Here is a 68,587-nt window from a genome sequence, read left to right as displayed (position 1 = left end):
TTGCAGAGGCACTCATTTAAAACATATTAATTCTCTACAATGTTTTCAGATAAAGGGCCCAGTGCTTAGCACTATATCAACCCACAGGTATATATACACCTATACATATGTGGGCACATGTGCACACACACACATACACACACACACATATGTATTATTTTTAATTTTTTTCCTGAGATAAAGTCTCTCTACATTGCCCAGGATGGCCTCAAACTTCTTGGCTCAAGTGATCTGCCTGCATCAGCCTCCTGAGCAGCTGGGACTACTGGCTATGTTTTGTTGTTGTTGTTGTCTTGTTTTTTTGTGGTGTTGGGGATTGAAGACATTCATGGCTTTGTGCATGCGAGGCAAGTATTCTACCATCTGAGCTATATCCCCAGCCCCTGGCTATGTATTTTTAATTGAAAAGGCAAAGTATCATATTTTGGTAATTTTTTAAAAAGGGGGGAATTACATGGAATATCATCACATCAAATTGAAGCAAGTTCTTTCATTGCATACATACTTCACATACTTATAATCAGGGTGCACATTCCATTTTGTCTGGTATTTTTCACTTAACATATCATAAACGTTTAAATATTTCTTCACAGACTTTGGAAGTTTTTGAATGATTTAATATAGTATATAATGTAATTTATAAAGCCATTTCCTATGTAGATGTGCTTTCTTCTTTTTTTAAAAAAAATATTTTGTTTTAGTTGTAGTTGGACACAATACCTTTATTTTATTTTGATGTGGTGCTGAGGATTGAACCCAGTGCCCCACACATGCTAGGTGAGCGCTCTACTGCTGAGCCACAACCTCAGCCCCGCTCCCACCCCAGCTTTTTTCTTTTTTCTGTCATAAATCATACTTCAGTTATCTTTGTGGATAAGATCTAAGCTTATAAAATTCTTCAAGGCTCTTGCTATATTGCTGTTTTGCTCTTAAAAAGGTTGAGAGTGGAGATGTTGCTCAAAAACTATTTTAAATTAGCTTTTGCTGGTTTAATTATAAAACTAATATGCAATAATCTTTGAAAATGTTGATACCGATAATCAAAAAGAAAATATTTTAATTTCACCAAGCAGAGAAATCTTGTAAACATTTTGCTATACATCCTTCCAGTTGTCTTTCGTGCATAATTTTTTACAAATGTTACACTATACTGTACATGTTTTTTAAAATTTTTGTTTAGTTGTAGATGGACACAATATCTTTATTTTATTTTATTTATTTTTATGGGGTGCCCAGGATTGAACCCAGTGCCTCACGCATGCGAGGCAAATACTCTCCCACTGAGCTACAACCCCAGCCCTGTACTATGCACATTTTATAACCTGCTTTTCCCTACTCTAACTGTATATAGTCAACATTTTTTCATGTCATTAAAAACTTCTTTTTCCTATTCTTTGGTGCTGGGGATTGAACTGAAGGCCTCGTGTATGCTAACCTCACCCTCTCCAGTAAGCTACATGCCAGTCCCCATTGAATACTTTTCTACAATCCTTAATATGTGCGTACTTTATGTGAGCAATTCTTTATTTTTGAACATTTGTTTCCAGCATTTAAGTGTTTCAGGTGACACTGTGATGATATTTTCAAGTCAAATCTTTATGTATGCATCTTTTTATAGTATGTTTTTGGAATAAATTCCTGCAAATGGTCAAGAAGTATATGGAGATCTTTGGGATAATTTTAAGAAGTGGAATTATGAGGTTCAACATTACAAAATTCTTCAAGGTCATGCTATATTGCTGTTTTGCTACAAAAAACAAAAGTGTGTGTGGTGGGGGAGATGGGAGTGGGGATACAGCTCAATGCAAGGCCCTGGGTTTGATACCTAGCATCACAATCTAAAAAAAAAAAAAAATCAGCAGCTGGTCGTGGTAGGCCAGAGACTCAGGAAATTAAGGCAGGAGAATTGCAAGTTCAAGGCCAGCCTAGGCAACTTGGAGAGGTCTTTCCTCAAAATAAAATTAAAATGGCTGAGGATGTAGCTCAGTAGTAGAATACCCATGGATTCAATCCCCAAGGGCTGGGATAGGGGGAGATTGTCAATTTTCAGGAGTAGATTTTTGGTGGGAGGAGAATGAAGTGGCTTTTTGTCCTCTCAGAATCCCCTTCCAAGGTAGAATCAGATTGCATGCACGGGGGTTATGGGGACCAGTTCTTGGCCCCCTCTCTCCCTCTGTCTTCCACATTGCTTCCCTGTAGGCGTTTCAGAGTAATGGCAAAGATCAAAAGCCTTGGTTTCCAGGAGTTGGTTCTATATTTTTACTAGCTAAATGTCTTAGGAAGTCACTTCAGGCATTCTAAGTCTCAGTTTGCCAACCTGTTAAGTGAAGCTAATTGTACCTTGCTCTTGAGATGCCTCATTTGTCTCAAAGGCAAAGGAGTAGCAAATCGATTGTAAAGTCTTTATTCTAAGTCTTGAATCTATTCAGCCCCACAAGGAAACTGGGCCTTGTTTTTTTTTTTTTTAAGACCCACAGAAAAATGGTGGCAGAGAGTATTGAATCAGGGGATTTGGTCCACCCTGCTCTTTGTTTAGGGGCCCTCCATAGACAGATTCCCCCAGGCCCACTGGCTGGCTTTATTCTGCAGGACTAGATTATAGGAGCCCACTGTTCTAGAGCTACAATAGCTGTGGTGGGATTCTTTGGCTTTAATCAACAACCCCTTTTCCCCCAAACCGAGGCAGCCTCTCTAGGTTCCCATGACAACAGCACGCCTGGGAAGGACCAGCTCAGGGGAAAAACCAGATTTTACTGTAAGGAAAAACTGGCCAGAAGCCACAGGCAGGGTAAGCTGGGACAAAGGCTCTGCAGCCAGGCTGGGCCTTGGGGCAAGGACCACACAGGTGCCAGCTTGGTGCTACAACCAGATGCCATTAAATGTGCTGTGTATGTATTGATGATTTGATTTTCATCACAAATCCATAAAGTTGGTGCCATCACTATCCCTGTTTTATAGGTGGTGACATTAAAAACTGGCAGTCTGACTTCAGTTACCAGCATTATTGACCTCTCCTAAGTCATAAGTCTCATCTCTACTGCCTTTGGTAATTGATAAAGGACAGTTTCACTCTATCCGAACACATGTTTTGCAAGACTGAAAATCATTATTCCCATATCACAGCTGACGAATCCAAAGGTCAGAGGGGTTAAGTGATGGGCCCCAAATCACACAGCTAACAAGTAATAGAGTTGGGATTTGAACCCATATCTGTCTAAATCCAAAGGCCATGATCTTTACTAATGTATCTGGAAATAGACCTGGGCCTTCGTAACTTCCCACAGATACATTTTTTCCATAAACCTGGGAGGAGGGTCATGGTTCATTAGAATAGCTTTAGGGGCATGAGTGGGACATGTTTCTGAGCCTTTAGTGCTAAGTAAACCCTTTCCCAACATGTACATGCTCATGCTCATGCACACACAAATGGGTGCACACTCTCACATGGAATGAGTATAAGCCCTCAGAGGCTGACATGGCCCTCCTTCCAGGCAGGATTGTGCCCGCCTATTTACAGAAGGCTTCCAGGCAGGAGCCTGCCCACACCTGCATGTCTTCCTGGGTGAGGCTGCTAGAAGGCATAGCTCCCCACTCCGACTCATTCTGTGTAACTAAGCTGGGGCTTCCCAAAGAAGGGAAAAACTTCCAGGCTGTGAGACCACTTGGACTGTTTTAGTTATATATATATATATATATATATATATATATTTTTTTTTTTTTTTTTTTTTTTTTTTTTTTAACAAGTGAGGATTCTAAACATCAGAACCTGGAGCCTAGGATGCTCTGGGTAGGGAAGGTTCTGTCATCTCTACAGGATTCATCTCTACATTGTTCTTCCAATGTTCATTTTTTACTTAATGTATTTCATTACCTGTGCTCTGATTTGATTATTTTCTACATGGTGGTCTTTGATTTTTAAAAGCCCCTCATTCCCTGCATTTCAAAGTGCAACGAACCTGTCTAAACTGTCTAACACAACTTTTTTAAAAAAAATTTTAGTTGTAGATGGACACAATACCTTTATTTTGTTTATTTAGTTTTTTATTGTGGATAGAACCCAGTGCCTAAGGTATGCTGGGCAAGCGCTCTGCCACTGAGCCACAACCCCAGCCCTGTCTAATACATCTCTGACAGACTATTCTATATTTTCAACTGAGATCTTACCCTTAAAATTCTGGAGTAAAATCTTGACATTTGCATTAGATGGCTATTTAGATGGGGATGTAGCTTAGTGGGTTCCATCCCCAGCACCAAAAAAAAAAAGAAAAGAAAGAAACAAACAAACAAAAAGTCATTCTATGGGAATTGGTTGATCCTATGGCTTCATCCTCAAAGGCAGAGCTAAATACACATTTGGACTCACCCCTTTCCACCTCTGCAGTGTTAAGTGAAGCCTCAGAAGCCTCAAGTCCTGCCAGGTTACCTCTCAAATTGTTGGTTAGAGCGAGCCAGTGGCCTGAAGGCAGCAGACAGCTTCTGCACATTTGATTTCTGGAAACAGTCCTTTGATCCCTTTCCCCGGCTTCATCACTCTGACCATTCCCACCTAAGGTCCTAGGGGAGGACTGGAAATCATCATAAGAGGTTTGGACATCAAGCTTCCTCCAGCCGCTGGCAGACCCTGCCATGCACGCCAAGGCATAACCTCACTGTGTTCTATGTCAAACTGCCAACATTGGAATAGTACATGGAGCACACTACAGCTCCCCGAATTCTCACTTGGGTAGAAACTAGCCATGAAGGCTTTCTTTGGAGGCCCTGCACATCCATCCACAAGGCAGCATGGACTTTAAGGTGGAGGGGGCAGCCGGGAGAGGCTGCATATTCAGTGAGAAAGAAAGCAAGGAGAGGGGCTGGCGGGACAGGGAGCAGGGAGATCAGAGCTGGGGACCGTGGCCAAAATAAGGTAACACCATGCCTGTTTTTTCTTCTCGAGGAGGCAGGGAGGAGAGGGCATCCCTGCTGTCCTGAGTCCTGAGCCCAAGGGCGTGCCCCAGCCCTCCGCCTGGCACAGGCCCGCAGGGGGCATGTAGTAAGTGCACACTAGAGCCGTGGTTATGTTGATGAGATGACGGCTCAGCACTCAGTCTGCAAAGTCCAGACTTCTGTCTCTCCCACCCCCTGGGAATTTCATAAATAAATCCCTGGACCTGTTCCAAGAAGAATTTCAAGGCTTCTCGGCGTGTGTGTGTGTTTCCAGAAACATAACAATTTTACATGATGCCTAGTATGCAAACTCCTAAGCAACTAGTGGAGAGGAAGGAGGGCTGGGCATGGCAAAGTGGGGGTGGATGGACTGGACTGGGTCAGGCTGGGACCAGGCGGCCAGGAAAGCAGCAGTCAAGGGCGGCGGTGGTTTGAGCCCAGGCTCTGCAGCTGGCGGCTGCTAACCTGGCTCCCCAGACACCCAGTCTGCCCAGGGCTCAGATTGCCCAGCCTCCCCTCCCCCACCCTGGGGCTTTGGCAGGATTCTCCACCAGGTTTTTGCAAAGTGCTGGGGTCTTAAAATAGCATAAACACACACACACACACACACACACACACACACTCCTGTACCACAGAATAAGGACCAAAAGAAAGAGAGAGAGAAGTAAAGGGAGGACTGTAGGGCATCTTCCTGAGCAGATAGTAGTCAGAGGCCAGGCAGGAAACAGGTAGCAGTGGGTGTGAGGAAGGGGGTGGAGAAATGGAGCAGAGACGACAAGATAGAGCCTGTGTCTGAGTGTGTGTGACAAGGTGATAGGACTCATCGTCATGTCTGGAGTATGTGTGTGAGTGTGTGTAGGTAGCTGGGATCATAAAACCAGCGTCTGTGTTGTGTGACCAGTTTGGCAAGGGGGATCCTGATTTCCCTCCTGGGCTGTGAACTCCTGGAGGGCAAAGACTAAGAGCTTTCATATACTCATTCCCAGGGCCTAGCCCAGTGCCTGGCACATAGACATCTGATACAGGCTCTGAGAATAAATAAATGAGGGATAAACACATGGATTTATTAGAATATAAGCTGATAGCAATAAGGATAGTCCAGCTTCAAGTGTTAAAATTAAATATGGGCACCCCAAAGTTAGAAGAGTCAATCAATCAAGGAGGAGTGAAATGGTGGGAGGGAAATGGAAGTTACTGCTGCCATGGTTGGTTTATGATCTGCCTGGGGAAGATGAGAACGCAGAGCGGGGGAGGCTTCCTGAGGGAAGCAGGCCCTGAGCCGGTAGATTGCACGAGCTGGTGTTTTAGGCCTGCTCATAGGCTGCAAGGACCAACATGCTCAAACGGTGGAAGTGAAAAGAGGATTTCCTGAGAAGACAGATGGGAATTTCAGAGAACCCAGTAGTGGAAAATACAGTCAGATCTCATGGGATCTGAGAAGACACTGGGCTGGGTGTTGGGTACTATTTGACTGTTTAGTGAAGGTGGAGGGTGTGTGTCCACGGACACACCCACAAGCACAGCTGGGGTAAGCCCAGTTTCTTTCTCTCTGTTCCCCTCATGCCTTTGATCCACTCTTTTCTCTTGGCTCACCCTAGCTCATGGTGGCTTCCAGGTACTGGTTTCCTGTTCCCACCACCATCTAAATAACTCAGTTTCTGCATTTTCTTAGTTCAAATACTCCCAAGAGAGGACTTAAGTGGCTCAGTCAATCTGTTTCTTGCTTTCCCTTGGTTCAGATGTCCAGCCCTGGTGCAACAGCTGTGGCCAGAAGGCAGACCATAAAAACTCCCCTAGAAGAGCCAGTGAGAGCGATAGACTCCTGGGATCCAAGTAGGAGGAAAATTTTGAGGGGCTTGGTGTGTCATTTGGGTTGGGGATTTGCTTCATGACCTTGAGCTATGCTTCAGTTCCTCATCTCTGCAATGGGATAAATAATATTATGTCTCTCATGGGGCTACTGTGAAGGTAGATAAATAACCAGGGTAAATTTCTTAGGAGTCTGTGGTCAGTCTCTGAATACTATTTTTATGCATAGGAGAACTCAGTATGTAATAGTAAGCTCTCACTGTGTAGAGATCTTGACTGCCAGTTTGGGCTCTGTCCCGGACAGCACATATTTCTTCTCCGGGTCTCAGTTTCTCCATCTATAAAACAACAGGATCAGACTAAATAATTTTGAAAATCCTCTCAAGGTTTAGAATGTCATGACTATAAGCAATAGACAGCTTGTATGTCCTGGAGAAGGCAGCTGACAAATGCAGGAAGCTTTTGGAACATGGGTATCCTGTGGTGTATCTAGGGGACTGCAGGGAGGGTGGCCAGAAGGTAGGGAGGTGCCAGAGATGTGTGCTGTAAGCTTCTGGCCTGGAACATCACCAACGGCCTAAAGGAGAGGGGCACCAGTAAGAAGGTGAAAGCTATGAGATCTATAACAACAGGAGGATGACTGGGAGAACAATCCTGTCTGGCCACTGGGCATGCCCAGATAGAAACTAAAGTATGAATCATCAAGGCTGAGGGCACAGGGCCTATTTACCAAGGAGGCAGTGAGGTGGAACAAGGTCAATGTTCAGGTTAGAGGAAAGAAAGAAGGCTTTCCTCAAAAGTCATTTAATAGCCTCTGGGGCAGAAAGAGAGAAGGAGAGCACAGCAGAATTTTCTTCAGTAACACCCCAACTTGGCATCATCCCATGGGACCACTGCAGATGAACTGCATGCTGCTGACTGCATTAGGTCCCTAACAACTGACTGAAGTCTTTGAGCTTCTCAGACCATAGCAGTTGCTCTAGCCAGTGCCCCATCCTCAGCCATGAGGCACATCACACTTAAGTCCCCCACTTTTTATTTTGAGGTATGGGTCTCATCGTGTTGCCCAGGATGTCCTTGAACTCCTAGGCTTAAGCTATCACTCCTACCTCAGCTTCCCAAATAGCTGAGACAGTATATGCCACTGTACCCAGTCTTGATTTTTTTCCCATGGTCTAATTTGCTCTCCTTCTGCTTCCCTCAACACTCTAGCCTAAGTGTCCCTCCACCAGCCCCTAGGCCCTCAGACCCTCACCTCCACCCCTTTCACTTTATCTTCTGCTTCCACCCAAAGCTGCTGAGCATTTCCAGAGAAAACAAGCCCCATAAAGGGGCTTGCTGTGACCTCAACTTTATGAACTGCAATCCTGGCTGTGTCCCAGTGTCACTCTGACAATCTCTCTCTGCTTTCTATGTCCCTGTATATGCCTCTCATCCTCCACAATGGCTTTTACAAACTCTTACCCCTCTCCTCAAGCACATCTACTATCATATACCACTTTTCCACAAGAGTACATTGTACCAAAACAGAGTCCATAACTTTACCTTTACCAGAACATCAGGATGACCCTCTTGTGCCTGTGAACTTTCTCTTTATGTACTGCCTTCCTCCAGTCTCTGAGAAGGTAGTAATCTCCGCCAGGCCAAGGCTGGCCCCTGTACCTCTGGATCTCGATCTTGTGTTCACCATCTACTCTGGGTTTTGGCTCTATCACTTACTCTTTATTCTTCCTGTATCTTTGGACTCCTCTTGGTTTCTTTATATAGTCTAAGTTGCAGTCTCTTTTTATTTAAGCAAGAAAATAAAGTAGGGTCACTCCCTTGACCTTGTGTACCCTTCTGCAATACTCTTTTCATTCTTTCTCTTGTTCAGTTTGGAAATCTTTATTTTTAAATTGGATTATTTAGTCCATTTACATTTATTGCAATCATGCATATAATTGAATTTATTTTCATCCATATTATTTTGTTATTTTAAATTGCCCTGTTTTTTTTTCTTTCTCTCTTCCTTGGACTATTTTCTTATTCTATTTCCTTAATCTCTTAACCTAGAATTTGTATACATTTTCTCTTCTATTAGCGAATACCTAACAATTAGTAAAGTATGCTTGAACTTGTGAATAACTTATACATTTTTTAGTTAACCTTATTTTCAAAAGACATTTTCTATGACTATACAAGTTGACTGCTTTTCATTTTTTCTCTTTGGTTAGGTGTTTTTAAATTTTTTACTATGTAGATTGTATTTCTTGAAATATTGTCTATGAAAATTCCTTGTAACTTGGGTTGAAGGTGGGTTCTTCTAGAGGTGATTTGCTTTTCTTTCTTCTAGGTACTACCAGAAAGTTTTATTGGCCCAGGACAACTTGAATCTAAATAGTGAGTAGTTTTTTGAATCATCCAGGTAGAGCGAGTTTGGAATGAAAACAAATCAGAGGCTAGCTTGCAGTTATGAATTCTCAGGGAAGATTTTTTCCCCATTCTCACTCAGTGCCAAAGTTCAAGACAGGCAGCTCTCCTTGTAGTCTCTTAGAGGTGTGAGTTATTTCTAGATGATCCTTAAACTAAATGTGACCTATTGTGGGTCACAGCTTTGTGCAAAAGGTCTCTTACTTGATTCCCCACTTGGGATGGGTCTGGGCTTTGTCTCCTGTGTCCTATTTGCCTTCAAAAACCAAAGTTCAAGTTTACCTGGTATGTAAATATTTTCAAGATGAAAGCCAGCTTTGGTGATCTGCTTTCCTCTCTTGATTCTTAGTTTAATTTTATTTGTTTTTTGAGGTACTGGAGATTGAACCTAGGGCCTCACACATGTTAGGAAAGTACTCTACTTTTCCAAAAACTGGCCAACCAGTTTTTGTTTTCTTTCTTTTCTTTTTCATTTTTTTTTTTTTTTGTGGTGTTGGTAGGGTACCAGAGATTGAACCAAGGGGCACTTAACCACTGAGCCACATCCCCAGCCCTTTTTATATTTAATTTTGAGACAGGGTGGCACTAAGTTGCTTAGGGCCTTGTTAAGTTGCTGAGGCTGGCTTTGAGCTTGCATTTGTCCTGCCTCAGCCTCCTGAATCACTGGTATTATGGATGTGTGCCACAGCACCGGACTGTTCTTCATCTTTGGGTTGAGCATTCTTCATTGTCTTGCTAGTTTATTGAGTACTTGAAGTCATAAGCAGGAAGTTTGCTCAAAGTACCTGTTCTACTATTCTTAAAGAAATACAAATTTCCCCTTTTCATCACTTTCAAGCTTTTTAAAAGAATAGATGACACTCAGTCTTCCTAAGTCTACTTCCATTTATATACAGTCCCTCAAGTTATGCCTCCATTCCATTCTCCTCTGAACCTGCCCAGATAAGCATCGCCAATGGGGGTTAAATTCTCAAATCCTCAGAGACTCTTGTTCCTTGTCTTAATTGACCTCTTTTTGACATTAGACACTAGGGACCTCTTCAAAGCCTCTCCTGCCTTGGTTCCATGATTCTGTCACCTCTAGATTCTCTTTCTACTTCTATAACTTCTCTGTCTCTTCTTTTCTGTGGCTATTGCAGAATTCTTGTGCTTTCTTGAGCTATTTGAGCATCTATGATATGCTGCTGGCTTCCAAAGCCACATTTTCACGACTCAAGGCACAAGATACTTTTCAAACTCAGTGTGTCCAACAAGAAACTCATTTTCTTTCCCCAAACCTGCCTTTCCTATTCTGCTGAATGGAATTCTCAAGCAGCCAATCACCCAAATCAAATTGTCTTGGAATTACATGGGACCATTCCCTTTCCTCAACTCCCACATCCAGTCAGTCTTCTTGTTTCTACCACTTTAAATCCCCTCAGGTGGGTGGCACAGGCCTGCAATGCCAGGGACTTGGGAGAATCCTAAGTTTGAGGCCAGGCTTTACAACTTAGTGAGAACCTGCCTTAAAAAAAAAAAAAAGATGGTGGTGGCTTTTCCATCTCCACAATAGCTGCCTGGGGTCAGGTCCTCCTTCCATCTTGTCTGGGCTACTAGAATTGCCAACTCTTTGGTTTCCTTATCACCAATCTTGCCTTCCTCCAACCATCTTCTGCACAAAGTTCAAGTTCACTTGGTTCAGCAAACACAAATATCATCACTTTACCCCACTGGTTAGATCTCCTCCAAGTATACTTCTCTGTCTACCTTTCTCTCCAACATTACCTTTTGGCTGTATCACCAGCCTCTTCAGCATGAACCCTCTGGGTATAATGTCATGCTCCTCACTGTTTCCCTAAATACCAGGCAAAACAGTTTTCTGACATCCCCTGCCTTGCCCCAAACAGGCATGTCTATCTGAAGAGCACTCTTTGATTTTCCAAGCCTTTTCCCTGCAGAGTTGAATCATCCATGCCCTCTGTATTTCCTCACTGAGTTTTAGTGTTTTTTTTTTTCCACAGCATCTATAACCTGGTTTTTACCCTTTCATGCTTTTCTCTATTAGGTTGCAAGTTCCATGAGGGCAAGGGCCAAGACTTACTCATGTGTATCTGTTGTGCCTGGTACACTGTTGGTACTCAGTAAGTGCTTGTAAAATGGATTAATAATGATGATGAGCTACTGCCTTCTGGGATTAATGGCCCTGGTGCTCACCAAAGTAAACCCCATGAAATCCCCTAAGTGGTGTGTCTTGTAACCAAGATGGCAGCTGTGACACTGGGTGGTCTAGTCATTGGAGGTTTGAGGAAGGTAGACTTTTTCCTTAGAAAGTAACTCCTGATAGCTCTAAAGAATCTCAGGACAAAGGAACAAAGAGAGGAGATGAAAAGTTCATAGATAGTGATATGGGTCCAGCCATAAGATTAATGGACACTTAAGTGAAAAAATGGTTACTAGAGGCTGGAGAGAGTTGGGGGGAGATGGGGAAAGGCTGATCAGCAGGTACAAAGTCATAGTTACATAAGAGAAGTAAGTTCTGGCTGGGAGTGGTGGTACATGCCCATAATCCTAGAGGCTCAGGAGACTGAGACAGGAAGATTGCAAGTTCAAGGCCAACCTCAGCAATTTAGCAAGACCCTAAGCAGCTTAGTGAGAACTTGTCTCAAAGTTAAAAAAAAAAAAAAGAAAGAAAGAAGAAGAAGGAGGAGGAGGAGGGGGAAGAGAAGGAGGAGGAGGAGGAGGATGGCTGGGATGTAGCTCATTGGTAAAGTGCCTCTGGGTTAAATCTCCACGCCCCCCCCACCAAAATAGTTTTTTTGTTCTATTGCACAGACGGATAACTATAGATAATGATAATGTACTACATATTTCAAAAAAGCTAGAGGAAAGAACTTGGAGTGTTTTCACTACCAAGAAATGATAAATGTTTGAGAAGATAGATATGCCACTCCTGATTTGAGTATTATACAATGTATACATGTATGGAAACATTACATGGCATCCCATAAATATGTGCATTTTATTATGTGGCCTTCAGGGATATGAAAAGATCTGGGAGGCATCCTTGGGCCAGGCTATGGGAGGGAGCAAAGAGCACAGGTGTGAATTAGCAAGGCGAAGGAAGGACAGCTCTTTCCCACTTAGCCTCAGAAATATGCTCCTGAGTGGTCAGCTTCCCCTTCCCAACTGCAGGGACTGGTGACAGTACTGGGTTGAATATGCCTGCCCCCATTCATGTCCACCTGTAGTTTGTGGATTTCCACTCCTTGACCATCCTCTCTACCCCAAATTGGGCTCTAATCCAATAACTGATGTCTTTATAAGAAGAGAGAAATGTGAATGCAGAGACAGTCAGAGGAAAGCCAGCCTTGTAAGATGGAGGTGGGACTGGAGTGATGCTTCCACTAGCAGAAGAACACCAGGGATTCTGGGAACCACCAGAAGCTACAAGAGGCAAGGAAGCATTCTTCCCTAGAGACCTCAGAGAGAGCATGTCCTGCCAACTCCATGTTTCTTATTTCTAGCTGTCAGAATGTTGAAAGGGAAAAAAATTCTGTTATTTAAAACTAACCAGTTATTATTGGTACTTTGATTTGGTAGCCCTAGCAGACTAATACAGTACTGTGTTGCTGCTGTGTCCACCACTGCTGAGAGATCTAAGAGCATAGTTTGGGAAACTATGAGACTACAGCATAGTTTGGGAAACCAGTTAGATAGCCTTCTGGGGCTACCTCTTGGAGGGATGAGGGAAAGCAGAATAGGAATAAGGTGTTTACTCATGCAGCTACACTGACCTACTCATAGACTGAGCTTTGGCATGCTAGGTGAGCACTCTATCACTGTTACATTTCCAGCCCTGGTCTGCAATCTTGTTCTGTGTATGAGGATGGGAATTCTTTGGGTTGGTAACAACTTGTAAGGTGAGGATTCCATTTAAGAAACTTTTTCTCTCACCCCTTAGCCATTGGCTCTACCCCTAGATCTTACATGATGAAACTATGCCCTAGAGAAGTTAAACTCTTGCCGGATTCACAGACAATTAGTAAGAGAAACAGAATTCAGATCCAGAACCCTCTGGCTCCAAAAACCCTGCCCTTTTAACCACCTCAAGTTAAAGAAAGTGAATTCTTCAAAATGATATCTGGTGATTTGCTTTGCTTTTTATAACCCCCCCCCAATATCAAAGTAATGTTCATTTGGAAAAATATTTAGAAATTACTGAAATGTTTAAAGAAAAAGTAAAAACAATTATTCATGACGATAACTACTGATAATATCACGTAATATCCTTCTAGTCTTTTTTCTATGCAAATATGAATTATCAACAAAATTTTAACACCACAAATAGTTTTGTTTTGCTTTTTCACCTAGCATTACCTCATGAACATTTTCTCATGTCAATAATTGTTTTCGTAAACATGATTTTTAATTACAAAATATTGTTCCATCATATGGGTGGGTCATTATTTAAGTCTTCTATTAGTGCCTTCCTAGTTTCCAGCTGTTTACAACGATAAGTAAATACGTTAACATTTTGCGTAAATATGTATCCTCACTATTTCCTAAAGACGGGAACAATACCGGATAAATGGGATGAATGTTTTAAGGCATTTGATACATAATGTCATATTGTTTACCAAGAGGGTTTTACCTGCCAGCAGAATGAGCATGCCTGGGGCAGCACCCTCACTATATTTTGTAAAGAAGCATGCCGTGATCCGATCACACAGGTTGCTGTGCCCAGATTGCTGGGAGAAGACCCAGAGGGAAACTAGTCAGGAGACCGTTGCGTTGATCCCAGGGGGACCTGATGGGGCTTGAGGCTAGGCAGCAGGGATGGAGGAACGGGAACACGCACTGGATTCGTGCTGTTCGGATGGGGGCGGGGCACCGGAGCTGATAAGGTAATTATGCGCGGCGCCGGGAACGGGAGAAGGAGGGGGCGGTGCGTCCGCTCCAGCCTCCTCCGCACCGAACTGCGAGGTTGGCGGAGGCGCGAACCCCTCCCACCCCTTTAACAAGGACACTCCCCTTTAAGGCGGGCGCCCGCGCGCACCCGGCCCCGCCCTTCGGGGGCGCGCGCGGCGGTCGCGGCGCCGGCTCCGCCGGGAGCGCACGTGCCGGCGCGGGGCGGAGGAGAAGGAGGCGGGAGCGGGGCCGCGGGAGGAGGGGAGGCGCCGGGGGCGCGCGCGCGCTGGGCGCTGCTGGGCTGCGGCGGCGGCGGCGGCGGCGGCGGCGGCGGTGGTTACTATGGCGGAGTCGGCCGGAGCCTCCTCCTTCTTTCCTCTTGTTGTCCTTCTGCTCGCCGGCAACGGCGGGTCTGGGCCCCGGGGGATCCAGGGTGAGTCCCGGGGCGGGGGGCGGAGGCCGGGATGGAGAGGGCCGGGCGAGGGCGAGGCCTCGAGCCGCGGCCCCTGAGCTACAGCGCGCCCCCTCCCCACACGCACAATATGGCCGGGCGGGGGGCGCGGAGGAGTCGGGGTGACCCTCAGCCAGCTTGCCCGACCTCCGAGGCGCGGGCGCCCATAGGCCACCCGAGCTCACGCCGGGCCCCTGGGGACCCAAGCCCTCTTCCAGGCGGAACTGAATTCGGGGAGCTCCAGGGGGTTGCGCTCCCGGTACCTCCGTGTTCCATAGAGGGGAGTCCCGGCTTCCTTAAGATTGGGAGAGGTCTCTGGTTTTTGCCCTTAAGCACGTCCAGAAACGGGGGGCTTTATTCCTACCCACCAGATGCTCCTGGGGGCGCCTTTTCTCCCGCCAAGATTGTGGGGTTCGGTAATGGGGTCTTGCTTCTCTTAGGTATCCTGATGAGAGCTCTCGCGCACCCCAGGCTATAGGGGAAGGGGGTCTCTAACCTTCCCTTCAGCCTCTGCACTTGGCGTGTCTCTACCTTTCCTCCCTTGCCTCCCTGATGTTCTGGGAACGGGAGTCACATTTCCCCTTCGCTCAGCCCCCTGCGTTCTGCGGGGCAAACCCCCCACCTCCGATGCACATGCCTCAGGAAGTGGGACGAGCAGGCCCCGCAACCTTTTTGGAGCTTGGCTTTGGAATCTCTCTAACCCTATGAAAACTAGTTCCCGGGCGGTTAATCTGAATCTAGGTGTATTTGCTTTCCTCCCATCTCCCCCATCCCACCCCACCCCACCCCAGGGGGCCCATTTAGTTAATCACTTTGTGGATGCCTTTCAGGTGATATCCTAGAACCTGCGTCCAACCCCCAAGATTATTTAAAGATCCCACCACTGGACCGTCTCCCTGGCCCTTGGTCAGTACTTATTTACCTTCGCACACAAACCCTCTTCCCGGCCCTCCCCCACCCTCACACACCCCTTACCTTCCAACCCCCACAGCCTTCTGCTCGCCTGATCTTCCCCGCCACCCTTCCCATACAGAGGTGGGGACCTTTCTGTGGGACATTCCATTGGATGTGTTGTTTATGAGGCTTTGGGGACTGAAAAGAGCTGATGAAACCCTAAAATATTTCATTTGTGAGAGTCCTCTCAAATGTGTTTTGGCATTAGGTCTGCAGATGAAGGTTATATTTGGCAGTTATATTGAAGTGATTATTGACCCACAGATGGATCTGGGAGAGACTATCAGGATTGTATTTGCTCCCATGTACAAAGCCTGCTGCTTTGACTTAGAAGCCCCTAACCTTCCAGCAATGGGAGATCAAGTGTGTGTTCTTGGGCTCTTCTGGCAACTAAAAACAATTCTCAGGTGGATCCAGGCTTCCTTAATAAAGCAGAACATGAAGAAAGACACTATGCCACTTTGGAGTCTCAAAAACAAGTTTATTATCTTCTGCTTTGATATTTGTTCCCAGTGGTGTAGCCTATGCAGTGAGGTCTTTGTTCACTGGTTAATGCTTCTGTTAGGTACCTTGTGTGTCTTCCTCGGTATTGCTGCGCTGTGGCATAGGTAACTGCTCTGTGAGGTCTGATAAACATGCTGAAGATGTAGGAACAGAGCCTGACATTTGTGGTGAGATAATGATTTTCACAAATAAGGATGTTCATGGGGTCTTATTATGGGCCATGTTTTTGGAATGTGTAATACAATTTTATTTCTCTAGTAGGGTTGTAAAAATAAGGTTCACCCTTCAGGTTTCTTATGTGTATGTGAATAAATCTTTAAGTCCTTCAAATAGGAATTTTTATTCTGCCCTTAATGTAGCCAAGATTTTAAACAGTCATTTCTCTGCCCATTTGGTGTGGTGTTTGTGGGGTTTGTCTTGTGAGCTAAGTTAAGAATGTTTAATTGATAATCCAACTGGTTTTGAATGGTGCAGAGTTCATTTTTTTGTAACCTTCCTAAAAAAGGATGTTTGTTGGGGTGAGTGTGGGTGGTCATAATAGGGAATCGGTTTCTTTTTTTGGTATATGGGAAATTAAGTTGTGTGTCCAACAAACATTCTCGAAGGCCTTTAAACTTCTTGGCCAGACACTACAGTTTTTTCCGGGACACATCTAGTTGCCAATAGTGCATGCTAGAGAGACCACTGTTGCAAAAGGCTTAAAGTAAAACGTCAGTTCTGGGAAAATAGAAGCTATGGGATAACAAGAAGTTGATGTTTTTTTTCCCCTTCCCTGATTTCCTATATAGTGCTCCCCTACATTGGCTAGAGAAGTGATAAGAGCCCAGCAGCTCTAATGCCTGGTACTCGAACATGATGTGAGGACAGTAAGGGATAGGTGTTTCTATTAGTTAATGAATTAATTAGTTAATTTCTATTAGTCTTTTACTGGGAGTAGTAAAAGACCAGTGATAAGGAGAATGAGTTTAAGGCTAGAAACAGTAGCCATTTGATAGGTATACTGTGTTTTAAGACCTAGCTTAGCAATGTTCACGTTGGTATTTAAAAATGTAAAGTTGAGTTGTAGCAGAAGAACATGACATTCATTTCTTAGGATAAAAGCAACAAAAGAGGCATTTGAGGTTATGATAGGAATATTTTTGAGTTTCTGTGACCAAACTAAAATAATTTTTATTTCAAGCCAAGTCTTGTAATTTTGTTGAATGGATATGGATGTGAGGTACTGTGGAGGTGAACTCCTGTAGAGCAAAAGAGAATCTCTGATAAGTTTTGTTGAAACAGCTCCTGGAACAGATGTGATAAAGCAATTAAAATGGCTACTCCTGGTTAAAGGTTAGAACCAGATGCAGGGAGGAGGCTGGTTTTCTGCCCCAGAACTTTGCTTCCTTACAGGTTGTCCTTGAACAAGTAACTTAACCTTTCTGTTACTGCCTCAGTTTTCCTCTGAAAAGTCAGAAAAATATTCTATGTTGCTCTTATTGGGACATTCCTGAGACTGACTTACTGATAGCCAGTTGGCAGGGAGGTATTTTTAGACACAGTTTCTGACTTCAGTGAATAAGCAATGTTGGGTTACTTTTTATTCTATGGGGCAGAATACATACTCTGTGATTGATAGGTGCACCACATGTCACACTGTTAATTTCTTCTTAATTGTGCTTTTTTTGTAGGCTCCTTTCAGATTTACTCAAGTTAATTTCTGGCTTTGGTAGGCATTTACTTCATAAACCAGGCAGCACACCTGTGCTAATCAAAGACAGTCTGGAGAGAGTGACCTGCTTTAGGCTTTATTGGTTTGGCAATGTTATGCAATTCTGGATATGTTTATGGCACTATGTAAATGTTACATAAGAACATGGAGGCTGAGAGGTGGCCAGAATGGTGACTGTGAACACAGGAAGGTTAGACTGAGGACTTCATCTGAAAGGACCTTGGGAATCTGCAGTCAGTACAGGAAGAAACTGCACTTTATTTTCCTCTAAAAACCTTTTTAGATGATTGTATCTTTCAGGGGGACTGCTGTGTTATAAATAGGTTTATTCTTCACCGGTGAGCTAATTGTAACCTTGCTACCAAAATATGAATCAGTAAACCTGGAGAGGAGGGGACATGCTGCTTCTTTCAGCATGTCCTGTTGAAGCTGCTTGTTGCATTTTGGAACATGAGTTGAATTGCATTGCAGTCTGTTCTCATAATAACTCAGAGGTACAGGGTGTTGAGGTGGAATGGAATTCTCGGTTCACGCACTTTAGATCATCTTTATTTTTGAAGGTTAAATTAGAATATCAGCTTTTTTGTTTTAATTTTGAATCTTTATTGTTTACTGCTTGATTTTTGCTCAGAGCAGCAGTAAGTATTAATTCTGAATCCCGCCTCTTTGTGTTGAGTTCTTTGGTTATTAATCTGTTATAGTAGGAGTTGATGTAAGAGGATCTTATCTCATTTTCCTCTCTATTTACAAAAAGAAAATCGAGAGTTCTCTTTCTCATCAGCCCTCTGGTGCTGTCTGTGCTGCAGGCATCCATAGTCTGGACTTAAGGCTAGAACCTTTTAAGTAATCAGCTCTTAGACCCTGTGGTTTCAGGCAGTCAAACTTGGATTTCTCTCACTTTGCCTCATTTCCAGGTTTGAGTACCTGCTGTCTGTTTTTGGACTTCTCACATTCTCTGTCTCATGTCTGGCTACATCAGCTGGGACTTCATAGGCATCATTTCTGCTCTTGCCTGTTCTGTCTGCCTACTGGCATTCTCCATGGATCATGGATAAATGGGACACCAAGCAAAAATACTGTTTCAGAGTATCTCTCCTTCTCTTGTTCTAGAGTTGCCAAAGTTTGGTCTAGCTGTGAATTTTCCTTCCCAGGTGATCTTATCTACTGTAGATTTCAGAGACAGTGTCACTTCAGGCAGTGCTGCTTGTCTTTTCTGTTTTCTTTCTTTCCACCTAATCTTAAACCTTGTTTTGCTAAATATTTTTAATTTAAAATTATGAAAATAACTTTAAATATCATATCACCTCTAATATTTACTAGCTTACATATAGGACATTTGTTTTTTATATTTGATTGGTCATGTGTCAGGAATGGTTTTTGGCATGAGGAAATAATAGAGAAGATGAACAAGAGTCCCTAAATCTCTACTCTTGTGGAACTTAAAATTGCAATGGCAATAAATAAATAAATAAATGAAACGAAATAAAATTGCAGTGGCTTAGACTGAAAATAAAAAGCAAACACTATTATCAGTCATGAGTGTTTAAACAAAAATCAAACAGGATGATATGCTAGAGTATTTCTGGAGCTGCCATTCCATATCTCTCAGTTTCATTGTTTCATCTGTAAGATAGGGTTCATACCATCAAATTTTATTATTTTTGATAGTTATGTTCTATAAAGTGGCTATTAACACTGAATTAGAGAATACTGTACACATTGCTCTTAAAGGTAATACAGGGGTAGGTTCCCGCAAGCCTGTGGTCACAACATTTTCATAAAACAATCAATATATAACCTGTTTTTATGTGTTTCTATATAAAGACACCCTATTTAATATACAGTTGATTCATTAACATTGAATTAAAAAACAGTACTGTAACTCATGCCTGAACCAAACTCACTTAACACATACACTTTCTCCTTAAGGCACATCACTATCTTCTTGTGCTTAGGAATACTAGACATTTCAGCACTATACTTGGGAACTATTTTAAATAGCAAAATCATCAACAAAAAGTATGGTACTAAACATACTGCCAAAAGGACATGTGTTTACAGTATGAGAGCTGAAACAAGAAGGCAGAGTGTTGCCTTGTTTGACCTCAGCTGGAAACATGTGTGTTGGGCGGCTCTGTACATGTCCTTGAATGACCAGGAAAGTACCACAAGCATTGATTTGGGGGGTTACAGATAAATTTTAGCAAGTAGGCAAATTCACGTATATGGAGTCTGAATAATATTTTGTTAGAGCTATACATGCAAATGTGGTACAGGTAAAATTGCATCTCACAGAATTCCCAGAATTCCTAAATGGTTTCACTGAACCAGAATTTTAATACATAGAGTTAGAAGTCCCATTTCCAGACTGTAAATAAACTAAATAGATAGACATGCATAGTGAGCATCTAATATGGTGACCTAAAGATTCCTTTAACATATTTATTGAGCACCTGCCATATGTCAGGCTCCATTGTAGGTGCTAGGGATACATAGCAGTAAGCCAAAAGAGACAGCTGCCTTCCCTCATGAGGCTTACCATCTGCAAGATGATATAAACAATAAACAAATATAAGATTGATTTGTACCTATCACAGTTCACCTTCTGTTCCTTGCTCCTGCAAGATTTCTGGGATTTTGTGTACACATACCCGTTCCCAATTATTCAGTCCAACACTAGGTTAGGTATTACTGCATAGGTGTTTTACAGATGTAATTAGGGTCCCAATTATTTGACCTTCAGGTAGGGACTCTATTATGATGGGCCTGACCTCCTTGAACTAGCGCGCGCGCGCGCGCGCGCTCTCTCTCTCTCTCTCTCTCTCTCTCTCTCTCTCTCTCTCGTTTTTCCTTGAACTAGCTCTTTAAAAACAAATTTCTTAGCTTATTGCAGAAGAGGAAGTCAGAGATGCTCCAGCTGGCTTGGAAATTAGCAAACATCCATGTTATGAACTGCCCTTCCCCATAGGCACGTGGCAGAAAATCATGGGCAGATTCTAGGAGCTAAGTGGTCCCTGAAGAAAATAGAGACCTCAGTTCTTGTTTTGCAAGGCTGTTGATTTTTCCAGCAACCAGTAAGCTTGGAAGAAGGCTAATCCTAGATAAGAAAGCAGCCCTAGGTGACATTATTCATGCTGCACTTGGACTTCTGACCTATAGAAACTGAATTAGTGAAGAGATGTTCTTTTAAAAAAATATGTGTTTGCGGGGGGGGGGGGGGTGATGGTGATAAGTAAAACAGGAGAGGGGACTAATGAGAACTGTCCCAAATCTCAGGACACCTGAGATCTGGTACCCTTTTGCTGGACTTCACAGATGAAAAGAAGTTCTTTGATTATATGTGACTTTCATCTGCCTATAACCTTTTTCTAGAAAATTGTGTGTTTGGAGGGAGAGGAGATTGTACCTGCTTCAGAGATCAGTTTATAGGTTCTTGGAATGTTTGAGTTGAGTTTTGTTTTTTAAGTGGATATTTAAATTAGGAGAACCCCTTTTCTCCAAATTCTCGCTCTTTGTCTTGGTATATGTCTGTTACAATTTACAAGATTGAATCACATCCAGTCAGTGTTCTTTTTTTTTTTAATTTTTTTTTAGTTGTTGATGGAGCTTTATTTTTTATTTATTCATTTATATGTGATGCTGAGAATCGAAGCCAGTGCCTCATGCATGCTGGACAAGTGCTCTACCACTGAGCTACAATCCTAGCCCTTTTTTTTTTCTTTTTTGTGTGTGAGGGGGTTGAGGGGGTGGTACTGGGGATTTAACCCGGGATACACTACCTCTGAGTTACATCCCTAAGCCTTTTTAATGTATTTTTAATTTTGAAAAAGGGTCTTCTTAAGTTGTGAGGCTGACATTGAACTTTTTTTTTTTTTTTTTTTTTTTTAAAGAGAGAGAGAATTTTTTTTTTAATTTTTTTATTTTTTAGTTCTCGGCGGACACAACATCTTTGTTTGTATGTGGTGCTGAGGATCGAACCCGGGCCGCAAGCACGCCAGGCAAGCACGCTACCGCTTGAGCCACATCCCCAGCCCCTGACATTGAACTTTTGATTCTCCTCCCTGAAGCCTCCTGAGTTGCTGGATTACAGGCATGTGCCACTACATCCAGCTTAGTCTGTGTTCATTTCTGATGTCTAGGACATACATAGATAGCCCTAAGCTGAACGTGGAGAGGAATTCTGAGGAAAGAGTGTGTTCTTGCCCTTCTGTGATTTACACATAAATTGACTACTTCTGCTTGTTGGAGTGACTATAAACTATGAAGAGTTCAGACCCTTCTCATTCACTGAAAGCAGTAGTAAAAAACATCTAATTCGCTGAATGTTTACTGTGCTTAAGCATTGTGTTAAGTACTTGTGTTGTTTCATTTATTCTATGCAGCTATTCTTTTCTTTTTTTCTTTTTTTGTACCAGGAATTGAAACCAGGAGCACTCAATCACTGACCCACATCTCCAGCCCATGTTTTATTTTCATTTTTAAATTTTGAGATAGGTTCTTGCTAAATTGCTGAGGCTGGCTTTGAACTTGTGATCCTCCTGCCTCAGCCTCCTTTGCCTCTGGGATTATAAGAATGTACCACCACTCTGGTTTTATGCAGCTATTCTTTGAGGCACCCTTCTCTCTATTTTACAGATAAGGCAGTTGGAGCACACAGAGATTAAGCAGTGGGCTCAAAGTTGGTCCAATTCCAAAGCATGCACTCTAAATTCTGTGCTCCACTGTAGACTACGGTTACTATGAAAATAGTTTTCTAACCAAGTAGTCCTTCAGTCTTCCATTTGTTTTAACACTTACTGCTGTATTTAACTTGGGAAAACACACAATGTCTGATGGTTCCACTGTTTTTATGTGGCTTCTAGGATCAACTCCAGACGCCTTTGCTTGGCATCACAATCTGATCTGGCCCTAGTTCGTCCTTGTCTCTGGCAGGAACCTTGGCATTGTTGTTGCATCTGTCAGTTTACTGTGGAACCAACACACCCTGTATTTTTCAAGTCCCCTTATCTTTTCTGTTTCTTCTCTCTGGAGTGCTTTCTCTCCCCTTCTCTTCCTAGTTAAATCCAACATCCTCCAGTATGGAACCCTTGTCCTCTTGTGTTCCCCAGTCAATGATTCCAGTGCCCCATCCATATTAGTAGTGGAAGGTCATGTGGTTTATAGTTCTGTTTTCCTTACCTCTACCCACAAAAAGTTGATAATAGGAACCATTTTATTCTTTATATGACTTTGGCCTATCACAGAGCCTTGCACATTTTAAGCAGTTAATACATTTGTTTAGTTAAATTCATTCCTTTCTTTTCCATCCTCTTAGTAAAATCGTAGGTAAAGAGTTCCAAACCCATCTTGTGGTAATTTATTTATTTTATATGTGTGTATGTGTATTTATACATACATATATAATTTATATATATATATATATATGGGATAAAAACTATGTATGTATGTGTGTGTATACACACACACACATATATATGTAGTTTTTATCCCATTTGTGAGTTACTTGGATCATAACTATCTTCCTATCTCCCTTCCTTCTTTCCTGTTAATCTATCACCTACCCATTTTATTTCAGCCAAATGAACTTGATCTCAGCCTCATTACTTTCTCAGTCTTGGCTAATTTTTTTTCTCCTTCGTTGTCCCAGTTGCCAAAACAGTCATTCCTATCCCTTTTCTGACTCAAAACTGTGACATACACTTTTCTCTTTTCTCTCTTCTCATTCATATGATTGTAAATAGGTCAGGAAGAAAATACCAGTGATAAATATTCTCCCCTTCCCTAATAAGCCAGAAGTATATCTACTTGAATGCAGCAAAGAAAGACAACAGTAATTTTACATGTAATATTATAAACTGTAAGTAAAGGACAAAAGCCAAGTTACTGGGAGACAGTCTAAATTCAACAACAAATTCTGGACACTTAGGTCACAGGAACATTGGCCACACTTTCTCATAATGATGCCACTCACTCCAATTTTACCTTGACATTCTGAGCAGCAGGTGGGCCTTTGCTCCTATGTACAGGTATTTATAGTTAGTCATAAATTAAATTGCAATGACAGGTCTCCATAGCATAAACATCAAACGTCTCTTTTGAGTGAGAACAAAGCTTTCATTCTCTAGACCTGAGGCTTAGGGTTGAACTTGTTTAAACAGCTCTCTAGGGTTGGGTTTGTCTCCAAGTAGAATGTCAGAAAGGCAGTTTGTAGAATGGGTATAGTGTGGAGCTGACTTTGCAAACACTTTTCTCTTTTGCAAACTCCCATTTCAGGATCTTTTCCCAGATTGGAATTAAATACCAAACTTATCAAGTGTCTTTTGTTAAATCTGTGAGTTTTGCCCCCCCATACAAATAACTTCCTTTATTAAGTCAGTACATTCTTTTCATAAGTGCTTTTTTAAAAGCCAGTACATTTTTTCTTCTTCAGGATACCACCAAGTACACGTGTAAAATTTGACTTTATTATAGCTCTTGGGTGTTTGAGAGCCTTTGTTTTGTTTTAATGTATTTTTTTAAATCTAATTTTGATGATTGTGAAAAATTAAAAAAAAAATAACTTTGGCTTTTTATTTGTTTTTAACCAATAGCATGTGATTGTGTTACTGCTGCAAGATTTTTCTCCTTAGACTAGTTAGAACTTTAGTTCTCAGATACTGCCTTCTCACACTTTCCCCCCAAGAGAACCAAACACTACCTCAATTTTGGGTCAGTTTAGTGCCAGACACCTCTATTTTTTAACCCAATTCAGGATTTTCATTAAACATTTTGGCAGTTGTCTAGATCAGCAGCTATTAAACACTTATTTTTTTCTTCTTAAAATAGTGGAGCCCTCTTCTTCCTGCTGCCCCCCTCCCCCTGTCCCGTATCAGGGATTGAAGCCAGGAGTGCTCTACCAATGAGCTAAATCCACAGGACTTTTTATTTTTTATTTTGAGACAGTAAGTTGCTCAGACTGGCCTCATACTTGCTATCCTCCTGCCTCAGCCTCCAGAGTAGCTGGGATTACAGGTGTGTGCCACCACACCAGTCGCAAGTGGAGCACTTAAAAATTAAGGTATCCTCTGCAGTGTTGTATATTGCAGAGCCCTCTTCATCTTTTAAGTTATCAGGTGGAGATTTATTAAGCACAGTGCTATTTACCAGGCACTGTGCTACGGACCAGTTCAGAAAAGAGTGAAAAGAACACTGGTTTCCTCCTTGCGGAGTTGAGATTCCTGAGATGTCATGGAGAGCCTAGAGATTTAGGAGGAACATGTTTTTAAAAAACACTGTACTGGGCTGGGGTTGTAGCTCAGTGGTAGAGCTCTGACCTAGAATGTGTGAGGCACTGGGTTCAATTCTCTGTACCGCATAGAAATAAATAAAACATAATGGTCCGTCAACAACTAAACAAACAAAAAACCCCACTTTTCTTTCTTGTTTCTTGCTCATGCATGTGTTATGGATTTTTTTGTTTTTGTAATTGAGATTATATTATACATATATGGTTTTGCAAGTGTGGATTTATGGTAGTTTTTAATTGTGATAAACTACATATAACATAATTTACCATTTTAATAATTTTAAAGTATACAATTCAGTGGCATCAAATACCTTCATAATATGCAAACTGTCAGCATTTTTCATTACTCTGAAAGAGAACCCTATACCCATTAAGTAGTCACTGTCCCCTCTCCCTCACTCCTAACAACCACAAATCTGATTTTTGGATATTTTGTATAAGTGAAATCATATGATATGTGGCTTCTTTCACTTAACATAATGTTTTCAAGGTTCATCTATATTGTAGTGTGTATCAGTAGCTTATTTCTTTTTGTGGCTAAATATATTCCATTTTGTGAATATACCATATATTGTTCATCCATTCATTATTTGATAGACATTTGGGGTTTTTTTTAAATTTTATTTCTTAAGTTGTAGATGGACACAATACCTTTATTTTGTTTATTTGTTTATGTGGTTCTGGGGATCGAACCCAGTGCCTCTGGCATGCTAGGCAAGCGCTCTACCACTGAGCCACAACCCCAGCCCCTGTTTTCTACTTTTTGGTTTTTGTGAATAGTGCTATTAGAATATTCATGAACAAATTTTTGTTTGAACACTTGTTTTCAGTTCTTTTGGATATATACATAGGAGTAGAATTGCTGAGTTATGTGGCAATTCTATGTTTAACTTATCAAGGAGTCACAAACATTTTTTTTACAATGTATGTTGTGTCTGTGTGTGTGTGTGTGTGTGTGTGTGTGTATGTGTATGTGTGTGGTGCTGGAGATTGAACCCAAGGCCTCACGCATGCCAGGCAAGTACTCTTAACACTGAGCCACATCCTGTCATGTTGCTTTTTTTTTTTTTAAGTCACTACTGGCAATATATGAGTTCCAGTATCTCCATCTCTCGCCAGTTTTCATTTTCTTATGGCCTTCCTTATAGATGTGAGGTAATAGTTTGTGATTTTGATTTGGCATTTAAATTTGAAATGCATTTGAGCTGACATTGAACTTTTTTTTTCATATGCTTGTTGGCCATTTGTCTATCATCTTTGGAAAACTGTCAGTTCAAGTCCTTTGCCCAGTTTTTGAATTTGGGGGTGGCATACTGGAGACAGAACCCAGGGGCACTTTACTCCCAAACTATATTGCCAGTCCTTTTTATTTATTATCTTGCTTAAGTCCTTGTTAGTTGCTGAGAATAGTGTCAAATTTGTGATACTTTTGCCTCAGCCTCCTGAGTTGCTGGAGTTACAGGTGTATGCCACCACATTTGATTTAATTGGGTTGTTTTGGTGTTGAGTTGTAAGAGTCCTTTATTCTGATTACTAGAGCATTATCAGATATATAATTTGGAAATACTTTCTCCCATTTGTTGTCTTTTTACTCTCTTGATATTGTCCATTGATGCACAAAAGTTTTTAATTTTGATGAAGTTCAATTTACCTATTCTTTTGTTGCTTGCACTTTAAGTGCCATATCTGAGAGAACATTGCCAGATCCAAAGTCATGAAGATTTACCCCTGTTTTCTTCTAAGAGTTTTAGACGTTTTGCACTGTAAGTCATATATTTATGTCATATATTTATGTCTTTGATCTGTTTTGAGTTAAGTAAGGTATGTAAGGTAAGGGTTTGACTTCTTTTTGCAAGTGGCTATCCAGTTGTTCCCTTAGAATGTTCTAGGCACTTGTGATGAAAATCAATTGATTATAGGTGTATGGCTTTAGTTTTGGACTCTCAATTTTCTTCCATTGATCAATATGTCTGTTCTTAAGCCAGTACAATAGTGGTTTATAACTGTAGTTTTGTAGTTTAAAATTGAGAAGTATGAGTCTCCAACTTTATTGCCCTGCCCTAAGATTGTTTTGACTATTTAGGATTACTTGCAATTCCATATGAATTTTAGGATCAGCATTTTCATTTCTGCAAAAATGACCATTGAGATTTTAATATGGAGAGAGTGAGTCTCTCTCATATATACAGTTATATTTAATATATTATGTATAATTTAATTCGCTGGTAGACAAGTTGAGTTTTTAATTTTCTAGCATCACTCAATTTTGGGGGAAAATTCTTAAAAATACATTAGTATACCTAAGAAACTGGAAATCCTGGAAGAATATACATCAAACCTGATAGTAAATATCTCCGGGGCAGGAATAAAGGGAGTGTTCAACCTCTATATTGTATATTCTGTGGTGTTTGATTTTTTTTTTTTTTTTTTTGTACCAGGGATTGAACACAGGGGCACCCAACCACTAAGCTATATCCTCAGTCCTTTTTTATATTTTAATTAGAAACAGAGTCTCACTGAGTTACTTAAAGCCTCACTAAGTTGATGAGGCTGACTTTCAACTTGAGATCCTCCTGCCTCACCCACCTGAGCTGCTGGGATTACAGACGCCACCATGCCTTTTTTGATTTTTTTTTTTTCCTTTTGCTGTTGCCACTCCTGCTCCTGATAGGCTATTCTTCCAGGAGCTGCAGCCTGTTACCACTATTGTTTATACCACACCTTGAACTTTTTTTTTCTTTTTTTAACAAAGGGAATTTATAAGCCAAAAAGTAAAAACAAGAGAACAACCTAGTAAAGTGAAAGTGTATAAAAGAATCAAAATCTAGGGGCTAAGATTGTGGCTCAGCAGTGGAGTGCTCACCTAGCACTTGTGAGGCACTGGGTTCAATCCTCAGCACCACATACAAATAAATAAATAAAATAAAGGTATTATCCAACTACAACTAAAAAAATATATATATATATATATATGTTTAAAAAAAGAGTCAAAATCTAGTATTCAGTATTCATAATAGCATTAGTAATGTTTATGGTGACTGGACTTTCCTACTAAGTAGAATTCATTTACTTCCTTACCAAGTAAATGAAATATTAGAATCAGAAAGCTTAGTACTAAGCAAGGGCTTTGATGTACAATGTTAGATAGGCTTAGTCAGAGACCAGGTAGGAGGACACCCCGTAGTTGGAGAGATTAAGATAGCAGATTTGTGGGGAGAATGGACCTGCATAAAAGTCCAGCAGCTTGACTAGATAGAGACAGTATGGCCTGAGATCTCTCAGTGAGATCTTTCCCTTATGTGTTATAGTTGGTCTAGGAGGGATATGATGCAGACCACTTGACCAGGGTAATGAAATTGGAGAAGGCACAGAATTAGGTCAGACATAAATGATTGCAGACTTTAATTATCCAGACATGAACAAGAGAGGAACATAGCCATCTTAAGAACCCATCTTGGGTTGGGGATGTGGCTCAAGCGGTGGCGTGCTTGCCTGGCATGCGTGCGGCGCGGGTTCGATCCTCAGCACCACATACAAAGATGTTGTGACCGCCCATAACTAAAAAATAAATATTAAAATTCATTCTCTCTCTCTCTCTCTCTTTAAAAAAAAAAAAAGACTGACTTTCCTTCACACTGTCCTTTCTTTTAAAAAAAAAAAAAAAAAAAAAAGAACCCATCTTTAGGATAGGCAGTCTTAGAATTACCAAGGAAATACACTGAAGCTGATCTTGATCTTGAGTGTTGAATGAAATTTAGTACAGAAGTAATTGCAGGTAGTCTAGTAGAGGGAGTGCTTAGCTTAGTCTTTCCTAGACAAAGAATGAATATGTGTCAAAGACTGCCTGTTGGAATTGGAGGGGGAGAGTGTTGAGGCAACAGAATACTTACTCAGGGCCTGGAAAAGATAAAGAAAAAAACTTAAAAAAAAAAAAAAAAAAAAAAAAACTGGGCATGAGAGCACACATGGGTTTGAGAGACAGGAGGATTTTAAGTTTGAGGCCTGTGTGTGCAACTTAGACCCTGTTTGAAAATAAGAAATTTTTAAAAAGGATTGGGGATGTAGCTGAGTTGTGGAATGCCGCTACGTTCAATTTCTAGTACCACCAAAAAGAAAGAAAGAAAAAAAAGGTGGGAACTAATATTACATTATAAAAGGAGACAGCTGAAAGTTTTCTGCTTTATGGGTATTCTAGTTAAATATTTGAACCTGAATCAAATCAAAACCCAGATCTAGCTCTTAGCTTATAGAAAATACACATTTGTAACAACATATCAAAATAGATTCTACTGTCATGTGTAAATAAAAAGAACAAATAAAAATAAATGTTTTAAAAATAGAAAATACAGAGAAGAGAGCTACTTGTAAAATGGCATCACAGGGAGTCAATCAACAACATCCAGAATGTGGGAAATGCAGACAAATAGTCTGGTTTCTTAACAAACAATTTTTAAGGAAAAATAACAACAGCAGGAACATCTATAGATTAAAAAAGGTTTAACAGACTTTTCAGCCAAGGACAGTGAAAAGATCTATTTGGATCCAAATTTGAACAAACCAACTGTTAAAAAACTTTTTTTTTTTTTTTTGAGACAATAGAGGATGTTTGAACATTGATTGGATTTTTTAACTTTTTTTTTTTTCATTTTGTTGATGCATTATAGTTGTATGCACCGATGGGCTTTGTTGTTACATATGCACAATATAATTTGGCCATATCTCTCCCCAGCATTCCCCCTTCCCTCCCTTCAACCCTTTGTCCCTTTCCTCTACTGATCTCCCTTTGATTTTTAGGAGATCCATCCCCACCTTTGTTTTCTTTTTTTTTTCTCCCTAGTTTCCACATGTGAGAGAAAACATAGGACCCTTGACCACCTGAGTTTGACTTATTTCATTTAGCATGATGATCTCTAGTTCCATCCATTTCTTGCAACTGCCATAATTTCATTTTTCTTTATGGCTATGTAAAATTCCTTTGTGTATACATGCCATGTTTTCTTTATCCATTCATCCATCGATGGACATCTAGGCTAGTTCCATAGTTTGGCTGTTATGAATTGTGCTGCTGTAAACATGGGTATGCAGGTATCACTGTTGTAAGATGCCTTTAATTCTTCAGGGTAAATACTGAGAGTGGTATAGCTGGGTAATACAATGGTTGCATGCCTAGTGCATCTAAATCTTCTATTCCATATATATTTGTTGGCCATTTGTATTTCTTCTTTTGAAAAGTGTCTGTTTAATTCATTTGTCCATTTATTAATTGGGTTATTTGATTTTTGGTGTCAAGTTTTTTGAGCTCTTTATGTATTCTAGATATTAATCCTCTGTCAGAAGAGTAACTAGCAAAGATTTTCTCCCATTCTGTGGGTTCTCTCTTCACATTCCTAATTGTTTCCTTTGCTGTGCAGAAGCTTTTTAATTTGATGCTGTCCCATTTATTAACTCTTGGCATTATTTCCCGAGCTTTAGGGGAAAGTCATTGAGAAAGTCATTGCCTGTGCCTAAAAGCTGGAGTCTCGAGCTTACCTTTTCAGCATAGTTTCTGGTCTAATTCTAAGGTCTTTTATCCATTTTGAGTTGATTTTTGTGCAGGGTGAGAGAGATAGGGTCTAATTTCATTCTTCTGCAAATATCCTTGATTGGATATTTGATAATATTAAGGCTGTTGTCATTATTTTATGATACTGTGGGAAACTGAGTAGTTCAAAATATAACTTGCTGAGGATTCCAACATCAATAACAAAAAATTAAAGATATTTTAAAACTTGAACAGTTGGGGTATATCTAGCATTTAATGTGAACTTAATTGTATAGGCACTTTGCTAAGAGCTTTGTTTAATGATTATCTTATTCTCAGAGCCCCCCACCCCGCACCCCCCACCATGAAATAGATTCTGTTGTTATCTCCATTTTATAATTGGATAGATAAAGCCAGCAAGCTTAAGAAACTTGCCCCATATTGCTCGGGTAACAGCGATAAAGTCAGGATTCAAACTGAGACTCTGTGACCTCAGGGCCCAAGTTGTTGATAGGTATGCAATTATGTCTCCCTGAAGGTGCTATCAGTGACACAGAGGAAACAAAAGAATTATATTCCCCATTTTTTATTGAGATGCATGCTATGAAAATATGCATCCCCAAATTCTTTCAAAGTGGATAAGTATAGTTATATACCGCTCGAAGTAGTTTAAAAATTAAATCCAATCTTATAAAGTTCATTGTTGGTTTGTGATAAATGTTACTTTGTTCTGAATTTAAGTAGTCAGACAGGATGTTTTAGACCTAAAGAAGTAGGTCTTTGTGGCAAGTTGCGTCTCCTAAATGACTACATCTATATCTTCTATTCCACATGTTCTTACAATGTGATTTTAACATTCCCTCCACCAACAGATGGGTCTACCCCTGCCCCCTTGAATTTGGATGGAGGCATGACTATTTCAGCTTCAAGTACATGATGGACACAATGCTCTCTGACTTCTCTTTTGTGGTGCTGGGGATCAAACCAGAACCTCAGTCATGCTAGGCAAGGGCTCTACCACAGAGCTACATCCCCAGCTGTACTCTGTGACTTCTAAGGCTGGGCCATTAAAAGGATACAATTATTGCCTTGCTCACTCCTTTTTGAAACTTGCTTGGTGAAAACTGGCTATCATGCTGTGAGAAGCCTAGGGTAGCCTATGCACAGAAGCTACTTGGAGAGGGCCACATAAAGAGGAGCCAAGACCCCTAGCCAACAACCAGCATCACCTACCTACTAACATGTGGGAGGGGGTGAGCCTTCAGATGATCCCAGCCCCCAGCCTTGGAGTTTTCTATCTGAAACCCGGGACTTTGTAGAGGCAAACCAGTCCCTGCTTTGTTCTGCCCAAATTTTTGGCCCTCAGAATCCATGTTCAGAATAAATAGTGTTTTATGTCATAAATTTTGTGGGTAATTTGTTACACGGCCATAGTAGCTGGAATAATATTCTTTCTTCTTTCAGACCTTAATGGATGAATGGCCATTTTTAAAAAAAAAAATATTTTTTAGTTGTTGATGGACCTTTATTTTATTTGTATGTGGTGCTGAGAATCAAACCCAGTGCCTCACATAAGCTAGTCAAGCGCTTTTCCACTGAGCCACAGCCCAACCCTGAATGGCTATTTTTTCAGCAAATATTTAGTGTGTGCCTACTCGAATTCAACCTTGTAGACACAAAGGCGAATGGAACAGTCCATTTCATTAAATGGCACCTCAGCCAGAAGACTGTTAGAGTGACCTGTTTTTCCCTCTGTAAAGAGTTTTCCAAGGAGGCCCTGGTTGCTATACTTGTGGGTTCCATAATAAAAGTCAGGACCATAGGCTGGGGATGTAGCTTAGTGGTGGAATGCTTGCCTATCGTGCATGAGCCCAATATCCAGCACTGCAAAAAGGGGAAGGGGCATTGAACCCAAGAAAAATTACCCACTGGAGGGGAAGTGGTATTGTGGTTTTCTAAGGCCCATAGTTTGGGACTTTTTAAAAGGAGCTAAGTATCCATATGAACAAAGCAAAATTAAGAGACTTAATTTGAATGGGAAAAACTTAATAAGGTCTGTACAAGGTGGTTATTTTGAAATTACCAAGGGAGCAAAGGAACTTCACTCTGTATAAAAAACTGTCTTTTAAAGATAGGGATGGATAGGCATGGTAGCGCATACCTCAGTCCAATATACTTGGGGAGTCTGAGGCCGGAGGATCTCTTGAGTCTAGGAGTTTGCGATCAGCATGGGCAACTTAGCAAGACCCTGTATCAAAAAAAAAAAAAAAAAAAAGGTCTGGTGTATGTGTGTGTAGAATGGCACTTCTAGTCATTAATGTGCATTAAGGAATTCACGGTGAAATAAATGCCTCTGCTGTCTTGGACTGTAACATGCCAAATCCCTGGAGGTAAACTGCAGGAAGACTTGGTGAGGCTTTTTGGTCAGAAAACCCTGAGTGGATTTGACATAGTGATGGTAAGAATGCCTTTAGTTGATGTCAGTATTATTTGCAGAATGATGTGTCCTACTTCTGATGATGTTTGTAGTACAGTGATGGCCCTGAAAAGTTAGGGGTGCTGGACATTGCCAGAAGGTAGATTGTAGGATGCTGTGTGGACTTGGGGCCTAGAGACCTGAGTTGGAGTTGTGGCTCCATCATTTACTTGTTTATCATTTGTGAGTTCCTTATCTTCTTGGCTTTACTACCCATAAAGTGGGACAGCTACACCTACCTCAGCTCTTGTGAACTCCTGTGGGGATCACATGAGAGAATGAAGGTGAAAACTCTTGAAAAGTAATGCAGTCTATGCAGTGTGTTCTTATGGGAAACAAAACTGAAAACATCACACCCTAATATAAAACTAGTATTACTGGGGCTGAAATCAAATTTGTGGTCTTTGTTCTTTCCCAGAGAAGCCAGGGATGGATTTGTAGGTCAATGGTAGAGTACTTGCGAGTGCCTGAAGCCCTGGGATCCATCCCTGGCGCCACAAAAACAAGCCCAGTGCAGTAATCATCAGGTTAAAAAGACTACTAAAAAGACTACTAAAAGGACTACGCAAGCAAATACATACCTAAAGTTCTCCTTATTCCACAACCAAAGTGTTATGTATGAGAAATGACAGTTTGGAAAACTAAATCACAGAAGAGATTTCTGAATCACTCAAGCCTGTGTGGGGATCCTGAGAATTCCCAGCTGGGCCAAAGACCTGCCCAGTGCCCTCCTCTCTTTGGAGGCCTGTGCGCAGCTTGATGGAGTTTACCCAAGTTGGGACTTGTCTGCCTTCTCAAAACACAGCCTCTTTCATGAATCAAATTTGCATTTACATCCTACCACAAACCACCTTCTAATCATACTTAGGAACCATGTTCAAATTCTGCCAAGGTGGTTTTGTGTTGAATTCAGGTTTGACTAATAAACTTGCTAATAACAGAAGTCTACCCTACTCTTGTTCTGACCACTTTTTTGTTTACATTTTGAGTGATTTAGTGACACTTCTGTGATTTAGTTTTCTCACATGTAACACTTTGTGGAATAAGGAGAATTTTAGGTATGCACTTGCTTATATACATGCAGACTTTTTAACCTGATGAGTCATTGTGAAACATTGTAAGGGTCTGTTATCATTCGTACATACTTGACTTTTCAAAGGGAATTGGATTTAGGTTTGTGATTTAGTGTACTAAATTTACAGTAAGTTCAGATATGTTTATAATTTTATTACCACTTATTTTGTTTTAGTGAATAATATTAACAGAAGACTGGGCAAAATGTCTGTCTTAAAGACATTTAGGAAAAGGTATATAAAACAGCAGAATTGTTCAGTGTTGGATCAATGATCCAAACAGTGTGAATTAAAAAACAAAACTAAATCTAGATTGAGCTGGAAAGGATTTTGGAGGTCATCTAGTTCAGTTCCTTCTTTCTGGTTAATCATGAGGAAAATGAGGTTCAGAGAGGTTAAATGACTTGCCCAAAGCCACGCGACTAGTTACCCACAGCACATAGACTTGAATAGCTTCTTGCCGAGACCTTGCTGTAACTTTCCACTTCCTAATCAGTGGTTCAAGAGAAACATTTTATTTTGTATGGTTGTTTATTTTTATTTTTTAGGTTTTACATTCAGAAGAGGGATTCATATTTATTGAGTACCTACTATTAAGTGCTTTTATGTTGTTTCATGTAATTCTTACACAGTACTGTGAAGAGTTATTAATAGTCCCACTATACAGATTGAGCACAAAAGAAACTAGTGCAGTAAACTTGCTCAAGGTCATGTGATTAACACAAGTGCTGACATTTGAGCTTTAGGTCTTTATGACCTGTTCTGCTGTGATACCCACTGTGGCTCCTAGTGATGTAAATTCAGACCTTTTCCTGGGTGTGGGCAATAGTGATGGTTATCATAAAAGTTTATCTGTTCAGAGTGTACATAGATGTACATAGATATGTGTAGAGCAAGTGTTTCTCAAGGTACCCACAGCACTTAGCAGACATTTGACTAATCTCCCTACCATCTCTGTAAGAAAAAATGTGTTCTGGTTGGACAGTTGAGATCCAGATAGGCTTAGGGACTCACCCAGTTCCCTTATCATCAGCCCCTGGGGCCCAGCCTCCAGTTCCGTTCTCAGTCCCTGTTAGCATAGATTTCACCACTTTTGCTCTTTCCTGTCTTACACCAAGATTGTTTAAGTACTTCCCAAAAATAATGAGCCACGTGTGGGTGTGTTCATTCTCCAGAATGAATCACTGTGAAAGAGGCCATGAACCAACAAAAGGAGAATAAATATCTGGAATCAGAAGGATTTCTGACTGCTCTGCTACACTAATTGATGGACTCTGAAGTGAGCTCTTTTTAAACAGGCTACTGTGGGTTTGGCCTTGTGTGTCTCACCCTGCTCAGAATAGTCCTCTCTTGAAGTTGTTAATTTTCCCTTTCTTGCCTCCCGAAATAGCTCCAACGCTGTTCTCTTTGCTGGACATCACAGCATATATACTGAGAAGCATGCTCCTTACAGGGACCCCTCACTCCTGAATGCACACAGGGGTGTCGGGGGGAGATGAACTTTGTTGGAAGCAGGATTCCAATGGGGTAAAAGAGAGTTGGACCAAGTATTCTGAGAGTTGTAAAAGTTTAAGTTACCAAAAGAATAAAAGAACAAATAAGGGCATTTGGGAGAAAAAAAAAATGAGAAGGCCCTTAGTCTTTTTTGTGACTACCAGGGTTTAAATTGAAATTTAGGAGAAATTTGCTTTTAAAATTCTTTTTATGATTTGGATCCTGTTCTCATAAATACCTACTTTAAACTTAATGCCTTTAAGAACCAATACTACCTACGCTCTTTAGCAGGTAGCAACATGTTTTGGAATTTCTCCCAGAAGATAGGGATCTGATCAAAGGTTGTAAAAAAAAAAATACAACAGACTGGGCAGTGAGGTCAACCCTGTCTGTGTACCTGCTGGTGCTGCCTCTCCTCTGTTTCCTCGAGTGGGAACGACAAGGGATTCTCTCATTTATAGAAAGCCTGTGGCAGGAGGGGTTAGACACTAAGACATTTAGAATCTGTCTTTGCATTTGAAAAGACAAGAGATGTCTTCTAGAGTATTGGAGGAAGACACAAAGATAGATTCTTTACAGCCTAAATGGAGAGTTAGGCCAGTGTGGCTTTTTGTGGGACCGGTTGCAAATGTCTCTCCTCCAGAGACCTTGGAGTGCAAGTCTTCCCCCTGGGTACCCAGACAGTGCTTATTGAATGTGCCACCTGGGACTTGATGGGCCTCCCCTCCAAGCACTGATGGATGAGTACCTTTCTCAGCACTGCGCATCCCAGCCTTAGTGTTGTAGTGGCCAAAGCCACATGTCTGCCCATCCCAAGAGGTCAGGGCTAGGTTAGGCTCATGGGAGACAGTGTTGGAAGAACCAACTGCTGCTGTCTGTGCTATTCTTGTTAGTCAGATAAATAAAGAATTGCAGATTCCAAGGGCTGCAGAACAGGCTTTCAGAGGCGCCAAATTCATTTACAGTAATTTCCTGTCAGTGGCACACACATAGCATGATACACACCTAGCAAAACTGATTAGTCACAGAGGTGATCATGTACACGGCCTCTTTGAGGGAAAACAACAACAAAAAACTGTAAGTGCTGTCCAGGGGCCTTTCAGAATGGGTTAAATTTATTGAGCACCTTTTAGGCATTATCTCATTTAGTCCTCATAATAACTTTATGAGGTAGGCACTAAAATTCTCCTCTTTGGAAGACATTCTTTTTGGCCCTCATGAGAGGGACACCTGACATAGACTAAAGGGAAGAAACAATGATGGAATGGTCAGGGGAAGCTTTTCAAAGGAAGTGGTGTTTGAGCAGAATTTTGAAGGCTTTTCGAAAACTGGGCAGGAAAAAAGCTTTGCAAGAGAATGTGTAAGAGTGTGCGCACTACATTCAGGAAGCTGTAGGCGTGCCTCATGCCTGAAAGAGGAGATGGCTTGATTCTGGCTCCAAGGAACCCTGAGGTGGTTTTACATGGAAAAAGAGAGAGAGAGAGAGAGAGTGTGTGTGTGTGTGTGTGTGTGTGTGTGTGTGTGTGTAGGGGGGTGCCTCCTATCTTCTATAGGAGAGATTCCATCCTCTCTGCAGGCCATCTTGGTTTGAATGAGAAGGTGGTTCCTCTGTCTCTCACAGGCATGGAATAGATCATTGAGAGGAATGGTGGGGCCTATCAAGCTTTATCTGTGAGCTGAAAAGGGTTGTGCTCCAGTTGAAGATATCTTTCTGGCCCCATCTCCATAAAAGTTTCTGTTTTGGAGCTTGAAGTATGCTAAGGGATTATATTCTAAGTCTGGAAAAGGACCTGGAAAAGACCTCATTGTTGCTTTCAATGTCTACTCCCAAATCCCCTGCAGCTCTGCTGTGTGCATGCACCAGCTGCCTACAGGCCAACTACACGTGTGAAACAGATGGGGCCTGCATGGTTTCCATCTTCAACCTGGATGGGATGGAGCACCATGTGCGTACCTGCATCCCCAAAGTGGAGCTGGTCCCTGCTGGGAAGCCCTTCTACTGCCTGAGCTCAGAGGATCTGCGCAACACCCACTGTTGCTATACTGACTTCTGCAACAAGATCGACTTGAGGGTGCCCAGTGGTAAGTGCATGTCCTTGTCAGACTATTGGCTCATCTTGGAGGTAGCGCACCTCCTCCTTCCATTTTCTGTGCTCTTCCCCACTCCCTTGCCTTTTGAATGCTCCCTGAGGTGACAAGGGATGGCATTCCTCTCAAGTTAGGTTTATAGATTGAGAATGAGAGAGGCAAATTTTCAAGTAAGTCCCAGAAGGGAGATCTGCATTTTGGGTAGTGGCTGAACAGCCATGGGCAGCAGAGCCAGGCAGGAATCCCCACAGAGGATGTGGGACTGATCTGGAAAGAAATGGCACCAGAGCCTTGTGAAGGGGTCTGCTCTAGGAAGGGAGATGGGCAGATGTGAAGAGGGGCTAGAATTAGGAAAGGGTGGTGATCACAAAATCTGCCATTTAGAAAGTATCACCAGGCAGATCCAAGGAGGAGAGATGCTGGAGCAGAGCCTAGAGTAGAGTGGAAACTGGCATTTATCTAAGGTGGGACCCTGACATGCTGTGAAGTTCCAAAGTGGGTTTGGTTTGATCATAGAAGGGACAATTCAACCAAAGAAGTTGGCATGGAGAGAATCTAAGTAGATAGACAAGCCCAGTAAGACCAGAGAGAGATCAAAGGAATTTTTAAAACTTAAAACCTTGAGGGGGAAGGGCCCTTTCTCACTTGGAGGCAGTGTTGGAGATAAGTAAGGCCACAGTGTTCCCTTGTTTTTACTCTGTGTTCCTTCTCTCGTTTGACCCAGGTCACCTCAAGGAGCCTGAGCACCCTTCCGTGTGGGGCCCTGTGGAGCTGGTAGGCATTATTGCTGGCCCAGTCTTCCTTCTGTTTCTCATCATCATCATTGTTTTCCTTGTTATTAACTATCATCAGCGTGTCTATCACAACCGCCAGAGACTGGACATGGAAGATCCCTCATGTGAGATGTGTCTTTCCAAAGACAAGACGCTTCAGGATCTTGTCTACGATCTCTCCACATCAGGGTCTGGCTCAGGTACTGAGTTCTGTAGGCGCTGTGTCTGTTGGCCCTCATGACTGTTTCCCAGCAGGAGAGTGTGTGAGGAAGGCCGGAGCCCTGTGCTTGTTTCTACTAGCATTGAGTCATGTGGTTTCATAATTTCCCTTTTTTTGGAGTCTGACGTGTAATAAGATATGATAATGGGTTCACAGAAAATCTTTTATACCCTGGGATTCCAAAGGTTAAGTGCAAAACTCATTGGAGAAACCCTGCCTCCCTTCTCCTAGTCTTGTACCCATACATCTATTAAAATTCAGCTGGTTCCACCTGAGCAGTGGAGTGCTCAATTGAAGGGCCCCTTTTGAGAAACAGGAGTGTGCCGGATTTCTGTGAGGTGGTGACAGCTAATCATTGATCTCTGAGCAACCACAAGGGGAGTTTAAGGACATTGAGTAAAGCTAGAGTTGGGATTTGGTGAATCATTGACTTGTACCATTGCCCAAGGGTTTTTTGGAGGGGGTTACCATAAAAGCAGTTTGGGCTTCCAGCATAGCATCAGCTCCATTTCCTGTAGTGCCTGTTGTTGACCAAGTCTTTCTTAGATGGGGACGATGAACCCAACGCTGGACCTTGGCATGAGACCAGAATTTTGGATGGAGGGAATTGAGGTTATTCAGGTCTTGGGGCATAGCTCAGCAATTAGATGTGAACATGACTACAAAAGACTTTTTTTTTTTTTTTGGTAATGAAAATAAACTGTTACTTTAGTCATAATGATATTCCATTCTTCCAAAAAACAACAATAACAACTCAGCCTTGGAGATCAGCGTTGCTGTTCTAGTTAGAACACACAGAATCATATTTGTGAGAATGTTTGTATGTTTCCTTGCCATGGGACAGGCTATTGTTCTGTAGGGAAATTATGCCATCCATCATGGCCAGACATTCCTTCTTGAACACAGGAATACTTTGAGCTGTGACATCTCCTGAATTTCAGTGGTTTCGCTTTTATTAAGCTCGGCAGTAGAGAGCACCAAAATGATGGATATATTTAAAAGCTCCATATTTTTAGAAACACAGAAAATACATGGCTGTTCTTTGCTAAAAGAGGTGGGGCAGTGGTTAGACCTGCCTGGTTGATTCTGTGACTTGACTTGCTCTTGGAGGACCGTGGCTTGAGTGTTCCAGAGTTTTTCAGATCCAGGACCAGCTGAGGCTAGTGAGGCGTGGTGTTTATTTACTTATCTGGAGTAAAATGGTTAATAACTATTTCTCTCTGGGTGGTTTAGTCCTTTCCCAGGACAGAAGGTGAAGAACTTCCAACGTGTTGGATTTTTTATTTATATTTATTTTTTTAGTTATAGGTGGGCACAATATCTTTATTTTATTATTTTATTTTTATGTGGTGCTGAGGATTGAACCCAGTGCCTCATACATGCTAGGCTGAGCCCCAGCCCCAGCCTCATGTTGGATTTTTTAATACTGTGGTTTTTGAAGTCCATGCTGCTTATGTTACTTGCAGTTCATTTTAAGAAATGTATGCTCCCCTTCTGGGAACAAAGATTTAAAAAAAAAAGCTGATCCAGGATTGGATAGAAGAGATAGGGATTATGGGTAAAAGTCTTAAAGAGGAGATGTAGTTGAAGGAGTTGGAATTTTTAAGAGAGGGGAGAGAATATTCTGGGCCAAGGAAAACACCTTGAATGAAAGGACAAAAAGACATGAAAGTTTATAGTATGTATGTTTAAGGACTTAGGATAAGAAGGCCAGCATGGTGTGTCCCTGCTAGGTGGCTGAGGAAAGACAGGCTAGCCCAGGTGTGAAGGATCTTAGGAGCCATATTTTATCTTAGAGATAAGAGGCATCTACTGAAAGTTTTCACTTGGGAAAATGTTCATATTTTTTTCCTTTGAAAGGAATTCTGACAGTGATGTGGAGGATGAATTTGTTCATTTACCAACCTCCTGTGAGGAAGGGTGGGGTGAGGCAGGGCTGTGTGTGGGTGTGTAGGGTAAGAGCAGGGTGCGATGAAGGCAGAAAGACCAGTTGGAAGTCTTTTAAATGAAGGGCCAGCTGGGTGTGGTGCTCCACACCTGTAGTTCCAGTGATTCTGAAGGCTGAGGCAAGAGGATGGCAAGTTTGAAGCCAGCCTCAGCCACTTAGTGAGACCCTGTCTCAATATTAACAAAAATAAATAAATAAAGGGAGGGAGAGAGGGGCTGGGGATGAGGCTCCATGGTAAAGCGGCCATGGGTTCGATCCCCAGTATATAAGTAAATGAATGAATGGCTGGAGTAGCACAGGGGATGGAAAGGAAGGAAGGGTCCAATTTGAGAAACATTTTGGTGGTTCTTTATTGTTGTAGTTGAAAGCATGGACTATGTCCTGGATTTTAATCCCTGCTTTGTCACTTTTGCTTGTATGAATTTGAATGAGTTAATAATGTTCCTTTCTGAGTCTTATTCTTCATTTTCTCATCTGCAAAATGGGAATAATAATACTTACTGTACAGGTGGTTGTGAGTAAATGAGACAGTTTATGTAGGTCTTTAGCATAGAGCTTCTTGCATAGTAAGCACAGCAAACAATAGTTCACATGTATCAAACTGGGGATAAATAACAGTTATTATTGATTGTGGGAAGGAGTGAGAGTTTGAGTCAGTTGTGATGGGATGGTGATTGGATAGATAGAGAGATAGTGAATGAATCAAATGAAGCAGTGAAAAATCAGTAAAATTAATCTTAAAATTAGTATGGATAGTCTTCCATCTCTGACTGGAGTTCTACCTATGAGCAGAACGTTGATCTCAGACTGCCTGGGCTTTCATTAGCCACACAGCACTGCCCCCTAGTGGCTGATGAGCAGAGCGGCTCTAGGACCTTAAGTCCTGGCTTTCATCTTTTCCTGGTTCCATCAGAATAAACCAGATCCGTGGGTAGGTTGGCCCACAGGTGGCTGGATACAGAGTTATTAAATCTGGTCAAACACTTACATTCAAATCCATTATCCAGACTAACTAGAGGAGAAATTGCTTTGCTAAGGAATAGCTAATCATAGGCATTTCTCTTTTTGTTCACTCACTTCCAATTTCTATCTGGCTCAGCCTGGCAGTAGAGTCACTAGACATGGTGCAGGGGCACATGGAGCTTTCCATGGTTAAAGGATGGGATAGAATGGAGGGCCTTTTCAGGATAGCAGTGATTGTGGAAATTCCAAAGTTTAGCAAATTTGTAATGTCTGATTTCTTTCTGTTCTTTGATTCACAGGGTTACCTCTCTTTGTCCAGCGCACAGTGGCCCGCACCATTGTTTTACAGGAGATTATCGGCAAAGGCCGGTTTGGGGAAGTATGGCGTGGCCGCTGGAGGGGTGGTGATGTAGCTGTAAAAATTTTCTCTTCTCGTGAAGAACGGTCTTGGTTCCGGGAAGCCGAGATATACCAGACAGTCATGTTGCGGCATGAAAACATCCTTGGATTTATTGCTGCTGACAATAAAGGTAAAGGGCTGGGCTGGGGATACAGGTAGGGCGTCCCAAAGTCAACAAGATTCTTCAATAAAGGGATGGCTGGAGAAATTGAATTGCTCTTTGCTTCTTAGTTACTGCCCATAAAAGAGAGTCTGAATAAGGTCATAGTTTTCAAACGCTTCAAGATGTAGAGCCTTTTATTCCATGAAAAACTTACATAGAAACCCAAGTTATTGAGCAGATAAACAAAATACACACCCTCACTTTACCTGCTAGGTTTCTCTTCTTTGCTTTTTATTGTTTGTTTGATACTGGGGATTGAACCCAGAGGTGCTTAACCACTAAGACACATCCCCAGCCTTTTTTATTTTGAGACAAGGACAGGTCTCTCTAAGTTGCTGAGGCTGGCTTTGAACTTTTAATCCTCCTCTTCAGCCTCCCAAACCACTGGGATTACAAGCATGCACCACTACACCTGGTTTGGTTTCTTTTCTTGACATTCTCTAAAACCCACCTCTAGTGTAGTCTCTGTAGGAGCTCCACTAAGTGTGTGTGTGTGTGTGTGTGTGTGTGTGTGTGTGTGTGAGAGAGAGAGAAACATGGTGTTTACTTACTTATCTGGAGTTAAAAAAATATATATATATATATTTAACCAAGATAGACACAGTACCTTTATTTTATTTCTTTATTTTTACGTAATGCTGAGAATTGAACTCAGTGCCTCACCCATGCCAAGCAAGCACTTTACCATTGAGCTACAACTTCAGCCCCACTAAGTCTATTGGAAAATTGCTAGAATGAGGAATTGTGGTCTCACCCCTGCTAGGAAAGGATAACCATAGAAAAGTAATAAGTCCATGTTCTGTGACATACTAGCATTATATATACTTGTAGTGGAGCAGCCACTAAAGAACAAAGATCTGCCTGTACCCAAAATGTCACCTAGTAGCTTTTTTGGCTTTTGACTTGACCCTTACCTGAGGTCCCTTATTTTCTCCCCCTTTCCTCCTTTCTTGCTTTAGTTTTGAGTGTCATGCATGTGCCCAGGTACATCCCTATTTTTGAGGACCTCACTGACTAGTAAACTTACAATTGATTATAGGACGCAACCCCAGGCTGTGCTAGTGAGCACACATTGGAGGTGAGTCACAATTAAGCTTGATTGAGTGAAAGGTGGCAGGAATTGGCCAGGAAGAAATACCAGTGGGGAGGGCTCTGAAGACATGTGCAAAGATGAAGTGTGTTGGACGCTGCACATAACTTGGAATGGCTATGTTGCTGCAAAAGACTGGTGGAGAAGTAAGCAAAGGCTAGGTTATAATGGACCTTTTTGAGAAGATTCTGTTTTATTGAAAGTTAAGTGTAGTAACTGGAATCTTATTCATTAAAATCAGTAGCATTTATTAACCACTGTGGGCCAGGACCTCTGCCAGCTGCTCAGATCATCACATATAAACACAAGACAGTTTCTGCCCTCACAGAGCTCACAGAAGGAGAGGGGCATTCACCTGGCAGTCGTGCAGCTAGAGCACAGAGAGGGCCATGAGGGGACTCAGTTCACATTTTAAAAGAGTCTCTGGCAATTGTATTCTTGGCATAGTGACTTAGAAGTTAATGTCTATAAAGCCCAGGGAAGATGCTAAATATTTGTTTTTTCTTCCTAAAACAACAACAGACTGCTTATTCCTTACATTGCTGTGGAGGTTGGTGATAGCCTCAGCTACCCCCAAGTTAGAGATTCTTAGGATTGCATATAGGGGAAGAAAGGGAAGGAGAATGTTTTACTCCCTCTGAGTAAGCTGCTCCTCTTTAAAACAGCATCACCTTTTGACAAAATATAAATCTTACATACATTTTTTTAAAAATATTTTTTATTATTGATGGACCTTTATTTATTTATTTGTTTATATGTGGTGCTGAGAATCAAACCCAGTGCCTTACACATCCTAGGCAAGCGCTCTCCCACTGAGCCCCAGCCCCAGCCCCTCTTCCATACATTTGACAGGACCCAAACATGTCTTTTTCTTAACTTACCAGCAGGGTCCTCAGGACTAGGTGTCTGGTAGAGGGTGGGAAGCCATGAGTTAGGTGGGCCCTTGAGTGTGATAAAAGAAGCCAAGGTTTGTAATTTCCAGCAGCCACTCCCTTTATTGATTCTGGCAGCTTGTGTAAGTAGGGATCTGGCTGTCGAAGCCCCTGCTAGGGCCAGGGAAGGAGAAAAATTGGTCTCCTTCATTCTTGCCTTTTTACCATGTGACATATTTAGTATGAAATATAGTGAAACCAGTGCCAGCCTGGAATTTGGGAGCTCTTGATCCAATTTCCAGTCTTCCTTGTGACAGCAGCATGGCTTAATTAGATTATTGGCTTTTGTATTTCTTTTTTCCTTTCTTCCTTCCTCTGCCCTCCTCCATCCCGCAGCCCTATGTAAAAAAGAGAAAATAAAGTGTATGCTAGCCACCTCCACACATTTTCCAAAGGGTAAGATGGTCTTTCTGGGAATACTGGGAAGTGAATAGTTCATGCACTGAAAGACATTTTTTGACCCGAAATACCACAGTGCAAAAGGAGATCTTTCCTGTGTTCACAGACAGCTCCTAGCCTGATGAGAGCAACAAACTGAAAAGACACTTTACAGTAAGGCAGGTACTGTGCTAAGGCTATGTTGAGAGGGTCATTGGAGCAGAGAGGAGGACTTGCAAGGCCTTCCTCTGTGTTGGAGATGAGTGCAGGCCACTGCTGTTCATTGTTGATGGGCGAGTCTTGTCAGGAGCAGTGTTGCGATAAAACTGACAAAGCCTGTTACTTTCTTTAAGCATATGCGTTTCCTCTCCTGATGCCTCACATTTTTAATTTGGCAGAAAAGTGGAGTGCTATTCGGAATCCTACAGCCCACCTGAGAGAAATAAGAGAGCAGCCCAGGAGAGGTGTACTGTTCCTCTGGCCTCATTGGAGCTACTGTAGATGAGACTGGCCAGGGGGGCATCAGGAGGTGTGGAGGCAAGAAAAGTGAATTCAGGCCAGTGACTGGATCTCGGGTTGTACACATTCTTCTGTGTTGCTGCTAGTAATGCCTTTTCTGGAAATCATCTCTGTTCTCTGCAGATAATGGCACCTGGACACAGCTATGGCTCGTCTCTGACTACCATGAACATGGCTCCTTGTTTGATTATCTTAACCGCTACACAGTAACCATTGAGGGCATGATTAAGTTGGCCCTCTCTGCTGCCAGTGGCTTGGCACACCTACATATGGAGATTGTGGGCACTCAAGGTGAGTGGAGCCAGCTGAGAAATGGGGTGCTCTATAGACTAAAAGCTATCCATACTGATTTTGTTCTTAGAACTCCTTTTACCAAAAGAGTCAAGGCTGGACCTCAGGAACTGTAATTTAGTCTGAAGGACAGAGGTTAGAACTTTGTTTGTATAAAACCAAAGACATACAAGCGTTCTCCCTATACCTAGGGAAATCTGTAACATCAGCATTCAGCTATTAGACAGTGGCGTGACATAGTCATTTGTTAAGGAGTAATCCTCTCAGATGCCCACAGGACACATGTAAAAGAATGGAACTTAAAAGATAAACCAGTGTGACAGAGGCATCAGTTTAGTAATTTCACACATTCGTTGCTGGGAATAGCTGGCTTATAGACTGCGTGGTAGTTAGATCCTGGGCTCTACTGATCTAGAAAGGTTTTCCTGGAGGAAAAAAACCTGAAGCTTTGCTGCTTGTTGTTTGTCAGCTTCTAGGGATATTCTGGGTAGGCCACGGTGCAGGTGTGATTCCTGGTGCCTGGTTGACTGGGGCAACAGTCCTTGATGAGCACAGTAGGAAACCAGCTATACCAGCTGGATTCTGTTCCTAGCCTCTGCACTGGTATCAGCAGTTACCATCCTCAGGCTTGTGTGGTTTTGAGAACCAGCCAAGACAGGAGCTTCTCTTTTGAATTCCTCAGCAGCTCTATACCTGAGCTGCTTAGGGTAAAAGAGTGGTAATAGTATTATTAATAATGTTACCTAATACTCAATGTGCTTCTGAGGTCTTTACTTACATTCATGAATGCATTTTCTTCACAACATTCCTGTGAAGTAAGTACTGTCATTCTGATTTTCTGGATGAGAAGACTGAGGTACACATGGGATCACTGGGTTAGCAGGAGACAAAGCCAGGACTCAAACCCACACAGTCTGGCTGCTGACTCTATTCTTTTAACATTTATGCTATCTTTCTTTAAAGATCTCTGTTTTTTTCTCTGCCAGGGAAGCCTGGAATTGCTCATCGAGACTTAAAGTCAAAGAACATCCTGGTGAAGAAAAATGGCATGTGTGCCATTGCAGACCTGGGCCTGGCTGTCCGTCATGATGCAGTCACTGACACCATTGACATTGCCCCAAATCAGAGGGTGGGAACCAAACGGTAGGAAGGCCCTGGCCTCAGCCCTGCTCAACGGCTTTTACTACGCATCCCATATGTGCCCTTTCCATATGCACAGGAAGAGGTGTAGAAAAAGGAGGTGTGGTCCTTGCTCTCAGGCAGCTAGAAGTTCAGTTGAACATCCATGTCCCACACTAGAAAGCAACACAATTGCATCGGACAGATACAAGTACCACCACAAGTACAACTCTGTAGAGTCGTATATGTATAGGTGCTGGTGCTGTTGGGGGTGGAAGGACAGTGGAGGAAGAGAAACAGGAGCAGGATTTGGAAGAGGAGCTAGGGAAAGAGGGGAACATTGCAATCCAAAGGGGTGGTTTGTGCAGAGGCCCTGGAGGAAGCAGGGAATGTGTTTTGTCTGGGGTTTGGAGAAGAGGTTTGCCAAACTAGAGAAGAGGTAATCTAGGGTGGAGATTGAAATACCCATAGGGATCGTGGGCCTGCTTCCCACTTTGTTGAGAAATAAAGTAATAAGGAATGTATGTGGTTGACCTTGCAAGTTGGAAGGAAGTGGAACTCCCTCTTTTTACCAAGATAGAAGAGGGAGTCTGCTGAACCTAAGTGAATTTCCTTCAGTTGTGCTGCTGCTTTTTGTCCTTTAGACCTGAATGATTGCAGCTACCCAGGCCCCATAATGTGGGTCCTGAGGTGATGCCTTGATTTATTATGGGGGATGGTGACTCAATTTGAGGCGCTTACTCACTATTACCACTCAGTCAATAAGGGTGACTTTGATCACCTCTAGAATTAATCTGCACCTACCTGCAGTCAGGTATGATAGATAACAAGAGAAGTTTAGAATGAAATTTAAGCTCAACCCATCACTGTGGCTACATTTAATAAAATGAAAGGCTCCACTATGTCCTTTTCCAGCCATGTGTCCCACAGAGCTAGTAACTCTATCAGGAAATCAAAACAGGCTTCAACAAACAAATCTTGATGGTTAAAAAAACAAACAGGACTGGTGATGTAGTTCCGTGGTAAAGGACTTGTCTAAAATGCAGGAGGTCCCAGTACCACATACATACATATATATACACATACATACTAACTGGTATCCTGCTATTCCCAGGTCTGATATTGCTGAAGTATTTAGGTTCAAGTCCAAAACATGAGAGTGTGCAATGAAGAGAAGTGCTTACTTCGGCTCCCCAAGGGTCCCCGATCAGTACTTCGATTTAAAGAAAACAGCCAGGTGTGGTGGTACACATCTGTAATCCCAGCTATATTTGAGTCTGAGGCAAGAGGATTCTAAGTGCAGCCTGGGAAACTCAGAAAAACCCTGTCTCAAAAAAAGGAAGCTGGGGATGTAGCCCTGGTACCATAAAAATCATAATAATAAAGTGCATAATCTTCATGTTCTTTGCGTAACTGTGTTTCTTTTGCTGTTGCAGATACATGGCCCCTGAAGTACTTGATGAAACTATTAACATGAAACACTTTGACTCCTTTAAATGTGCTGATATCTATGCCCTTGGGCTTGTATATTGGGAGATTGCTCGAAGGTGCAATTCTGGAGGTACTTTGCTCTTTTACCTGCTTCTGCTCCTGCTTCAAGTTCCAGCATAATGGTTCACCTAAGGGTGGTGATATTTTACTGCCCCCTCCCTTTTCTTGACAGCCTGTTGGGTGCCTGGTGCCAGATCCCAAGTTACACTCAGGGTTCTCATCAAGGGTGCAGAACCCTGGAAGCAATTGTAGTAAGGGTGTGTTGACAGTTCAGACCAGCTTGTTGAATAGTGTTAACCATTCTGGAGGCTCATTTGGCCTCTTTTTTTTTTTTTTTAAAAGCATTGACTTTATTATTAGAGGTGGGAAATGCCCTTGGCATGAACAGCCCAGGTTTAATGCAGGAATCTCCTTAAATCGGGGGCAATGTGTTCTGACACACTGGCTGAGCCCCAGGAAGTGAACCATGTTCTTGGGAAACCTTGGTGTTCATGACTGCTGAAATAGTAGAAATTTGCAGGAACACATAGAATTTTCTCAAAATGAGTATTTTTCCCCATGATTAAAAAATATTTGGCATTTGCAATGGCTTATTCATGTCAGAATAGATAATATCAGATTTAGCAGAAAACACTTTATTGTCAGCTTATTTATCTCTGATGAAAGAGATCCCAGGGCAGTGGAAGTGGTTGAATTAAAAAGAAGTAGTGGGGCTGGGGATGTGGCTCAAGAGGTAGCACGCTCGCCTGGCATGGGTGCGGCCCGGGTTCGATCCTCAGCACCACATACAAACAAAGATGTTGTGTCTGCCAAAAACTAAAATGTAAATAAAATATTAAGAAAATAAATAAAATGTGTTGGAAAGTATTCCCTTTAAAAAAATAAAAAGAGGGGCATGGCTCAAGCGGTAGCGTGCTCGCCTGGCATGCGTGCGGCCCGGGTTCGATCCTCAGCACCACATACAAACAAAGATGTTGTGTCCACCGAAAACTAAAAAATAAATATTAAAAAAAAAATTCTCTCTCTCTCTCTTTCTCTCTCTCCCCTTCTCGCTCTCTCTTTAAAAAATAAAAAATAAAAATAAAAAAATAAAAAGAACTAGTAAGTCTTCCAACAGAACCCTTTTGTCTGTTATTGCTCTTTTCCATCTATGATATTTTTGATAAGATTCAGATAATGGAGGAAGTGCCCAGGTATTATTAAATTTTGATTAGTATATATACAGATAAAACAAATTAAGAAAAATCTGAATACATGGGCCTTAAAATGTGAATAAATTCATTTCTTCTTTCTCATGACATCCAGACATTGGGGCTTAGTATGTAAAAATACTACCATGTATTCACCATTTGCTGTATATAAACTCAATTTAATCTTTACCACATACTTATGAAGATAGTTATTATTTATTACCATCATTTTACAGATGAAGAACATAAATCAGAGAGAGGTTAGGTAAATTATCCAAGGTCACATAACAACTAGAATTGAAGCACCAGCAGGCTGAAGCCAAAACTTAAGCTCTTAACTACCCCTCAGATAATTACCAAGTCAAACTTTGTTTAAAAATCTTTTTTATTAGCTCACAACAGCAGGGCTTTTGGGTTTTTGTTTTCTGGAAAAAGATATGAGAAAATTACATTGTTTTTTTTTTGGTTTTTTTTTTTTTTTTTTGTGTGTGTGTGTGTGTGTGTGTGTGTGTGTGTGTGTGTGTGTGGTTTTGGGGATTGAACCCAGGATGCAAGATGTTGGTAGTGGGGGAATCTGTGCATGTGTTGGGATGCATGGCAACTCTGTATACTTTGTGCTCAATTTTGCTATGAGCCCAAAACCATTATACAAAATAAAGTATTTTTTTAAAGTGAATATTAATTCTTAATATCATCTAGTCAGTGTTGAGATTTCCTATTTATCTCCTAATCTTTTTAAATACTTTGTTCAGATCAGGATCCAGATACATTCCACCATTGCAGTCCATTGAGGGACTTGTTAAGTCTATTCTAGTCTCTAATTCCCAGCTCCAATTGTTTTATTCTTCCCTTTATTTTATTTTAGAATCCACATAATTTGTCTAGTGAAGTTTCCCAGCTTAGATTTTGCCTATTGCCACCCATGGATTTCACACATTCTTTCTTGTGTTTTCAATGAATTAGTAGTTTAAATCTAGCAGCTGGAATTGTACCTGGGTTTTTGTTTTCTTTTCATTGTCTTTTTTTTTCTTTAACATCCTTCATAGATGTTACTCTGAACTTCTGTTACAAGGCACATAATAGCAGTTATTTCTCATTTTGTGAATTTAGCAACCAAGGATGATCATTGTCCAGATCCAAATTCATTAAAGGTTTAAAAGTCTGATTTCATTAATATTCTGTGAATTACCTGGATTTTTTTTTTTTTTTTTTTTTTTTTTTTTGCTGTGTAGCCATCAGACCCAGGTCCTTAACATGCTAGGCAAGTGTCCTACCAGTGAGCTACGTCCCCAGCCCTTGAAAGTGAAATTTACCCAGTTATCTATTTGGTTATCAAGATGTATAATTTGTTTTGTTTTGTTTTATTGGCACTGGGGATTGATCCCAGGGGTGCTTAACCACTGAGCCACATCCCCAGCCCTTTTATTTATTTATTTATTTTATGTGGTGCTAAGAATCGAACTTGGGTCCCGCATGTGCTAGGTGAGTGCTCTACCGCTGAGCCACAATCCCAGCCCTCTTTTATTTTTTTTTATTTAGAGACAGGGTTTTGCTAAGTTGCTTAGGCCCTTGCTAAGTTGCTGAGGCTGATTTTGAACTTTGATCCTCCTGCCTCAGCCTCCCAAGTTGCTAGAATTAAAGGTGTGCACCACTGCACCCTGCAAGATGTGTTAGTTTAGATTAGAAAAAGCAGGAAAAATACTTGACTCTTTCCATTCATTTACATTTTTCAAAACAATAGCATCCTACAAAGGTGACTGAGGTTTCTTTTGTCAGAATTGTTATGAACTAGAGGATTTAAAAATACTTATTTCCATCAAATTTTTTAATAATAACTTTATTTATTTGTTTATTGTATGTGGTGCTGAGGATCGAACTCAGTCCCTCTCACGTGCTAGGCAACTGCTACCACTGAGCCACAACCAGCCCTCCATCAAATCTATTAGTGTTATTATTAAATGTTTTAATCTTTGGCCAACTAGTGGCAGAGTTGTGAGGTAGGAAACCAGCCCTTGGCACACCAGAATTGTCCAGAGGAACCAGAAGTGTAGCCCCTTTCCCTATCTGGTGGCAGAGCTATAAGGTAGGAGACTTCTTTGTTTCCTGTGACTTTTCCCATTTACCTGACTTTTGCACCTCAGAAAAGAGTTTTTCAAGCTGAGCGTGGTGGATGTAATCTCAGTTACCTGAGATGAGAGACTGAGGCAACAGGGTAATAGTTTTAATCTTTTTATTCTTGATAGTTTCTGTGCTTCGTGGCTTAATGTTGCAGGTTTCTCATGTGTTTGTTGGGGGGTGGTTTTGGAGTTTTTCTGTTTTTGTTGTTTATTTTTGAGACATTGCCTAAACTGGCCTCAAACTCCTAGGCTCTAGCTATCCTCTTGTCTTAGCCTTCAAGTGTTAAGACTACAGGTCGGTACCATGGCACCCAGCTCTACTCTTGTGTATGACTTGTCCCATGCCTGGAATCCACCACCTCCTCCAAGGAGACTTCCTTCATCTTAGTGGGAGATGACATTTACAAATCACAATATTGTCACTGGTTTTGGAATAATCTCTCCTTCTTTCGTTGATAACTCAGGTAGACATTTTTGTTTCTCCCAGGAGTCCATGAAGAATATCAGCTGCCATATTACGACTTAGTGCCCTCCGACCCTTCCATTGAGGAAATGCGAAAGGTTGTCTGTGACCAGAAGCTACGTCCCAATATCCCCAACTGGTGGCAGAGTTACGAGGTAGGAAACTTCCTTGCTTCCTGTGATTTTTCCTATCTACCTGACTTCTATACCTCAGAAAAGAGTTTTTCAAGCTGAGCATGGTGACACCTATTATCTCAGTTACCTGAGATAAGAGACTGAGGCAGCAGGGGAGTAAGTTCTAAGCCAGCTTCGGCAACTTTATGGGATCCTGTCTCAAAAAGGGCTCGGGTTGGAGCTCCATGATAGAGCACTTTTCTAGCATGTGCAAGACCCTGGGTTCAATCTTCAGCCCATAAAATAAGAATATACCACTCCCAGGTACTCCTTGAGTCTAAAATAAAACTTGTTGATCACCATCATGATGCCACAAATGAAAATTCCACACCTAATCTCCATTGACAGGTCAACCTGACCTCATGTGATAGGTTGCAGTCAAAATGCATGTGCTTTTGGGTGTGGTGGTGCACGCCTGTAATTCTAGCTACTCGGGAGGCTGAGGCAGAAGGATCCACAAGTTCAAAGCCAGCCTCAACAACTTAGGACTTAAGTAACTTAATGAGACCCAGTCTCAAAAAGTAAAAAAGATGGGGATGTGCCTCAGTAGTCAAGTGCCCCCTCCGTTAAATCCCCAGTACCGCCATGCACACCTGTTGTCCCAGCAGCTTGGGAGGCTAAAGCAGGAGGAGTCAAAGTCAGCATCAGTAACTCAGCAAGGCACTTAACAACTCAGTGAGACCCTGTCTCTAAATAAAATATTAAAAAACAGTTGGAGCCAGGTGCAGTGGCGCACTCCTGTAATTCCAGCAGCTTAGGAGGCTGAGGCAGGAAGGTGCTAAGCAACTCAGTGAGACCCTGTCTCTAAATAAAATACAAAATAGACCTGGGGATAGTGGTCGAGTGCCCCCGAATTCAATCCCTGATACTCTCCCCTCCCCCCCAAAAAAGAAAAAGAAAACAAAAATGGCTGAGGATGTGACTTGTGGTTAAACACACCTGAGTTCAATCCCTGGTACAGGAAAAAAAAAAAAAAAATCCCTGTGCCAAAAATAAAAACAAAACAACATACACACGAGGTACACTAAACATATTGTATAAAATTATATTCAAGCTCTGTGTATAATAAGATACATGTAAAAGATAAATAAATTTTGTGTTCATACTTGGGTTCCATTCCTGAGATACCTCATTATGTATATGCAAATATTTCAAAATCTGAAAGAATCCAAATCCATAACACTTCTGGTCCCAAGCATTTCAGATAAGGGATACTCAACCTTTACTTTTCTATGGTATTATTCACTGAGCCCTCTGAGGCTGTAGTCATTTGTTCTGGTTAGCTGTAGGGTGCCCTTTAGAGGCACCATCCTAGTATAGAAGAAAAAGGTTCCTTCTGATCACAGATAAGGGAGGTAGGTGGTCAACAAGAGACAGAAACAAAAGGTGTTTGGGAGGTGTTAGACCTGTTGTACTAGAAAAACAGCTATAGAACCACAGGCATGGCCACCTATAGAAAAGAGTTAGGGAGAGGCATCTATATGAGAAGGCTGGAGACTGTAGCAGAAGGGAACGACCATGTCTGAGGAAGTGGTCTTTCTAAAAACTCAGAAGAGAAAGTGACAAGTGTGAAGGAGTTGGGGTAAGGAAAGAGAATTACAATTTGGTACCAATGGTAATGAAATGGAGAGGGACAACATTTGGTGGGAATAGTTGAAATGGGGACAAATCTGTTACATCTCTTTCTAACTAGCATGGGGTTCTGAGGTCTTAGAGTCTTCAGGGGAGCAAGATTGGCCCAGCTGAATGCACATGGGCTGCCTTTTCACTTTGTAACCCTGCTATTCTTTCTACTTATTTATGTATTTCTCCAACTTTATTTGAGAAATAGTTGACATGTGCTAATTTTAATCTGTGTATATTATGAAAGGATTACCACAGTTTAGTTAACATCTGTCAGTTTAGTTAAGATCAGTATTGTTAACTCAGATTGCTGTGCAGTGCACTGGGCTCCTCCCAAAGTGCTAATCTTCCAGTAGAACAGTAGAGGTCATTGCAGCCTTTTATGAGTGTAACCACTAGAGGGCATTTCTGCCTTTTTTTTTTTTAATAAAGCTCATATGTAATGCTTTATTTATTTATTTTTTTAATATTTATTTATTTATTTATTTTTAGTACTCGGCAGACACAACATCTTTGTTGGTATGTGGTGCTGAGGATCGAACCCGGGCCGCACGCGTCCCAGGCGAGCGCGCTACCGCTTGAGCCACATCCCCAGCCCCAATACCTTTATTCATTTATCTTTATGTGGTGCTAAGGATCGAACCCAGGGCCTCACACATGCTAGGCAAATGCTCCACCACTGAGCCACAACCCTAGCCCGCATTTCTGCCTTTAAGAACCAAATTACTCAGCTCACATTTGAGTGGACGCCTTCTCATTACACAATAGAACAGCATTTTCCAAAATATTCTTCAAGTGCCTCAGGTTAGGTTTACTTGAGAGTAAGGCTGAGAATAAAAGAGCCAGCCTTAGCTGGAGCTTTTCCCTTCCACTACACAGCCTATCCCTCAAGGAAGGAGAAGTTTGAGAATCATTTCCCTGCTGGAGGGGCTGGGGGCTGGCAGATTATAACAGACTCAGCCTTGTGGGGAAAGCAGCAGAGAAACTAGCCAGTGCTTAACTAAGGACCAGAAAGACTTCTCTGGTTGCAGTCAAGTTGACAGCCCTTTGTCTCTGCAGGCATTACGGGTGATGGGGAAGATGATGCGGGAGTGCTGGTACGCCAACGGCGCAGCCCGTCTGACTGCGCTGCGCATAAAGAAGACCCTGTCACAACTCAGCGTGCAGGAAGATGTGAAGATCTAGCCTGTTCTCTCCCCTGCACACAACCCTGGGCAGCGAGAACTATGTGCAGCTGCCGTGTTGAGCGTACAGTGGAGGCCTACCTCTCGTTTCTGCCCAGCCCTCTGTGGCCAGAGCCCTGGCCCCACCAGAGGGACAGAGCCCGGGAGACACGCTCACTCCCATGTTGGGTTTGAGACAGACACCTTTTATATTTACCTCCTGATGGCATGGAGACTCTGAGAGCAAATCGTGTGGAGAACTCAATGCCACAACTCAAACTGGTTGCAGTGGGAAGTCCACAAAACCCGGTGCATCTGGCACTTAGCCAGGAATGGTGAAAGGGTGGCCGGGGAGGGGCTAGGAGGAGCCAAGTTGTTGCCCTCCAGGGACCAGCCCGTGGCACACCAAAGTGGTCCAGAAGTGTAGCCCCTCTCCAGGCGGCTCTGAGCCACGTGCTCCCTTCCTCCTTACACAGACATCTTGAGGACTGCCAGTGGAGACGGAACCTGCTGCCTGTCTGTCCAGCCGTGTGTGCATGTGCTGAGGTGCGTCCCCTGTTGTGCCTGGTCTGTGCCACGCCCTTACACGTGTGTGTATGTGTGTGTGTTTAGGTATGCACTTGCTTGAGCTTTCTGTGCATGTGCAGGCCAGGGGTGTGGTGTCATGCTGTCTCTGCGTGCTGGTGCCTCTGTTCATAGTGAGCAGCATCTAGTTTCCCTGGTGCCCTTCCCTGAAGGTCTCTCCTTCCCTTCCCCCAGACCCTGCCCAGTGGCACTCTCTTCCCAGCTGGCTGCTCTGCCTGCCCTGTGTCAGCACAGTTTTCTATTTCAGGCTGAGGAACCGAAGCTGGCCCAGTTGTCCATGGCAAGAGAGGGTTTTGGGTCAAAATGTGATGCTGGGGGTGGGGGACCCAGGGAGGGCAGGGAAAGAATTTCGGTGGAAGTCTTAGGTGTTGTGGTCAGCCTCAACCGTGGGAAATGAGCTGGCCCAGCACATCGTCCTCAGCAGCATCAAGGAAGGGCCAAGGAATCCAAAACTAGATCTTGGGATTCAAATTGGAATGTCACATCTGTCTATCCCATCCCAGATTCTACGAACAGCAGTGTATATTTTTGGTGGTGGTGGGTTTGGGGTGGGGAAGGGGAGGGGGGGCTGATTTGGGGGGGAGTCTGGGTGGGAGGGAGGCATCTGCATGGGCCGCCTTTTACTGGATTATCTGATCAGAGTGGAGGGAAGATGAGAGATTTGCATCCACTTCAGGGGCCCTACTAAAGGGAATAGCCTGAGCTGAACATGTTATTTAACCTAAGTATAGTATTTAATGAAGTCTAGAAGCACGGTTTTGGGTGGTGATTTGGTCAGCATATCTTAGGTCTATAATAACTTTGAAGCCATAACTTTTAACTGGAGTGGTTTGATTTTTATTTTTATTTTATTTTATTTTATTGGGAGGGTCTGGATTTTAACTTTTTTTTAATAATATTAAGTTTTTGTAAAAGGAAAACCATCTCTATGTGATAATTACCTCTCAACCTATTTGTTTTTAAAGAAATCCCTAAAAAAAAAAAAAAAAAAAAAACTCTAATCAAGCGCACATAGCTCAATCACACTGGAAGTGTTTGTCCTTGTACCTGAGCCTGTTCCCACTCAGCAGTGATACTTCCTCTCTACCCTGGGGCTCGGTCTTTCTGGCATTCTGCCCCCATCTGTGAGCACCCCCGCCTTGTGCATTGTCTGGTTGGCTGCACCTTCCCCAGGCGTTTACTCAGCAGATGTGTGTGAGTGCCCACTGGGTGCCCAGCGCCAAGCCGGGCCTGGGAAGACCACTGTGAACTTGACAGGCTTGGGTGCTGCTCTTGGAGCACTGGAGAAGGAGCTAAATCCAGTAAGTGGGTGCCTGCTGTGAGACCCCTGCACACCTGCTTTGACTTTTTATGCTTGGTTCTGAGAGCCTTTTGAGCCTGGAATTAACTGTTTTTAAATAAGACCACTGAGGAAAGAGGACCGACCCTGCCCCCCCCCCCCCGCAACATGTCCTTCTTGCAAAGAGACTACTGGTGGGTAGTGAGGCCTGGGGTTTAGAACCACAGGTGAGACCCCAAAGCACTGCATTCATTCTGAGCCCCCTTCCTGCCCCCAGGGAGGCACATAATGTATGCAGGTGTCGAGCATGCCTGCCTCCAACCCAGCAATCCTGCCAAAGCCTGGGGAGGAGGAAAAGCCCTCCCCCTGCCTCCTTGGTCTCCCCATGTTCCTGCTTTTTCTATTTATTTTCCTGATGTATTGCTTCTTTCCTTGCATTAAAGGAGATCTTCCTCTAACCCTTGGGCCAATTTACTGGCCACTAATTAATATCCCTTAAAATACCAGTTGTGTCACTAAGGGGACCTTATTTCCCCACCCCTGCTGACCTCCCACTTACCCGCCCTGCAGCAGAACTGTGGCGGTTACAGGTGATGATGGAACTTAGGCTCCTGTGCCCCAAGTCACAACTAGCCTCTGGGATCTGCCAACACATGTCCATCCAGTGACTCCCAAACTACTAGCCCACTCCCCAGGGGGCCTTTCTACCCTCACCATCCATGCAGTTGAGCTCCGCCACCTCTGGGGAAGACAGCAGTTTTTGGGGAAATTCCCACACCCACCACTGCTAACACCAAGCGAAAGTTGGGGAGAAACTGAAGCTGGGTTTTTGGCTCCCTGAGGCTAACCCTGATCCATAGGGCTACCTGCACCTCTGGATTCTAGATTCACAGACCAAGTCCAAGCCCGTTCTTATGTCGCCATCAAGGCTCCCGAACGGCATTCTCGGTACTTCTGTTTGTTTTGTATATTTTATTAGAAAGGACTGTAAAATAGCCACTTAGACACTTTACCTCTTCAGTATGCAAATGTAAATAAATTGTAATATAGGAAATCTTTTGTTTTAATATAAGAATGAGCCTGTCCAATTTCTGCTGTACATTATTAAAAGTTTTATTCACAGAGCTTTTCTGGTGCCATGTGTCTTCCATATGGAGAATGACCACCCAGTGTTTGCTAGGGAGTTGGGACTCCGAATTATTTCCATCCTTGCTGTCCAGGTCTGATGTGCACACCATGTGCAGTAGATCATGTTCAGAAGAAGTGCACATCTGGACATACTAGGTCTTCCTGAAACTTGCTTTGTTTCATAGAGGGTGGGCCTGGCATATAAGGCAGCAGGAGACACTGAGCATCCTTGTTGGAGGCTTTGTATTTGACTTTATCTTTTAGCATTTTTCTCTGTTTTTTATAAGAGGGTCTCAATCCTGGTTTTCACATACCACTAAGTCTTAAAGGCAACCTAGAGCCATCCAGTTTTTCTTCCCTTCTCCTAAATTGAAATTGTGAACTTTGCGGTGATTGCATGACTGATATGAGAATCTTCAATAGTTCTGCTGGTATTTTCAAGAGTTTGGGAGATTGTGAATCCTATACCTCTAGGCTGAGAGGATCCAAAATAGCAAGTGCTAGAAGCATAAAGTTTCAAATTTAGATGGTACCCTAAAGGTTATCTCACCCACTCCCGTGTATGTAGTATCCTGCCAGGTGACACGCCTCACTCTTAACACTCTGGGCCGTGACTTCCATCTGCAGACTGCTGCTCGGTAAGAAAGGACTGGGAAACCTCCACGTGCCTTCTACAGGTTTCTCTCTCTCTCTCTCTCTCTCTCTCTAAGAGAGAGAACTTTTTAATATTTATTTTTTAGTTTTCGGCAGACACAACATCTTTGTATGTGGTGCTGAGGATCGAACCGTTTCTCAAAGCAGTTATTCTATGTGAGGTCCTTTCAAATTTGAAGGCAGCTGTCATTCAGTTAATATTAACAAATACTTATTGAAAATGCATGCTAAGCAATGTGCCAAAATTTGCTTTATGTATTTTAACTGCTTTAATCTAAAGAACACCCATATGAGGTTGGCATTATTCTCATTATGGATTAGGAAATGGGGAGATTAAAGGAGTCAAGTAAATTGCCCAAGATTACAAAGTTTAGGGGTGGAAAAGACCTTGGATCCACAAGCTGCAGCCCCTTAGCCAATGCACTATCCTGCTCTGTGGTTCTGTGGTCTTCACCAAGGCCAGTTGCTTTCTCCTGAACCTGGTTAAAGCCTCAGGCCAGGAAGGGAGCATAGCACTAACTGACAACACAGATAGAACAAGAATCTACAGGATGCTTGATACCTACCTGAAGGTCATCCCAGGACGAGTCCCACCTCTTGGGCTGAGTAAAAGTCAGCCACCTTCTCCCTCCATCTGGCATGCAGACAGTATTTTGAACTCAAATTGAGTTCATTTCACGGTTGAACCTGTCCATTGCTACAGCCTGTCACTGATTTTAAATCCTGGTTATTACCCAGATTTTTCCATTGTTCTTCCATCTCAAGCGGTCAGATTGGAGAAAAGTAACTTACCTCTGTAAGTTTGCTTCAATTTTGCCACATATTCCAGTAACCCAGACAGTTACTAATTAAATTGTCCTTGTGTCCCGGCCATAATTCTTCTCTTGACAAAGATAACAGCAGAAGCCCAAGGCCCTTGGTGAGGTATAATTGTATCTGCTGCATCTCTTTGATCTATTTACCTGTTCTTTGAAAGGAAAGGCAAAGTGCTTTTGTAGTTAATCTCAACACAATTCAAATGAAGGCCCCTTATGGGCCATCCTTTGAATAATTGGTCACCTTGCCAGGCATAGACATGAAGCACAATAGAGATGGGTTAGACCTTCACCTTTACCATTTCAAAAATCAGGATGACGCCCTTTCTGGCATCTCTTCCTGTGCCCTTGAAAGTTACTTTGTCTCATCTTTGTAAGGTGTGTAATAGGAAATCTGAATTTATTTGGTTTTTGTTTCACACATTTTAAGTCTCTGATCCCCAAGCCATGTGTGTTATGATCCTAACAGTCCCACAAATGTGTTTGTTAAACACAACCAAAATAAAATAAGTAGAGTTCAAGCCATTGACCAGGGAACATGAAAGGGATGCATAATAAAGGTGGGGGGACAGGAAGAACGTGTTGGATCAGGCCAGAAATGGTGTTATTAATCAGGGTTCTCCAGAGCAATAGAACCAATAGGATGTGTATTGATACACATAGATAGATAGGTAGATAATAGAGAATTAATGTTGCATTCTTGTCTGAAGGCAGAATCCTTCCTCAAAGCACCTCAGTCTTTCAAGTCCTTCAACTGATTGGATGGAACCCACCCACATTATAGAGGGGTTATGTTTGAATAAATATCCCCCAAAGCCTCATGGGTTAAAGACTTGGTCCCTAGACATGGAACTGCTGGGGATCTCTTAAGAGGTAGGGGCCTAATGGGAGGTCTTTAAGTCAACGCGGGGTGTACTGCCAAGCTTGGTCCCTTCCTCTCTTTTGCTTTCGGGCTGTGAGATGAGTGCTTTTGCTCTGTTGTGCTCTGCCACCATGATGTGCTGCCTCACCACAGGCCCAGAGCAACTACACCAATTGATCATGGACTGAAACCCCCAAAACCGAACATCAAAACAAAACTTTTCTCTTTATAATTATCTCAGGCTTTCGTTGTAGTAATGGAAGACTGACTAACACAGGATATTCTTCTTTAAGTCTACTGATCGAAATGTCAATCACATCTAAAATATACCTTCTTGGTAATACCCATGCTGCTATTTGACTATACAGCTATAGTCTGTAAATTGTTGGGTGTCCCATGGTCGGAGAGGTTTTAAGGAATAAGCCAGATAGATAGTCCTGGGTCCTGTTTTTTTGGTTTTGTTTGTTTTTGTTTTGGTACTGGGGCTTGAAACCAGGGGCACTTTACCACTAAGCTACATCCCCAGTCCTTTTATGGTTTTTTTTTTTGTTGTTGTTATTGTTATTTTGAGGAAGTGTCTCTAAGTTGCTGAGACTGGCCCCGAACTTGTATTCCTTCTACCTCAACCTTCCAAATTGCTGGGATTACAGGCATGTGCCACAGCACACAGTGCCCTTTTGAGAATGCTTGTTGGAAACTCAAGATGGGGGCTAATGGTGTGGGAAGATTTCAGGGAAAATTGGATAGACTATTTTTTGAGCACTATTAATGCATAAATCAGTAGGCAGCACACAAAGATACACAATCTATGTTCCCTGCCCCACTTCAAGGAGTCTAGAGAGATCAGATATAGAGAGAGACAATAACAATAAGGCAGATTTTGGCAAGTTGTATTATAAAACAACATGGCAGGTGTCATGGAACCACAGGTGAGGGGTCTCAGGAAGGAAGAGATATGGCCCTGCCCTCCAGGCTTGCATTCCTAGTGCAGGGATATCCACAATGGAGGAAGATAAGCACTCTGATAAGGACAAGGCAGAACACTGGGTGAACACAGGAGCCTCTGGAAGTTGGAATCAAGAGAAGAGACATGTATTTTAGAATAGGCACTGGCCTGCTGGCTGAGAAAAAAAGAAGGGACTTTAATCAAAAAGAGTGTTGCCATTCAAAAGTCACAGGTGCTAGGGGTGGCCATGGAAAAGAACTCAAGGGTCAGGGAGGGAGTCTTTTGGAGGTGTTCACATGTTGAGAAGTCAGGGCTTCATTCTAGGACCAGAAATGGCAATATATAGTCTCAATGCCATCACTTCTCCTGGGACAGTTACCTTGGACTGTACTAATCTATTAGCAATTTTTCCTCTTGAGTTTTATTCAACAGCTAGCATAATTATTGCCCCATAAGTTAAAATCTATCAGCTGGGCATGGTGACTGACACACACCTTTAATACCAGCAATTTGGGAGGCTGAGACAGGTGGATTATAAATCCAAGGCCAGTTTAGGCAATTTAGAAAGACCCTGTCTCAAAATAAAAATAAAGAAGGGCTGAGTATGTAGCTCAGTGGTAGAGTGCTTGCCTAGAATGCACTGAGTTCAATCCCCAATACCACAAAAGAAAAATACCCTTAGATGAGATAATTTATAAACAAACTTTACTGCTTACCGTTCTAGAGGCCAAGATCAAGGTGCAATCAGATTTGGTGTCCAGTGAGGAGGGCCTGTTCACACTGATGGTGCCTTACCATGTGGTAGCAGAGAGGCTCCCTAAAGCCTCTTTTATAAGAGCACTCACCTCCTAATGACCCTACCTCTTAACACTGTCACCTTGGGTATTAGGTTTCAATATGAGTGGGGGGCACCATAAATTTTGGGGGGGACACAATCATCAGATATTAGGTTCCAACATGAATTTGGTGTTAGAGGGGGACACACAATATGGTCGTGTTTGTCTTTTGAGAAGATCACAGTACTGACTTTGAGAGGCCATGGCAGCTGGTAGAGCAGGAAGAGCTGGGAGACAGGGAGAGACAGCGGGGAGGACACACAGGTTTGGGCATGATCAGAAGTAAAGCAGGGAGAGTTTGGGCCTGGCAGTCTTGCATGTGAATTTGGGGGTTGGGGAAGTTGGCCTGCATTGTGCTCTTCCCCTGGGAGAGGAAACTAGGGATTAAGCAACTGAGCAGGTGTGTTTGCCAAGAGGAAAGAACCTGGGGCCCTAAGAGCTATCATTTTCTGTCTTCACTAGGTGTCCCTGTGCAAGAAGGTAAGAAAATATATACTCCATGACTCAGGAGTGGTGCTGTAAAGAAAACTGTGGTTAGCTTCCCTTTCTTCTGCCTCTAACTTATTCAAGCCAGAGATACCCTGCCCCCCAACATCCAAGAGGCAAGATAGTCCTTGGCTTCTGGGAGAGACTGGACCAAGACGCTATCCATATCAACACAAAGGAACTGCCTCATCCAACTGGCCTCTGCTCCCAACCCCCCTAGAATTGGGTCACTGGGCTAGGTCACTCCTGCTCCTGAACTCTCTCCCTAGCGGGGATTCCTCCAGCACCAACACAGTAAATTTTCCCATGGAGAGTGTTGGCCAGTAGGAGCCATTAAGAAAAACAACCACTCCTTTCCTGGCCAGCTGCCCACCAACTGTTCCATGCCACCTGCAAGAGGCAATGCTATGCAATTGGGAGCCCAGCCCCTCATTCCTGATGGACCAGCAGCCAGCTGAGTCCCAGGACTTCTCCCTCCTGTCTTCCCAACTCAGAAACAGCAGCAGCACCCAGAGAGGTGTCTTCTGGCCCACTATTCATCTCTGCCAGTTCTGGGTCCTGAAATGACTGCTAGAGCCTCAGACTCCAGAGGGGGTCTGAGCTTCCACAGCTCTAGCCTCAAGTGCTCAGGGATGTCGGAGGGGCCAAAGTCAGCTAGCTGTTTTTATTCACCCTTGGGGGGGGGGGCAGGTGACTTGAGGGTGTGTCTGAGCAAGGGCTTGTTCTGAAGAGAAGGGGTGTTATCTAGGCTTTGTCCATTAGCCCCTGTTGTCTAAGCTCCTTTGCCAGATCAAGCCCCATCCCAAGAAGCTGACGGATTAACAACCAGCTGAGTCCAAAAAACCTGGGAACTCAATATGAAAGACAGACTTGCTTTGGAATAAGATATAGTTTGAGCACAGATGTCTGAAGAGCTGAAGTGATGGGGTACTTGCAAGAAGGCTGCAAGTAGGAGGAAAAGGGGGGGAGGCATCCTAGTATATGAAGTCTCAGGCAGTGTGCAGAATGCTTCTCCCACCCCCAAACTTGAAAGGGCTGCAGATAGGATGAGAAGAACAGATGCTAGACAAGAGGCTCCGGCTTAGGAGGAAGTTATGGAAAGTTAGGGAAGGCAAAGCTTTAGGGCTCTCATAGACACTGTAGCGAAGGCTATTGCTGTCTGTGTAATGCTGTGATTTTTTTTTTCCTTCCCAGTGAATTGCACCTGCAGCTTGGGCAGCAGTAGCTTTTATCACAAAAACATTTCCTCACTGTGATAGGTGTGAAATTCCTGAACTCAGTGACCAGCTATGCACAGATCCTCCTAGGAGGTACAGGGCCATAAGGGATCCTTAAACATGGCTGGGAGTCCAGGTGGAGTCTGGTTTGAAGATTTTTCCACCATAAAGCTCATGACCACCAGAGGGCATCACCACTCCATAGTACGGCATCCCTGGGTCCCGGCTTCTTCCTGGAGAAATGGGGGAGACCGGGAAGAGGAGGCAGGCACGGATCCCTGAGCTCTTGGAGAGCTTCCAGTGGCTGAATGAGCAGTCTGAGTCAGGAGTCCTGGGTTCTAGTGGCTGTTTTGCTACAGTCTCTTCCCACCCCCCACCCCCCGCCTCTGTTAAATAAGGGCTTGGACCACACCAGATCCCTTCCAGACCGTAACGGCCTTTCTGTCTCTGAAATTCAAGGATTTGAGGAAATCATGCAATAGCTACCCAGAAATTGCAATTCCTGAGTTCACTCTTACTCTGGGGTTCTCTAGGGCTTTCTTTGTGCCTGGCAGGAGGAAGAAATTAAGATGTGAACTTCAGTTCTCTGATGGTGTTCTCTCACTTGTAAGCAGAGAGACAGCCTGACCTGCATAAATTGAGGGGAGTCTCTGCCTCCACATCAGTCTCAAAGAGGACTGGAGACCAGGCAGCAGGTGCTATTTGGCACCTGCAATGTCCTTGTCTCCAGGTAGAGACAGGGAGGCATCTGTTCAGTTACCTGCTGGGATAGGTGGAGTGGTTTCTTCACAGAAGAGGTTGCACAAGTAGCCCGTTTGAGGATCCCTTCAGGGATAAGTACTGAGATGAATACAATAGAAACCATGGAGCCTGCAGCCTTCACACCTCCTCCCTCCTCACCACAGATGCCGTCTGTCAGGAGGAGGCAACAGACGGTCCAGGGGTCCATCTGTGCTAATGCTCACAATACAGTCCCATGTTTCCCCACCGACACCCCCTCGGCCCCTCAGCTGATGGCCACTTGGTGGTCTAAGGCGGGAGAGGGGAGGAGGGAAAGAAAAGCACTAAGGGAGCTAGTTCTTGATTCACAGCCCCCAAGCCACCCCTGCCCAAAAAGCATCCTGCCATCCAGACTTGTGCAATCACTGAGGGCTGGAGTAAAACCCCCTCCCAACCACATCTCCTGGGAGGCTAAGGGTCCAGGGCATGGGGGTGGGCACAATTAAGGAGAAAAGGTAAAGAAGCAAGTTAAGTGAAGTGGGACAGGCAGAGGCAGAAAGATTTTCCTGGTCTTCCCAAGTGAACATGGCCCTCTATCCCTTTCACCCTTCAGGTCATGGGTCTAACACAGCACCTGTACAATATGCCACTGCTTACCAGACCAAGAGCCTCTGTAACCCCAACGTGAACCAGTCCTTGGCAAGGAGCAGGACTTAAACATGAGAACTGAGGAAGACAGCAGCACCACAGGGTGGCTAGCTTGCAGCTCTGGAACCAGGTTACCTGGGTTAGTGGTACTAGGGGTTGAACCAGGGGTGCTGTACCACTGAGCTGTATCCCCCAGTCCTTTTTTTTTTTTTTTGAGACAGAGTCTTGCTAATTTTCCTAAGCTGACCTTAAACTTCTGATCCTCCTGTCTCAGCCTCCCTAGTCGCTGGGATTACAGGTGTGTGCCCATGCACCGGGCAAGGCTGCCTGGGTTTGAATCAGCTCTGCCACTGAGCAAGCTAGGCCTAGTTACTTACCCCTCTGGGCCTCGGTCCTCTCATCTGTAAGGGATGATAATGGTACCTGTTTCTTAGGGTTGTTAAGAGAACCAAATGGGTTAATACAAGTATGCAAAAGCACACAAAATGGTGGGCAGAGCACATGGTAAATGCTCCGACTAGAGGAGGAGGGGACTGAGAGGGATACGCAGCCCTGGTCTGCGTGTAGTGGCCAATGTCCTGATATGGAGTCTCCAGCTTGTGCTGACGCCCTGTGGTAGCTAGCCACTCTATAGACACCACATAAGGGCCTTCCACTTCCTCCTCTCACTTCTTATTTGGGCACTACTGACGACAGAGACTTAAGCTGGGCCATCCCTGCTCTTCTAGGGCCTGGCAATCATGGTAACAAACAGCCTGGGGGATGGTCCCTAAGGCTGGGACCGAGAATGACGGAGCACCGCTCCATCCAACTCTGAGCCCCCACTCTGCTTGGGCACATTCCCAGCCCCATGAGTCAACATTACGGTAAGGATCTGTCTACTGGGAAAGCGGCACCTGGGCTCCAGCATCCCGAGCTGAGGACAGGTTTATCTAGCAGAGACCACCAAGGAGGGACCTCATAATTAAGTCTCCTGCTTTCAGGTTTTTCATATTTTCCCTTTCGCCTTAAACATGGGAATGGGAGACAGCCTCTTTCAGCACTTCTGAGATAACTTGAAAAGGAGAAATTCTGGGTCCTCTCACTCCTTGAGGGCTTCTGCGCAGTTGGTACAAGGATGTCTACTCCCTCCTTCTCTGGGGACCACGTTACTCCCCATGCACAGCCTCACCGCCTCTCTCCCCTGGCCTAGAAGACCCTGGATTTCGCCAAATCTTCCCCCAAAAGTTCTTACAGAGACCTCCTACTGTGCCATCTCTCCATGAATCATTAAAGCCATCCATTCCCAAATTTCAAATCTCGTGCAATACCTCCTCACAGACCCCACTCAAGGTACTAAGGGCCCCGCCGGGGATGCCCTGGCTCCGCCTCCCCGCGGCTGCTAGTTTTCCCCCAGCGTTGAGCGCTCTGGTCTCCAAGTTTCCCCAGTATCGCCAGCTGTCGGATGCTGTGGGCGGGGCTCCAGGGCAGCCGCCCCCGCCGGGGGAGGAGCCTACCGCACCGGGGGCGAGGCCTCTGAAGGACGCCTCCCTACCTCTCCGAGCCTATAAAGGCAGGCCACACGCGGCCGGTTCGGCTGGCATCCCCCAGCCGCCGCCTGCGCCTCGGAGTGGAGCGACCGCCGCTTCCTAGGGGCGCCCAGCGCCGGAGCCATGACCCTCCGCCGACTCAGAAAGCTGCAGCAGAAAGAGGAGGCAGCGGCCGCCCCGGACCCCGCCGGTGGGACTCCGGACTCGGAAGTCGCTCCCGCCGCTCCGGCCCCGACCCCGGCCTCGGCCCCCCCTAATGCAGCCGCCACCCCTGGACCCACCGGGGACGAGCTGTATGCGGCGCTGGAAGACTATCACCCTGCCGAGCTGTACCGCGCGCTGGCGGTGTCTGGGGGCACACTGCCCCGCCGAAAGGTGCGTCCCCTTCAAACCCTGCGCCCCCAGCCTCATTACCCAGCAGTGTACCTTCCTCAGGGCTCAGCTGATCCCCACACCATTCTCTCCTAGTGGTCCACTGAGTCCTCCACCTTCCACCTCGCTGACCTGGGTCGACTCCCCTTGTTCTCCAGAAAGCTCAACCCCCCCCCCCAACCAGCGGCCCCCGCTGCTCTGTGGCCCCCGCCTCAGTGCCGCCCCCAGTCTCGCTGGCTCTCAACTCCACTCCCCACGCGCCGCCGCCCCATCTCCTCCTTCTCTCCTGCCCTGATTCCTCCCAAGCATCCCCTTTTTCCGACTACCTCCTTCGGGGTTGCTGCCTCCCCCACCCTGGGTCCCGCCTCCTGGTGTCCAGGTGTCTCGAAGCCCCCAGGACTCCCTTTGTCCGGGCTTCTCTACTTGCAGACGGAGGGGTGAGGATGGGGCCCCATTGCTCGCCCCAGACAAGTTGAGGGTCCTAGAGCCCTGGAGTAGGAGACTGGGGCGGGGGCCGCGTCGCCTGAGTTCACACGCTGCCCAAGTGCTTGGGGCGTCATGGACCCCAGAGAGCACACCCTTCCGAGGGGGTGCCGGGGTTCCTGGGCTAAAGCGTCTGGTGTGCGGGGTGCCAGGGCACCGCTCCCTGGACTTCAGGCGGACCGGACGCGGTGGGAGGGGTCGTGGGGCGCCGCAGGGCAGGAAGGATGCGGGCCTCGCCCGCCCTCTGCGTCTCCCCCTCCGTGAGGCCCTTCCTCTGGCTCAAGGGAACCTGAGCGCTCAGAAGCAGAGATCCAAGACCCAGGTTAAGGAGAAGGGACTGGTGGCCTTTCCCCATGCAGTCCCCCTCCTCCTCTCCTACCCCCCATCACCCCCCACACAATGAACAGCTTGTTGAGAATTTGCATTTTATGAAAATCGGGATGAAAGACAAAGGGGTCTCTCTGTGCTGCCCAGTCCTTCTTCCTTGTTGGCCCGTTTGGGAACTGTCCCCACCCATAAGGCTAATCTTTGGTTCTGAAGAAAGAGAGCCCCCTTCTCTTCCTTGTCTTGGGGCAGCTTGGTGACAGGGTTAACCAGAGCACAGACCCGGAAGGCCCTGGGATGTTTTGGCACGTGAAGAAAGGGCTGGAACCAGATGGGGCTTTTATCTTCTAAAATTTTAGGGAGGGAGATTGCTTTAATTTATCAGGGACTCTGAAGATGCAGGGATCTTCAACTTTGTCATCTCTTCACCCCAGAACAACCTCTTAAGTATAGTGAGACTTACTGACAAGTTTGACATCTTCAATTTTTGTTTTGTTTTTTGTCCCAGAAAGTAAGATACCCAGGTGTAGTTGGGCACACTGGCTACCTGCAACTGAGATCCACAGCTGGTCCCTGGAACAGGCTTTATTCTAGGAGACTTGGCACTTCTGCCCCCCACTCAGCCATGTTCAGGTTAGAATTGCCAGCTCTTCAAGCCTGAGTTTCTTACATGAGCTCTCCTAAGCCACTCACTGTCTGGCTGAAAAATTAGATAGAGACCAGACTGGCCTTGGGTTCCCTGGAGTACTTTGATAGGGGAGCCCTATTCTATTTCTTAGAATCCCACTGAAGAAGAGCCCCTGCTTCAATTTTTGTGTTCTGAAAGACCTGAACCCCCTCCCCCACAGTGATGGAGACCCTTCTAGAGTCATGACCCCGCCCCAAACTTGGAAACCAGCAGGAGACCTAGGGGTTTATGCATATGAAACCAAGGAGGACAGTTGTGTCCCCGCAATCCCAGGTGTTAAGGAAACCCTGGGAATGATATTAATAGTTGCAGTAGTGGCAAATAATTATACCAGGAACAAAGCAGGTGGGGATTTGGGAAGAGACAGACAAACAATGAGAAACGGGGTGCTGTGTCCAGAACTAGAGGGAC

The 68,587-nt window shown here is 43.4% G+C and overlaps 2 protein-coding genes across 4 annotated transcripts in view; both read left to right on the top strand.

The window, feature by feature from the left end:
- Positions 1-14,337: 14,337 nt before the first annotated feature.
- Positions 14,338-55,725, top strand: Acvr1b (activin A receptor type 1B). 3 transcript variants are annotated; one of them, XM_027949826.2, is made up of 10 exons: positions 14,382-14,464; positions 15,313-15,388; positions 37,343-37,582; positions 38,313-38,561; positions 41,792-42,022; positions 45,098-45,265; positions 46,252-46,408; positions 47,821-47,945; positions 51,670-51,800; positions 54,501-55,725. In XM_027949826.2, the coding sequence occupies exons 3-10, from the start codon at positions 37,408-37,410 to the stop codon at positions 54,624-54,626; spliced, it is 1,362 nt and encodes a 453-aa protein (XP_027805627.1). In that variant the 5' UTR covers positions 14,382-14,464; positions 15,313-15,388; positions 37,343-37,407; the 3' UTR covers positions 54,627-55,725. The 3 variants fall into 3 exon arrangements, with proteins under 3 accessions (XP_027805626.1, XP_027805627.1, XP_027805628.1); XM_027949825.3 differs by lacking the exon at positions 15,313-15,388 and having other exon boundaries at positions 14,338-14,464; XM_027949827.3 differs by lacking the exons at positions 14,382-14,464; positions 15,313-15,388 and adding an exon at positions 36,910-36,952.
- A 10,645-nt stretch (positions 55,726-66,370) lies between these two features.
- Tamalin (trafficking regulator and scaffold protein tamalin) overlaps positions 66,371-68,587 on the top strand; it is an 8,585-nt gene continuing 6,368 nt past the window's right edge. Inside the window, exon 1 of the mRNA XM_027949972.2 lies at positions 66,371-66,684. Coding sequence (XP_027805773.1) covers positions 66,433-66,684 — 252 coding nt within the window. The 5' untranslated portion in view covers positions 66,371-66,432. The remainder of the gene's footprint in view (positions 66,685-68,587) is intronic.

The sequence above is a fragment of the Marmota flaviventris genome, chromosome 3, assembly GCF_047511675.1.
Source record: "Marmota flaviventris isolate mMarFla1 chromosome 3, mMarFla1.hap1, whole genome shotgun sequence".
Classification (NCBI taxonomy): domain Eukaryota; kingdom Metazoa; phylum Chordata; class Mammalia; order Rodentia; family Sciuridae; genus Marmota; species Marmota flaviventris.
Note: the sequence above shows the minus strand (reverse complement) of the source record. Positions and strands in the feature narration are given on the sequence as shown.

Bases quoted from the DNA above. Each gene is read 5' to 3' on its own strand.
- Acvr1b (XM_027949825.3), top strand. From the start codon at position 14,374: ATGGCGGAGTCGGCCGGAGCCTCCTCCTTCTTTCCTCTTGTTGTCCTT. The intron at 37,583-38,312 runs GTAAGTGCATGT...CGTTTGACCCAG, and splicing joins CGACTTGAGGGTGCCCAGTG to GTCACCTCAAGGAGCCTGAG. The intron at 42,023-45,097 runs GTAAAGGGCTGG...TGTTCTCTGCAG, and splicing joins TATTGCTGCTGACAATAAAG to ATAATGGCACCTGGACACAG.